Here is a 72089-nt window from a genome sequence, read left to right on the forward strand (position 1 = left end):
TCATGAATACAATTACATGCCACGGGCACAAGACAATTATTTAACCATAAGGTCTCAAACTACAACGGTTGCAGTCAAATAAGAGCTGCACAATATAGTTAAAACTGGCCTTCTAAAATTATCTAATCCTTACAACATGTAACCTAATGTATTTGCTTAATATTTAGCCGATATTATTAGAGGTCCCTAAAATCACAAAGCAAGCAGCATTTGAGCATTGAGTAATCTAAACCAATGCCTCAATTCATAAGACCAGTCTATCAAACAATCTAAAATCCATACTAGCATGCAGTTTCAAAAGCTCAAACAACAGACATATAAAGACATGTATCCTAGCATTCTATCATGCCAATACTGAGTAGATCCTTAGCCCTAATCTTGTATTTAATTCTCCTATACTCATACCAAAATGATAAGCATAACACATGTATGGGTATTTTGGGAAATACTTACTTGAGCTCAATTGATTGCATGCATCACATTTCTTTATAGAAATCTTCTTAGAAAATTTATTTATGTTTTGAAAATATTACAAAGGGATATATATACAGTAAAGTCCCAATATTTTCATCGATTTGAAAAAAAAAATCCTAAACTTTATTTTTTTGACAGTAAAGTCCAAATTACCGGCAGTTTTTGACACTTTTGCCTCTTTTTCCCGGTTAGCCGATAATTAGGACTTTTTTGTTAACAAAATAAAGTTTAAAACTTTCTTGTCAAATCATCAATTAAAGTTTAGGACTTTTTTGTCAAATCGTTGAAAATATTGGGACTTTAGTGTATATATAATTTTTATGGTTAGAAATTTAATGGTATCATACTCTTTATATATAATTTTTATGGTTAGAAATTTAATGGTATCATACTCTTTAAGCATAAGAGTTATTGAAACATTCACTAATCTGCTAGATCCTATTGAAATCCTTCATGTTTGTTTTTTTAATCTCAACAAACCGACATTGAAAAAAATTGAGATAATCAAGAAAGAAATAAAGAACCAGGGTTGTGTTGGCTTTTTGCAGCCCCAAAAATGGAGAAATAAGAAACCAAAAAAAAACGAAATTGCCCTTCTTTCCCTTCTCCACATTCACACCCTTTTGACTAGGCATGCATTGTTTGTGTTTGTATATAGCTAGAGCAATTTCGTTTTTTTAGGTTTCTAATTTCTCCATTTCTGAGACTGCAAAAAGCCAACACAACCCTGATTCTTTCATTCTTTCTTGATTATCTCAATTTTTTTCAATGTCGGTTTGTTGAGATTAAAAAAACGATTTAACAAGAAGCAAACGTAAAAAATTTCAATAGGATCTAGCTGATTAGAGAAGGTTTCAATAACTCTTATGCTTAAAGAGTATCATACTGTTAAATTTCTAACCAAAAAAATTATATATACACTAAAGTCCCAATATTTTCAACTATTTGACAAAAAAAAGTCATAAACTTTATTTTTTAACAATAAAGTCCTAATTGACGATTTGACAAGAAAGTCCTAAACTTTATTTTGTTGACAAAAAAAGTCCTAATTATCGGCTAACCGGGAAAAAAGGGTAAAAGTGTCAAAAACTGCCGGTAATTTGGACTTTACTATCAAAAAAATAAAGTTTAGAACTTTCTTGTCAAATCGATGAAAATATTGGGACTTTACTGTATATATCCCATATTACTAAATCCCGAGTTTGAGTTTAGATTCAACCAAGAATGTGCCAGAATCCCTAAAACCAAGGCTCTGATACCAAGTTATAATATCCCAAAACTTCCAAGTAAAAGTTTCATTTTAAATAAGTTAAGACCATTTATTCATTGTTAAAAAAACAATAAGATTCAAAGTATTCTCAAAACATCAAACTAATTCAAAAACATTTAGTGTGGAATAAATCTCTAAGAGATGTAGTGCGATCAAACCGGATCCTTCATTTGAAAGCTGAAGTACCTAAAACCATAAACATAAACCGTAAGCACAAAGCATAGTAAGTTCCCCAAAATACCACATACCAAACATACATAACAACTCAAATCTAGACTGGGTCTATTTCACCCCTTCGGTATCTTTCAAAAGGTATTGGGTTTATTTTACACCCTTCGATATCTTTCCATCGATATTGGGTCTATTTCACCATCTTCAGTCTCTTTCAACCAGTATTCGTTCTATTTCAACTCCTTTGTCTCTTTCAACTGGTATTGGGTCTATTTCATCCCTTCGGTCTCTTTTAACCGGTGTTGGGTCTATTTTATCTCCTTAGGTCTCTTTCAACTAGTACTGGGTCTATTTCACCCCCTTCGGTGTCTTTCAACTGATACTTTGTCTATTTCACTCCTACAACTAAGCATACATTCATATCAACAGGAGTCACTAAGACAACAAACACATACATGCATATCAGCAAGTGTCATAAAGACAACTATCATCCTAAAAAAAATCTAGTGGGCCGACATTGGTACCATTGACTCACGAGTAAAGTGAAGAGACTCACATAAACTATTCAACAGAAGCCAAACAACTATCTCAACAATAGAACATCCAACCCGAGCATCCTAAAGCCAAATCAAAACCAATCCTTAGCTAAATGCTCAATTCGATTTATATTTGAACAAAATTCAAACTTGTTAAAAAGTCAACGGTCAAAGTCAAAGTCAAAATTTCTAGTCAGTAGCCTCCACGTTATGGCCTTCCTTGGCCACGTTGTGGTTACAAAATGCCAAAATTATCGCTAATCCCCCAGTCGCCACGTCGTGGCAGCCTAAGGCCATGTCGTGGGGACTGCTCTGAATAACTCAAACAACATAATCTATTTTCTTCTGATTCCAAGAGCTTCAAATCTCAAATCTAATCCTTTGCAAGGTCTTAATGGATAAAGTTTCTAACTTTAGCTATTAGGAAAGTCCAAACGACCAAGATCTAAACTTGAAGTCTTAAAGGGGACCAAAATGCATCTTTCTCAACTTTATCCATTAAGTCTAAGTCTCCAAGTTTCAGATATGAATCATCAAGATGTCTGGATGGATAAAGTTTCCAACTTTATCCATAATAATGCCATAATATTCCAAGATCTAAAATTTAATACACCAAAAATGATCTAAAGGACCAAGATAACTTGCATGGCTAAAAGGGAAGGCAAAAGATCTTAACATTCCTAGTCCATGGGGTCCAAGAAACATTCTAAACTGATCAAATGATGTTGGAGTACACTCAACCCCAAGATCACTCATAAAATGGACCAAAAGTGCCAAAACCCCCAAATGACAGGATCTAATGAACTAGATAGCAAGATTGGAACTTTATAATCACAATGGTCCATAAATATAGTGCCTATGATTGGTCCAAACTTGAAGTATCATTCCTTGCAACCAAAAGAACCTTCTTGATCTTTAACCTCCATCAAAATAACATAAAAAGCATCTAAAAGAGGAAGGAGGAGAGATGAGAAGCTCAAATCTTGAAGGTAGAGGTTGGGGTTTCTCCCAAGGGGTCCTAGAGGTGATTAAGGTTGTTAAAATGCCCAAATATACAAAACATCAAGCTAAAATACTTTGAAGTCCCTAAAAATAATGGGCTTGGGCCTGGCTGATCATCACGCTGTGGCCACGACTTTTTACCCAAATCCACCTCAACTTAAAACAACCTTAACCTTTTTGTTTCAACTCCGTTTTTAGCGATCTTTATATCCACTGAAAGGTATTGACGAGCCCACACTTAATCTAGTTAATTTTAGCTTAAAACGTGCCGAACTAAAAACCATAATCTATGCAAGAAGCCTAACATGTAACTTTTCCCATTTTACCCTTTGGCTCCAAAACACAAATCAAGGGCTTAGATCATATAACCAATATTATCAACACCCAATATGGCCTAAACTTTGATGCCCTTAATTGATCCATTTATTTCCTATATTCCCAAAATAAGAAACTTATCAAAACAGGGTGTTATAGTATGCCCTACGCACTTAAGCCAAGTCCAATTTCTTTATTAAGCCCTTTTTCCCTCAAGTCCTTATGACCAGGAGTAATATTTAATACCAAATATCACCCTAAATCATAACATTTCCAACTTTATGACTATGCATGGCTAGAAGGTGCCCAAAACCATGACCCTAAGCTCTTAAACTCCTTAACTCATACATAGGTGGAAAGGAAGGACCAAGATTGTATTTTTATGATTCTAAGCACACAAAAACGTCTGATAATGCTACTTATGAAGCATCTAGTAGTTCATACTCCACTAAAGTAATAATATGGGACAAAAGGACATAAATCTAAGTACTAACAAGATCTAACAACTCATTCACCAAGTTCAAAACTTTATACCTCCTAGAGAATGTATGAGAGGTATAAATCCCATATTCACAAGGCTTGTTCTCTCATATGAACTCCTTCCTTCAATTATGGACACAAAACGCTCAAATATCACAAAAACTCTCACATGAAGATTACGGTTTCGAGGTAGAGGCTTAAAGGGAGTAGCAGCTGATGAGAGAAGGCCTTAAGGCAGTTAGAGCCTTTAAATAGGGTTGCGGACCCTGAAATAAGGGTTTGAGATATGTTCATGTATGCCCTGCATACATAGACTTACACCCCACGTAAGTCATTAAAACCTTGGATCTACGTAAACCTCTACACGCTGCATAGAGCCAAGTTACGCCTTGCATAATTTCCAAAATGAAATAATTTCAATGTTCAATAATTTAAAAAATGAAGGAAATTTAAATGAGAGGACTAGGTGTTACAATTCTCCCCCGCTTGAATCAATAAAAATCATCTTCCCTTCAACAAATTGTCTACGTCAATATAATTGACTTCTTACTGTTTCAGCATTTTCATCTTCAACCATGAAATTGATTTCCTTTTCGGTTTCTTCAATATTTTCTTCGACAAAATTGATTACTTCCACCATTGTTTCAACAATTTCATCTCCAACCACAAAATTGATTCTTTCAATAAATTCCCTTTCCTCATCGGTGTCATAGATGGGACGGGAGCCTTCTTCCTCCTTTTCTTCAATTTTCTTTTCCTTTATTTCTTTTTCCTCATCAAAGTCATAGATGGGACCAAATTCTTCATCAACAGAATAAGTGTCATCAAAATAACCATTCTCGTCTTCACCTAACATGTCCCGAAAGAGTAGGCACAATTCAAACAAAATCGAGTAGTATAAATTCAACCCAACGAATTTGGATCCCTCCCTCATTAAGACATTCTGAACCAGGAAATCAGCTTTTCACAAACTTGACATGAAATGTTTTCTCTAACAAACTTGACGGGATATTTTAGGCTCAGATACCACATATGATATGAATACGGGTGGGGTGGGGGGGGTTTAATGAATGCAGCAGAAAGACAAGAACAACGACAATTAAACGAGAAAAATTATAGATTTGATAGACAATATAGACCAATAGATGGAATATCGGGTGAAAATATGTTAAGACCTATTAGCTTGAATTCTATCAAGATTATAAAGCATCTGTTAAATGATATTTTATGAAAACCCAACATATATTGACTTGAAATCGAGCCACAAATGAGAAACGCGTACCAAAAAATGACAACAAATCTGAATTATATGCAATAATTCAAGAAAGGATGAACAAACGTTCTTCAAAATTCAACTTAAAATTCAATCTTACAAATGATCTACCAAGGGCTATTTATAGCCTAACAATGATTACAAAATGGAAACTAATTTAAAAAGGAAACTACCTAGCAAAGGCTTAAAAAGAGTGCAATAAAATAAAATAAAATTGTTTCCAAAAATAAATAGAATCTTCCAGCTAAATTACGGAGGTAGCCATATAAATCCATCTTACCATCTATTCCAAGTAACCTTCACACCCAACAGTAAGCACCAGACTATTGGAACCAACACGTAAGCACCAACCCATCAGAGCCAATGAGAGCCTAATGGGTTCCGAGGTTCACATCTGATAGTACTCTGAGGTTCACATTGGATAGGACTCCAAGCATCGCAATCGCAACCGATAAGAAGGGACCCGATCACACCTAAGGATCGCAACTAGTCATATAGACGACTAGTGATTGTGATGGCTTGCGATCATTCGCATTCAATCGTATCCATTTGTAACCAATACCCAACTCAAAATTTGAAGGGTCACCTTTCATAATCATATCAAGTACCTCCCCTAAACATGTGATCGACGCATCAGGGCCTCACATAACTTCCTCCTCATGGTCTCAAACGTATCTTGCTGCTTAGGCCGCTCATAGAAATCCACACTCTTATTTGTCGGGAAAGTCAGAGAAACAAAAATCTTGGAGAAATCATGGATGAACCTTCGATAGTAACCTCCTAGCCCCAGAAAACTCCTAATCTCAAATGGAGATCTCGGAACCTTCCACTGCATAACTACATCAATCTTGGTTGGATCGACCAAAATCCCGCTCTGATTAACGAGGTGTCCCAGATATTGGACCTCTTGTAACCAGAACTCACACTTGGAGAACTTGGTATAAATCCTCTACTGTCTCAGTAGTCAAAATAACTCTTGAAGATGCTCCTTATGCTTCTCCCTGGTATTAGAGTAGACTAGAATGTCATCAATGAAAACAATAATTGAATGATTGACCATCAGCCTGCATACCTAGTTCATCAAATCCATAAATGATGTCGGTGCATTGGTAAGCCCAAACAACATCACCACAAACTCGTAATGACAATAATGAGTTCAAAACACTATTTTCTCCACATCCTCCTCTCTGAATCTCATCTGGTGGTAACCATACATCAAATAAATCTTGGAGAACCAAGATGCACCCTGCAACTGATCGAACGGATTATCAATCCTAGGGAGTGGTTAATGACTCTTTACTGTCAACTTTTTTAATTCTCGATAATCTACGCACATACAATGAGACCTATCCTTCTTCTTCATAAAAAGAACTGATGATTCCTAGGGTGAACTACTCAGTCTGATAAACTGCTTGCCTAACAAATCCTGACACTAAGAGGATAACTCTTACATCTCCGGTGGTATGAGAAGATACGGCGTCTTAGCAAACAGATTCGCACCAGGGATCAGATCAATCCTGAACTCCACCTGCCTCACGGAGCTACACGAGGCAGATCCTTCGAAAATACATCTGGAAACTCTCTGACCACTTTCACATATGAAACTAAAACTCTACCCTCATCTTGAGTGTCGACCACACAAGCTAGATAACCCAAACACCTATGCTAAAGATACCGTCGAATAAAAAGTTGAACCAACCGTGGTACCCTCGCCATAAATGGTTATTTCTCCCCATTTGGGTTCGAACTACCATAAGCTGCCTCTCACAATATATTACTGCTAGACACCTACTCAAACATCCATCCCTAAGATCACACACACACACAAACCATAAGAATGTGCATCAAGTCAATCAGGTAAGACAACTTGTGTTCGTTGGCAATGGAAACTCAAAACGGACACTCCAACTCCCCAAGGGTCATAATGAACTCTCTATAGAAGGACTGAGATGCAACACACCGACTCTCACTCGAGTCAAAAAGTACAAGAGCAGACAAGGAATTCACCAAGAAGGTACGTATCAGAAATACAAGCATAAGCACATAAAAAATAACTTGACAGAATAATAAATGAATACATACTAGCTACAACGTCAAATGTTTCCTTGGCCTGCTCTGTCGTGAGTTGAAAAACACCACCCCTGGTCTTTGGGGCCTCAACCCTCCCCTGATGTTCTTATGTAATCCTTAAGGAAATCGAAGTTGGTACCTACACGGGTCTAGCAGCAAGCAATGGATAACTTTCCTTCACATGGCTGACCTGATCACAATGTTAGCAAGTCCTAATGCTCGATAGTGGGGCCTACTGGCAGTAATCCCTTGAAATATGGCCCTCACTGCCACATTTATGGCACCCAGTCACTGATCGGCATGCTCCTTCATTTATCTTCACATACTTGCCACACGTACAATCCATATTGCCTCCAGATTGAGAATCGGCGGGCTTGAACTACTTTGTTGCTAGCTGAGTTTGAACTGGGGCCTGCCTCCTCTCTCTATTTTAGGTGGGTCTCAATCTTAATCTCTCTCCTCAGAGAAAAAGACTGCAGCTCGGAGAGGGAACTGTACCGATGAGTCGACAAAATCCCTAATCTTATTCCTAAGCATGATCAAGTAATGGGACATTTGAACCTACTCCAAGGTAGCATACTCGGGGCAGAAAAGAGCTCTCTTAGTAAACATCTTTTTGATATTTGTCATTGAATTATGTCGTCTGCTTCAACGATAAATACTTAGCACGAAACTTATCAAGGAACTACTGTCAAGTTACTACGACCCTCTCTATAGAAGTATAAGCACTGATTAGTAGCTTCAACCAATCCTTCGCCCCCAAGCAAAGAAGGTTCAAGGCAAACTTGACCTTCTTGTCCTTTGGGAAAGAGCATATGAAGAAACATCCCTCCACATCGTATATCCACCTCATGGTGGCAATCGGGTCCTCGACCCCATCGAAATCCAAGGGCTTCGTGTTGCTGAAGTCCCGATACCAAATCATCCTTCTCCCTTAGAGTCCCGCATCATCAATAATTGTAGTGGCTACGTCAACAGCAGCCTCCCTGGCGGCAGCATAACGCTCATCAAATAGCTCGATCATGGAAGTCATGATAAACCCAATACCTCCGGGATCACCTCCCTAACAACGATGGCACCTAGGTGGTGATCATTTCATGAATCTCATCATCAGTCAATGCTAGCCTCCCTGGGCCACCAGCTCCTGATTCTAAACCTCTCGTGATCGCCATATTGAAAGAAAACCGATATAAATCAGAAAAGCCACAATTCATACTACTACATCATACGACATCAATGAATCCTCGAGGTTCGTGATTTTATTGATACGCGTACAGATCCTTTGCTTCTAGTAGTACAGGTCCATACTACCTTCAACATCTACCCATATTTGTCTTAGAGGATCATCATGGACCTCCCGCCCACAAGGCCTAATAACTAGGATACACATACATCCTATACTCACTCTCTTGATAGTGGCTAATCATTCCCTATGTTGGCCTTCTACAAACCACACTGACTGATGAAACTTCCACTAACCCTGTAGCTGCCTTGCGTATGCTAATCATATATAAAACTGGATTCGATACAAAGTCGAATAAGTGATTCCACCTTAAGCCCACAACCAAACAATCAAACATTCTTAGGTTATAAAATCTTAGTTATGTACAAATATAATGCACACACTAAGCATCCATAATAATAATGTCAATTCCATATAGCATGTCAAGAAATTCCCCTAGGCTATTAGGCATCGTAAATCAGGAAATTCTATCATGCAACTCCTAAAGATCCCTAGGCTACCAACTAGCATGTAAGTCTATCATATCATCAATACACAAATTTTGTGTAGGTATCTTGGGGAATACTTTCATTGGCTCCAACTGATTGTACACATTAAATCCTCTCCGTCGATCATATTAGAGTTAATTTTTGGAAAATGTTTTTCAGTTCCATAGTTTTAGTCTGGAATCACACAAGTGTTCATCCAATTCTCTCAAACCAGGGCTCTTATAACAACTTGTAACATCCCAAAAATTATGATAAAATTTTTTCAATTTTTTAAAACATTTCCACAAACCACAAAATAATAAACCATTGTTTTTAAGACAAATCCAAAAAATCAGAGTATCAAAATCTCTTAAAAGATATTTTAGTAGGAGGATGTGTACGATAATGCCTTTTCCTTTCCCTGATTATCTGATATACCTAAAACTATAAAACTAACAATTGTATGCCAAAGCTTAGTGAATTCCCCTGAAAAACACCACACAAATATATATATATATATATATATATATATATATATATATATATATATATATATATATATATATATTACCCTTGGGTCTACAGTTATCGGACTAGATTACCCTAACCCATAGTCATCGGACTAGATTGCCCCAAATCCACATTCATCAGACTGGATTTCCCTGGCCCACAGTCATCAGATTGGATCACTCTAGGTTTATTGGCTTACAACAAAGGGCAGTACAGCCTCAACCCAATCATACTATGTCGATAGATGTAATAGATAAGCAATAACCAGCAAATACAAGTAATTATATAGATATACCAATCTAACAGACCACTATAGGATAACAACATTCTATACACAAGGATACATAACACAACCTAGTGGGCCGACATTGGTGCCTTTGACCTCTAAGTACAATGAGCAAAACTCATCTCGAATTCTAGAAGATAGCTGAACTGATCAGTGATCTAAATACCGACTCTACAGGTCACATATACAACAAACAAATACCAAGTCTCAAACTACAACTCAAAGTACTCAATTCGACCTAAAGTCAAACAAGGTCAAAGTCAAACGGTCAGAAAGTTAAAAGTCAATATTTAGCCAATCTACGCCCTGAGTAGAACTTAAGGTGGAAAAACAGAGGAAAATGGCGCTACCCCCCGCGTAATGGTATTTATGCCATGTGTAAACCTCTTAAACCCTTACTTAATCATTAAGTCCTTAACTCAGTCCAATGTCTCTTCCAACTTCCAGATCTCTATCTTACAAACGCTTAATGGAAAAAGTCTCGGACTTAAACCATTTTCATGCATACTAAGGGCACAAAATCAGAACCTAAGTCCAAAAAGTCACCTAATGCTCCATAACTCATGCATGGATGGATGAGAGTGACCAAACTCTCATTCTTATGACTTAACAACCTTAAAAACGTTAGAAATGACACTTCAATGATCTGGAGTAGCTCTTACTCATATACACCATGGTTACAGTGAAAAAAAGCATGAAATTCTAAGCATAACTATATCTAACATAAAAACACATGAAGGTGGGGACTTTATACCATTTGGAGATGGTTAGGTGGATGAATCTTCTAGATCTATATTGATTTGAGCTCCCAAGTGGTTCCATAATCTTCTTCTTCGCTCATAAGCGAACACAAAACACACTTAAGGCTCAAAACTCTCAAAAAGGGGATTAGGGGTTCAAAGGAGTTGTTTTGGAGGATGGATGCTGAGGATGGAAGGGCCTCAAGGGAGTTAGAGCCTTTAAATAGGGCTCAAACCCCCAAGATTAAGGTTTTGGTCTTGGGTAACTACATGCTACGTAGGTTGATCTACGCCTTGCGTAGATCATTAAGTCCCCACATTAGGATTCCCTCTTATGCACTATTAAAGATGACATATATATAGAGCAACCACTTGTAGTTAACGCCACATGTATTCTTAGAACTTGAAAAATAACTTCATCAAACTAAATACAATTAATAATATTTCTATAAAATAAGCATGACATTCATTAGTTTTGTAATATAAAATCAACAACTTCAACATCACTAGACAATTTAAATAATATATTTCTTCTTTAATTTAAAAAAACAACATTTCATTCTAGCGTTTCTTTAAACACTTTCTGAGTATGTAAAAGTGCAAACAATAATGTTTTGTTGGTTTGTTCGGGGCCTTCTCGTTATATGTGATAATAAGAATCTTTATTTTTGATGTGAATCTTGTCTCAGTTGAATGGCTTAAGCATTGATTTTACTCTCGCTTCATTTTTCTTGAGATCCACAAAGATGACGAGTATCACTACGGTGTCACTGTTGGAGCCGAATGTGGCAACTGATATATAGATGAGGTATTGGAAGATTATTTCCAAGATTATATGAATGGATTTGGTGCATCTAGACCTAAGAACAATAGAAAACGATGGTTATTTGTTGCTTCTAGAGAAGTATCCTACGACTCAAGATCGAGAGATAACACATGGTAAGGCGATTTGCATTATCGTGTTGTCTTCCATGTTGACGTAGGTGAGGTATACTACTACTAAGACTATGTGGAGAGGCTTCAATTTGTTGAGTTACCTTGGCAAACATTATCCCTCTATCTCGGCATGTCGAGTTCTCAGAATGTTGCTGTCGAGTCTTTCCTCTCTTACCCATACTCTTTCTCCCTCTTTCTTGTCGTCTCGTACTCCGACTGCTTGGCAAACTCCCTCGACAAAGTGAGGTGGAGGTGAAGAAGGTTGAGCTGGAGCTCGGTAGTGCCCTGTGATTCTAGCCCTATTCCTCTCAACCTAACTACATCCCAAAACGTTTATAAGTTTTCCATCGAAAAAGAAAAGCTAAAAATTTTATGGAGCACTCTAACATTTTAAACTAATATTACAAAATAAATATATATTACTACTAATTGCTATCTTGTATTTAATTTTAGTTGGCTAAACGTTCCAATTATTATTATTATTATCAATATTATTATTATTATTATTATTATTATTATTATTATTATTATTATTACTATTATTATTATTATTATTATTATTATTGTTAGAACAAAGTTCTATCAGGATCGTATGATTCTAAGCAAAATATAAATAAGAACGTAAATAAGAACACAAGTATTGCAATGAATATGTCAAATGATTAATGCAAAATACCCCAGAAGAGCTCGATTAAGAACTTCAATCTTAGAGGTAAATATTAGGGTTACAAGAATCAACGTAAACGACTATTCTCTATTATATACGCATACATGCATGCATATATTTATAACAAAACCCTAAAAACTTATCTAGATAAAGGAAACTATTCTAGATAACTACGGATGGACAAGCCCAATCCGTTTACAAATCAAAAATCCCAAGACGCAACACTAAAATATTCAACAATCTCCCCCTTTGCGTCTTTGGAGTAGAAACTCTTTTCTCTTTTCACACCAGTGGGCTTCTTCACCGTTTCAAATATCCTCGGTATAATGGCCAGAATGTGTTGTCTAAACATTATATACCACCGAAGCATATATGTAAAATTCTTCTTGTCTGATGCTGAGTTCTGCTTGCATCGATGAATGATTTTGATTATATGATCCAAACAATCTGTTGAAAACAGATGCTTTTCAACCAATGCAAACAGAAACGTATGCCTATCACCCTTAGTGAACATGACAGTCAAGTTGTTGAATCAATCTGCCCCAACTTCATTTTATTTACATCACGGGCTTAGATGTTGGCTTGACTGTCGGCTTCTTATTCATCACTCTTGCTATCTCCTGATCCATAGTGGCAAGCTCATGGATATAGGAGGACAACATTCTTTTAAGATGTTTCAGAATCGGCTCATACTCTCTTTGATTTGAGAGCAGAATGTTGTATAGCAAAATCCAATCATGAGGACTAAAATTGGGAAGAGCTGCCAGAGAGATGAAATATTCCGTGTTTGCAGTACCACGGCTAATCTTGAAGTGTACATTCATAAATCTCCTAGCAAGTGATGATTTTAGTACCTTGACTCTCGTAATCTTCTGTGCACTCCAAGTCAAGTACTGCGGTTGACCGTTCTTCAAATAAAAATCGACTAACTCCCTGTCAACCTTCAAATTGGGAAAAGGAACCTCAACAGAGACTTCAAAGCAATGATAAGTAAAAGCTCTTTTAGTGATTGGCATGTCAAACTGTGAGTCCTTTGAGTTTTATCATTCAAAATAAGCAATCGGTTCCAACCAATACATGGAAGGAAACTCAATCGCCTGAGTGATAAGAGTATCTCTGTCCCACTCGGGAAACAGAGTCTTCTTGCACTGCAAGACCTCCTCTTCTTCTTTACTCTTTTTCTCCTTCTCTTCAGCCTCTTTCGCCACCTTTAGAGTTTCATCAAGCTCTCTGTCTCTTTTCTTTCTTTTGAGAGCTTCGACAATATTCTCTTCAGGATCAGAGTCACTATCTTCTAGAATTTGCTTTCCAGAAACCGAAGCTACATTAACCTTCAGTTCTGTTTTAAATTTACTCTCCTCTCCCCCTTGTTTCGGAAGAAAGACTTTCTCTGAGACACCCTTCATTTCACTAAGAAGAGAAATGGCAGGAAGAAGTTTAGTTTGGAGATGCTTCCGAATAGTCAAAGTTAGAATGGGATCATGGGCTTCGAGAAGAGCAGTCAAGATTTTCTGCACATCAGCTCAACTTTGAAAGACAGCCCGTTGAGTCTTGAGCAGAGAGATCTCCTTTTCAGCCTAGGCTAATTGTACTTTCTGTAGCTCAATAGTTGCCTGGTGTTTGATCAAGTCCTCCTTCAATGTGCTTTCTGCAGTTAAAGAAGAAAAACGAGAATCCAAGGATTGAAGAAAAGATGTGGATTCTGTTTTGAGATCAGCACGAAGGGCATCAAACTTGGTAGTTTCTTCTTGAAGAGTGTGGGAAAAGGAGTCCACAGAAGCTTGATATTTTGCTGCATTAGTATCAGCATGAGCTTTGAGCGAATCAAGGAAAATCTGAGTTGTATGAACAACCTCAGTAACCTTCTCTGTGGCCTGTGAACACAAAGCTGTGGACTTGTCAACTGCAACTGTAGATTTGTCAATGGCTTCAGTATATTGCTGAATAGCAGTCTCCACGAAAGCTTTCATGATAATACTGCCATAAGCTTTGCTGTCTGCAAGCAATTGGTCAAGCTTTTCATTAATGTCTTGAAGATGTTGATTAGTGGCAGGAGCATCAACATCAGTATCAGTTGGAAGCCGGTAAGGACTAAAGTATAAAGAATCATACTCTTCGTCATCTCCTCCTAAAGTAGCACCAGAGTTAGAAGATGGGGTGGGAGATGGTGGTTTAGTAATAGGAGGATCAATCATAGTAGTAGCCCCTGTATCAGATATATTGACTTCTACTGGGATTTGGGGAATGGTGGTGGTGATGGATTCTGTTGCAAGAGGAGTTGAGATGGGTGTAGTGGAGATAGGAACAGAGATATTGGTGGTTGAATTTGGTAGAGAAGTAGATTCAATAGGAAGGGATGGTATATCTCTGGGAACAGAAAGTGGAGCATTCTGTTTTGGTGATGGGGTTGGAGTAGAAATTTTTATGGGTTAAGGAGATGGAAGTCTAGTAGTTTCGGGAGAGACTGGTGGAGTAGGAATGTGAGTATCTTTAGGAGATGGAGGTGGGTTTGGATATCTCGTTGGTGTGGGCTCTTTGGTGAAGATTGGAAGATTCTCAGTTTCTGTTTCTTGATCTTCAACAGTTTCAGGTTCAGGAGACAAATTTCTCTTGGGCCTATTAGCCATCTTTTTAATCTTCTTCGGCTTTGTTTGAGAAGAAGCTCCCTCACCAGCCTTTCGCTTCGAAGCTTTCACCTTTTTCTCCTTTGGTTCTTCTTTCTCTGTTTTCACCACCCGCTTGCCTCTGGTAGCAGGTTGTTCCAAGGCATCTAGTGCAGCTTGTTGTTCTGTAGACAAAACCCTCGGACCAACCCAAGACAATTTGTTGTAATCTTCCATCACTTTACTCTGTGCTGAGACACACCTGTACATTGACTCAGGAATTGATCCATAATGAGGAAACTTACGTGGATCAGATAAAATAATCTTCGTGGTGTGAAATGAAGTGATAGAGGCCAGAAGAGAGTCTTTCAAAACTGGAATCTCCAAAGAATCCATGGCCTTCCTTGTAATCACGGTCCAGAAACGGCCACATGAAATCTTTGAGTGACGGGTTGTGGTATTCAAACTCTGCACCACTTGGGACCAGATTATTGTGCCATAATCTAGGTTGATCCCATTATATAAACCATAAAGAATGGTGAGAAAGCCTTTGCTTGTGGTATTAGAACCACCACTTCTTTCCGCCAGACCCTTGATGAGCAGCGTCAGCAACCCATTCCACTGCGATGGTAAACAGGACTTCTTGACCCTCGCAATCGATGTAAGTACGTCGGTGTATCCCATCTCGTACAGCATTGTGAAGAGTTGGGTTGTTGTGATGAAATCAGGAGAGATGATGGAGGAATCAACTGCGAGCCCTAAAAGGGAACAAAACTTCTTCTTTGAAATCGACGATTTCTTATTGTGAATATTGAAGTAGATGCGATCCTTATTCTTGTCATACGTCGCTGATGAGTACACTTGAGATAGAAGCGACATCGGAACTGCTTCGACTTGGGTTAGAGCCAATACCAGAGGGGAATACTTCAGACATTCCACCACATGCAACATATATGAGTCATATGAGAATGGAGTCATTTCGATTATTAGATTTTGGTTGGGTCGGATTGTAAGCAAGGAGGATGTTGCAGTTTGATCATGTGCGGAGGATGAGGTCGCCATTGATGAACAAAGAAGAAGATGAACAGTTTGAACTTCGTATGAAAGAGATAATCTGAGACTGGTAAATGACAAATAAAATGATCACCCCTATTTATACGGTTGTCTGGAGAGAGAGAGAGAGAAATCGTGATGATGAGGTTGCTAAAACGTCGCCTGAAAAAGCGCGATTTGACAGTGTGGTTAACCCCAGGAAAACGTAAGCACGCGTGGGTTTGAAACGGATCAAATTCACGTGCTCAAATCTTATCTTCGAACCGTTTGAAATTCCCTGTATCCCCTTGTTTGGTTACCACCGATGACCAAAACTTATACCAATCAGTAATTAGAATGTTGGAAAATATTAATTTTTGTGCATAAGAGTGTGAAAGATAAAGAAATAAAACAAGTGTGTATTGGACGTAAGTGATGTCTTTTTAGAAGACAGAAAGCAAAGGATTCCGGGCAAGAATCACTTCCTTCAAAGTCAAGAGAGACTTGAAGTGCTTGTGTGGTTTCCCGAAAGATACGATCAACTGTTTGTTAATAAATAATGAAAGGCTTCTTTTGATCATAGGCATTAGGTGGCTTTCCTCCAACCGAACATCGAGTTTTAACATAAAACCGATTGTTGGTAGAGGTACCTGTGAGACCGATGTGATCTTTTGAACAGGTAGGTGGGATTTATAATGTTGATGACTTATAGGAAGCAAAAATCTCAAAAAAAAAAAAAAAAAAAATTGGACCTCTTTAGGAAGAAATGTCTTAGCTGTAGACGATTTCATAAAAGATCACACAAAATAAAAAGAGATTTCCTTAGGTAACCAGTTAATGCTTAAGTATTTCACTCACCGTCAATTCATTTTTGGTGTCGGATTTTGGGTTTCACTTAGAATGTGGTAATAGTTTCTAAGATCATAAACACAGATGTTGTGTAACCATAAACCTCAGTGGTAAAGACCGAGAGTCTCAAGGGTTACATTAGTGAACCGAAGGTAGATGGAGAATATAAGGAGGTGGTTAAGGAACCAAATGTACCTTCTACTAGATAAGTGTGACAGAGTAGAGAAAGTCTTTACTCAAATGAGAAGAATAAGGTAGCTCTAGACCGAGTGAGTTAAAATAGCCTGATTTGGAAGAAACGATGGGTATCGATCGAATCATTAAGGCTTACTCGAGATCATAGAGGCTTTGTGACAACATGCAGCAGCATGCTTCTAGGGACACTTAACTAGGTTGTGTAAAAGTGAAATCATACCTCCTTAAGATCTTTTGACGGTTATTCTTGTGTTTACCTATTAATAACAGACACCAAACAAAACAAACAAGTAATTGAAACAAATAAAATAATTTTAAGTAAATTTTCTGAAAAAGAAATAAATAAAAAAAATATTTTTAGATTTTTGAAATTTTATGAAAAAGAATAAAAACAGAAAGAAAAATATTTTTGGATTTTTTTTTTGAAATTTTCTGAAAAAGAATAAAAACAGAAAGAAAAATATTTTTGGATTTTTTGAAATTTTCTGAAAAAGAATAAAAACAGAAAAACTTAAAATATACAACCGAAACCTTATTTTATTAATAAGAGTAGACAGAGCGGAGCTGAGATTTACGGAGCCGAGATATACAGAGCGGTTTGTCTATGTCGGTTCCCAAAAATCTAGAGCAGAGATAGACCGAGCGCTCTGTCTATCTCTGTTGTCTTTATTTTAAGGAGAAATTTGAGGATTCGGTACCGACTCTCCTTCCATCATACCCAAGCCTTGTAAGATTTTATTGAAGGTTGTTTCTGGTATGGCTTTAGTAAAGATGTCGGCCAGTTGATCAGTAGAATGAACAAAATGTACTTCTACGTTCCCGTCTTCTACGTGATCCTTGATGAAATCATACCTAAGTGCTATGTGCTTGGTTTTCGAATGTTGCACTGGATTATGACAAATCCTGATTGCACTTTCAGAGTCACAGTAGAGAGGGATCTTTTTCATACTCAGCCCATAATCTCTTAACTGACTTTGAATCCAAACAACCTGAGAGGTACATGATGCGGCAGCGATGTATTCTGCTTCTGTTGTGGACAAGGAAACACAGGTTTGCTTCTTTGATTGCCAACTGACAAGTTTTACGTCAAGGAATTGACATCCTCCGGTAGTTCTTTTCCTGTCCAGTCCACATCCTCCAAGATCAGCATCTGAAAAGGCTTGTATGAAGAATCCAGATCTTGCAGGATACCAGAGACCGAGAGATGAAGTCTTCTTCAGATATCGAAAAATATTCTTCATAGCAGTCATGTGGGGTTCTCCTGGATTAGCTTGAAACCTGGCACAATAGCAAACAGAGAACATGATATCTGGTCTACTAGCTGTTAGATACATAAGGGATCCTATCATTTGTCAATAAAGAGTTATGTCTACAGCCGGTTTCTCTAGAGATGGGGTCAGCTTGGTGCCGAATGCCATTGGAACCTTTACTTTTGAATCACCCTTCATTCCAAATTTAGTCAGCAGATTTTTGGTGTATGCTTCCTGGTTTATAAAGATGCCTTCTGGTCCCTGTCTAATATTCAAACCAAGGAAAAAGTTAATCGGATCCATTGTGCTCATTTCAAATTTAGTCTCCATCAACTTTCTGAATTCAGCGGTTAAGCTAGGATTCGTAGAGCCGAAGATGATATCATCGACATAAATCTGAACAATCATCAAATGTTCGCCTTCCTTCTTTCGAAAGAAGGTTGGGTCAACCGAACCTTGTTTAAACTTTGACATTTTTAGAAAGCGAGTAAGAGTTTCATACCAGGCTCTTGGTGCTTGCTTTAGCCCATAGACAGCTTTATCCAGTACGTAGCAATGATCCGGGTACTTTCATTCAGAAAACCGGGTGGTTGCTCAACATAGACGGTTTCTTCTAATTCTCCATTCAAGAATGCACATTTGACATCCATTTGGAAAACTTCGAAGTTCTTGTGAGTGGCATATGCTAGAAAGATTCTAACAGACTCTAACCTTGCCACAGGAGCAAACGTTTCTTCATAATCAATCCCTTCTTCTTGACAATAGCCTTTTACAACCAACCGAGCCTTCTTACGAATGACATTACCTTCTTTGTCCAGCTTATTTCTAAATACCCATTTCAAGCCAACAACAGAGGCATCTTTCGGTGTAAGAATCAATCTCCAAACTCTGTTTCGTTCGAATTCATTGAGCTCATCCTGCATTGCTTGTACCCAATCAGAATGATCAAGTGCAACATTTACGGTTTTCGACTCGATTTTGGAGATAAAAGAGTTAAACATACAAAATTCCACTTTGGAGAATAATGTTGTTTGTTTTGCCTTCAGTTGAGATCTAGTAAGAACACTTTCAGACGATTCACCAATAATTTGCTCTTTGGGATGGTCTTTTGTCCATTTTACTAGCAGAGGATAGCTTGGATCATATTCTGGATTCAGTTCTGCCTCAAATTCAATTTCAACATCTGATTTATCCCCTTCACCTTTGTCAGTTGAACTATCACTTGTTCTCTCTTTCTCCCCCTCGACTGGCGAAGTGAAGCCTATGTCTTCAATAGAATCGGCAGTAGGGGTCTCCCCCTCGATTGGATTTTCGCTTGATAATTTTGGTTTAGTTGTTTGAGTATCAGATGGGGTGAAATGGTAATTCTCCCCCTCGACAGAAACTCCAGATGGTTTGAAAGTGTTAGAGTTCTCCCCCTGGAACGTTGAATCGGAGTTTGAAGTACTAGGTGATGGTTTAGGAGTAGGTGTTTTGGTTTCCATTGATTTGGAAGCTTCGTCTATTACTTTCTTCAGATTATTTACCTTGTTGTCTGCTGCTGTTACCTCCGAATGTATTGCCTTTTCTGGTTCATCGAACAACCGAATGTATTCATCAAACAGATTGGATATTGGAACTGAGACCTGTCCAGATGCTGGAAAGATGTCTCCAGAGGCATCTTCTGTCCTTTGAACCTTCTTCATGTAATTGTCGTCAAAGGTGACATAATAAGTCTCTTCTATTCTTTTGGAATGCTTGTTCAACACTCGGTATGCTTTTGATGACAAAGAATAACCCAGAAAGATCCCCTCATTGGCTTTAACGTCAAACTTATTTCGGTTTTCTTTAGAATTAAGAATAAAACACCTAGAACCGAATATGTGGAAAAACTTGACGTTTGGTTTCCGATTGTTTAAAATCTCATAAGGGGTTATTGAGAATCGCTTGTTGAGGAAGGACCGATTCTGAGTATAATAGGCCGCAGCAATGGCATCAGCCCAAAAGTATAGAGGTAGAGAGGCATAACTGAGCATGGTCCTAGCTGCTTCACACAACGATCGGTTTCGTCTTTCAACAATTCCGTTTTGCTGTGGTGTATAAGGAGCCGAAAAGTTGTGTGTGATCCCCTTATCAGCCAGAAAGTCTTCGAAATCCTTGTTTTTGAATTCCAACCCATTGTCACTTCTGATGTTTCTCACAGTCTTCTTTAATTGAACTTCCACTTGCTTGATGTACATCTTCAGCTTGGGAGTTGCATCTGATTTCTGTCTAAGAAAGAAAACCCACGTGAAACGTGAAAAATCATCTACAATTACTAGAATGTACTTACTTCCACCGATACTCTCTATAGCAGATGGTCCACACAAATCGATATGTAACAGTTCAAGTACTTCCATGATCTTGGTATTAATGCGTGTTGGGTGGCTTTTTCTGCTTTCCTTTCCCATTTCACATGCTGCACATAAATGCCCCTTTTCCAACTTTAGAAGAGGAAGACCTCGAACGTGATCACCAATTACTAATTTGTTGATATCTTTGAAGTTCAGGTGAGATAGACGTCGATGCCAAAGCCAACATTCATCAGTGTTTGCCTTTGATAGCAGACAGATAGCTGGTGTCCCTCGAATAGGATTAAGATTCAGAGGATACATTTCTCCTTTTCGTGCAGATTTTAGCAGAACTTTCTTGGTTTGTTTTTCTATTATCTCAGATCCTGTATCATCGAATGATAACTTCAAGCCTATGCCCACCACTAATTGCGAGACACTGATGAGGTTGTGCTGCAATCCCTCTACATAAGCCACCTTTCTGATGGAAAAGTCTCCATTAGTTATCATCCCGTATCCTTTGATTGTTCCATAGGAGTTGTTTCCAAATTTCACAGAACCACCATCCTTTAGAGACCGAAACTACCTTAATTCCTCCTTTCTTCCTGTCATGTGACGTGAGCAGCCACTGTCTATATACCATTCGTCGTCGAACTGCTCATCACTGATTACCTGCAATTTCAAGAAGATTTAGGAACCCAAAGTTTCTTGGGTCCTGGTGAGTTTTTCACAGAGAAAGGAATAACAATAGAAGCATCAACAAAATAAGTTCATTTGACGAGAGTTGTTTGATCTTTTCTTTTGATGGTAAACACCTTGATTTTTGTTTTATCTTCTCTAAATTTTAATGTATCTTCATTAGTTGGTTTAGTGTTTTTCATTTGATTCTTAGGTTTAGGGGAGGATCTCTTATGTTTATATTGGAACCTGGAGGATCCATATCTAGAATTGGGACCGAAACCGCTGTTAGGACTGAATCTGGTGTTAGGACTGAACTTGGGTCGATGACCGAAACTTGGTCTAGAATCGAAGCTTGGTTGAGAATCGAAACTTGGTTTAGAGCCGAGACTTGACTTTCGGTTTTGGGATTTGGAATAATAGGAATTAGGACCAAAATCTTCCTTTAACTTTTCCTTTCCTTTATCCATGGATTCTTTCCTAGGAGGCTCATAGTTAGGATTTTGAGAATTCCAATGCCTTTTCCGTTCATTCAGATTCGAGGCATATCGCTGATTTCTGAGTCTTTTCTGTTCAGCTAGCTCCTTCTGAGATTTGTGAACATTGAAGCTTGGCTTTGATTTCTCCTTCATTATCTTGTCTTCCACTCTAGTTTCGGTGCGTTCCTTAGTTTGAACTTTCGGTGCTTCCTGTCTCTTGAGTGGACCTTTCGGTTCTTTTCTTTCGATTGGTGCATCAGGTTGCATTGATGGTTCTTCAGGAACATCTTTTGTTCCGCTTGTGCGGGGAATATCGAAACTGGAAGGTTTATTGATGGGTTCTGGTATGTATCGTCCTTTGACTCTCCATGTGGTTCTCTCAGATAGACCCACGGTCTCATCTGCATTGTCAATGGGAGCAGACCAGAAATAGTCTTCGCATCCTTCAGCATTATCCTCTTCAACTATCGTCCTTAATTCATCTGTTTGTCTGTGAGTGACTCCAGTCACAACCTAAACTTGGTTTGGTACGGTCTGTACCTTTTGATAGACCAAGGCCTTTTCTTTGAGTTTCGGTTTTTGTTCCTTTGACAGACGAGCAAACTCAACTGAGTTTTCTGAAATAAGAGGTTTTTCGCTCTTGGCTTCATTTTTCACAAACTCAGAACAATCAACAACATCCTCTACGGAGATTTCATTCATTTCACTCTCCGTTTCAAACTCAGAAGAATTATCTATTATTATTTTATTATCCTTGACAATTTTGGCATTTGATTTATCGAATGTTTGTATAGTTTCGGTTTTAATTTTCAACCTATCATTATATCTAAGATATCTCGTAACATACTTTTATGTTCCTTAGAATCGATGAAAGTTTCTATCTTATCTAAACCTAGCCTATATGACATGGATGTTTCTTCAGAGGAAACTTCTGATACACACTCTGCTATAACATCATTTTCCTTAAATTCAAGAAAGGGCAAAATCATTTTATGTATTTTCTTTCCAATGTCACAATTAAGATGTAATTGAGCAATATTAGTATAAAGACGCTTAGCAATTAAACAAAAAACATTTCTTTGTTTTAATAATTTCAAGTTGTCTCTTTGCAAATAAATACTCTCATCCTTAGCCCTAACTAACTCTGCTTCCTTCTGCTCAATCCAGATCCTTATCTCCTCACTTTTTGAAGACACCCTACCGAGTTGGTCAGTTAGGTTAGAGTTTTCTAAGCGGGTTTGCATGAGGCTACTACTTAGGTTGTTAAATTTAAAGTTTAGTTCATTTAATTCTTCTAGATATTCAGTTTTGGAAATTTTAAGAGATTCAAGGAGAGAATGTACCTTCTTGATCAATCGATCGCAGTCGTTGATCTTCTCACTCACTGGCTTGGCTGTAAAACACTTCTTTTTAGTCATGTTCGGTTTTGTGTTTGCATATTCGGTTGATGGTCCAGCAGTGACGATCAAGCATTTTTCACCAGAACCTCCATTCTTTGCCAGAAACGCCTTTCCATGCGTGGTTCTTCTAACCTCTTCGTCTTCAGAGTCTGTTGACCAGACTTCTACGCCGCCAAACTCATCTTCCCCTGCATTTTCTTGTACAATTAGAGCATTCATCGAGCTGTTGGAAGCCTTTTTCTTTTTTACTTCTTCAAGTTTTCGCATGTAATACGCTTCATCATCTTCACCCTCTCTCTTCTCAGCCATCTTTCTTAACATGCAATCTTTGGCAAAGTGGTTCTTGCCGTGACAGTAATTGCAGTCGTACCCAGAGTCTCCTGCAAGCTTGTTTTCCTTTTTCTCTTCCACCTTTTGAGAATAACCTTTCGGTTCCTCTTTTACTTTCTCAGAACTGTAACTTCCTTGCTAATTTCGGTTCTTATTGGTGGGAAATTTTCTTCTTGCAAATTTCTTTGGATTTGTTATCATTAGAGCATACTCCTCACTTGTAAGATCACATTCTGACATGTCTGACTCTTCTTCCTCTTCAACAGCACTTTTTCCTTTAGAGACAAGAGCCAGCGATCCCATGCCAGAGACCACTTTTGCCTCCTTAGTTACAACACTTTCATGTGACTTCAGTATCCCAACTAGTTTCGCTAGAGAGTAGGATTTGAACTGTTCATGCGCCTTCACAGTGGAAACCATAGCCATCCATTCTGGTCTGAGCCGGTTCATGAATGTAACTTTCTGTTCGATCAACTTCCTTTCAATTCCATGCTTGATCATCTTACTTTAAAGATGAGTGAACCGATCAAAGGTCTGAATGAGCTTCTCTTCAGGTTTCTGTTCAAACACTTCAAATTCTGACAGCAACAGAGTTTGAATGGAGTGTTCCAGATCCTCATCAGTTGAGTAGAGTTCCTTCAACCTATCCCAGATTTCCTTAGCAGTTGTGCATGAGCCTACAAGCCGAAAGGTGTCAGATTGTATGGTGAATCTTATCATTCGCATGGCTTTGACATTACACAGAATCTTGTCCTTCTTATCTTGAGGCATCTTCTGAACATCTGTCACCAGCTTGTTGTAATCTTTCTGTGTCTTGACGATCGTGTTTGTTTCTGAGTGCACAAACGGTCCAAGAACAATAGCTTCCCAGATGAGATAGCCATTATCTTCAGATCTAATCACGCAATCTTTAAAGTGATGAGCCCATACTTCGTAGTCTTGAGTGTAGAGTATGGGAACTCTAGTTGTAGATCCAATGCTATTTGAGATGTTAATAGGGTTTGTATGCGTATCATCATGAGACATGGTGAGCTGCTAGAATCTTACCTGTAAACTTAAGATTAGGGTTTTATCAAAAGCTGAGTAGTCGTCGTTAAGCAGACGATGGCTTCGATAAAAGCGGAAACCCTAACTATTTGTGAATACAGAAGAGAAGTGTATTGACGAACACAATCTCCTGCTCTGATACCAATTGTTAGAACAAAGTTCTATCAGGATCGTATGATTCTAAGCAAAATATAAATAAGAAAGTAAATAAGAACACAAGTATTGCAATGAATATGTCGAATGATTAATGCAAAATACCCCAGAAGAGCTCGATTAAGAACTTCAATCTGTAGAGGTAAATATTAGGGTTACAAGAATCAACGTAAACGACTATTCTCTATTATATACGCATACATGCATGCATATATTTATAACAAAACCCTAACAACTTATCTAGATAAAGGAAACTATTCTAGATAACTACGGATGGACAAGCCCAATCCGTTTACAAATCAAAAAGCCCAAGACGCAACACTAAAATATTCAACAATTATTATTATTATTATTATTATTATTATTATTATTATTATTATTTTCCAAGTCGTATGTATGGACTAGGGGTGAGCAAAAACCGAATCGCAAACCAAAAAAACCAAAAAAACCGAAAAAACCGTTTAAACCGAAAAACCCATACCGAAATGAAAACCGATGGTACGGTTTTTGGTATTGCAAAAACCAAAAATGCTCGGTGCAGTGTAGTTTCTAGTCTTGCAAAACCCGCAAAAAACCGAACCGCACCGTATATATATATATATATATATATATATATATATATATATATATATATATATATATATATATAGTGTTGATATTTGTAAGAAGCAAAAACTGTAATTAAAATTTCTATAAATATAAATATTTATTTTATTTATTAGACGATGATTGTATATTTTTAAGTATACATTCAATGATTTTTACAATAATAAATAATGTTTATGATATTTTTTAACATTTAAATATAAAGAGTACTAGTGATGATGATATCATTTTTGTGAATACATTAACTGATATTATCATATTTACCTGTCTAACAAATATTATATTTAATTTGTATTAAATTCACGCATTAGAAATATATTTTGATGAGTGGTTATGTAATTTGATTTCAATCCAAGAGGTGGTTGTATCGGTTCATCTCCAAGAAATGATTAACACTCCTTATTTGAGTCAAGATAACTCGCTGAATTATCTGAGGTTTAGCAAAAAGGCAAAAAAAAAAAAAAAAAAAAAAAAAAAAAACTTGACAAAGAACCACAAAAAAACCAAACCCCAAAAAACTGCAAAAACTGAATCGCATAAAAAACGCACGGTGCGGTTTTTAAACTTTAAAAAACCGAAGTTGCTATGATCTGTTCGATTTTGATAAAAAAAACCGCATCAAACTGCACCATACTCACCCACCTTAGTACCAGCTAGGGGTGTGTAAAAAAACCGCAAAACTGAAAAACCGATCCAATCTGGTCAATCCGAAACCGAAAAAACCGAAACCGAAAAAAAACCGTAACCGAAAAAACCGAAACCGTAAAAACCGACTCTCTACGGGTCGGTTTCGGTTTCGATATTTAGATATCCGTGGATACCCGAACCGAACCGGCGTGTGTATATATATATATATATATATATATATATATATATATATATATATATATATATATATATATATAAAAGTAAATAAAATAGTAATCAACATTGTTTGGAATGATCCCTGTGATATTGCGCTGTGGCCAAAACAAAATTTAATTGACAATTTTCAGTTTCACGTTCTACATTCATTTTTTTTTTCTTATTAGTTTTATTATTATATTTATTATATAAATTTAATAAATGATATTTGAACTTTATATTTTCTTTTTGACCTCGTGAGTTACAATTAGAAAAAAAAATGGTCGAAATAGAGTTTATAGTTTTGATTAAATTTGTTTTTTTTTTTATTTAGCGTGTATCCGTGAACCGAACCGTGGTTACCCGCCTTCACACGGTTCGGTTCGACTTTTTGGCCAATTCGGTTCGGTTTCGGTTAGTGCACATGAGGTGCCCATCCGATGGTCATGGTTCATAGTTTTATTACTATCCGCCCCTAATACCAGCTATGCCACCATGGATTATGGACAACACCAATGTTGTACAAATCTAATTTAAAACCCCCCCCCCCCCCCCCCCCCCCCCCCCCCCCCGACTGAAAAGAGGCTCAAACTCGCCTCCATTTCTCAACATCAAACAGCAAAATGTTAGCCTTTCTTTGCCTGATTTTGCAGCTATCCAATACCATTGCCTACGCCTCCAAAGGGAAACACATAATCATACTCGCCGGACAAAGCAACATGTCCGGCCGAGGCGGCGTCCAAAACAACACCTGGGACGGCGTTGTACCTCTTCAATCTAAACCCAACCCCTCAATCTTCCGATTAACCGGCAATCTCAGTTGGATCGAGGCTCGTGACCCTCTTCACAAAGACATTGATGTGAACGCAACATGTGGGATAGGTCCCGGAATGGCGTTTGCAAACAGAGTTTTGGAGAGAAATCGGAGTCTGGGTCCATTGGGTTTGGTTCCGTGTGCAGTCGGAGGTCCACGAGGGACCAAGATTAGCGAGTGGGGAAGAGGGAGTTTCCTGTACAGGCAGCTTTTGAGGAGGACGACGGTGGCTCGGAGAGGCGGTGGGTTGATCGGAGGGGTTTTGTGGTTTCAAGGGGAGAGTGATACAGTGAGTGAATTGGATGCGCGTATGTATGGAAGAAGGCTGATCAATTTGTTCAATAATCTTCGTGCTGATCTTGGATCCCCTTTGCTCCCTATAGTTCATGTAAGTTTCCTGTTTTTAATTTCAACAAATTTGATGAATTTTCTTTTAGAATTTTTAGAAGATTATTAGATCGTATTATGTCAACAAAATGGATTTAATTTAAGCTTTAATTTATTTATAATATTAGTATATATATTTTAACAACATTTAAAAATATTAGATGAACTGTCAAAATTTTGAGGGTGGTTATATATTTTTGTACATTATACACAGAAAAAAGAAATAAGAATAAGTTTTGTATATTTTTAATGGAAATTTAAAATAATATAGATATTAATATTATTCGATTAATATATTATTTTAAAGAATTTGTAATGACATATTTATATATTTATTATTTTATGTATTAAAAATAGTAAATAGCTTTTTTGTTCCGAGTAATCTTAAACACACTTTAGTAAAAGTCACATGGGAGTGGATCCAAGCCCACACACACACATGCCGTCACTGCCTTGTGTTTTCTATTCTTAATAAACAAAAATAATTTATTTTAGATAATAAAGGTAAATATTATAATTAGTTTTTCAATTATTAAATAAATACTATAACAATTAGAAAACTACAACATATAAAGGTTAGTGAAATTGTGATATATGAAAATGACATAATCATTAAAAAAAAAATACCGTCCCAAAATTCACATAGGAGATCAAAACAACTCGCAGAGACAAATATAGATAAAATGAATTAAATACAAAATGATCTAAACGTAATAGTGTCATAATATCAAATTTCCCTGTTATCTATTCATTATAAAATTATCATATATTTCGCATAAATTAGTTTCAAAACTGTTTTAATTTACCAAAACTACTTTTCTGGTCATTCGTGAATAGCGTCTCAATATGTTTTTATGAAATTATTTAACCAAATAAATAACCAATTTGAGTAAGATCATTAATAAAGCACTCCTCGAAAGCAAAGTAATTTTGAATAACTAATTTTAGAGAAAAAAACAAATTTATCTTAATTTCCTAATCGTTTTCCAAGATTTAGCCCAAAAAGAAAAATAAAAACCGACCCAAATAGCAACTAAAATCGTAGGTGGAGCTCATGGACTACCATTTCGTCAAATGGCTGCAATTTCGGCCCTTACATGCGATTTCGTGTATAATATTTAAATAAAACTTTGTATTTTGCTATTTTCTCTTAAATATGTAATCTTTTTATTGGTTCTTTATGTCACTAAACTACCAAACTTCTAATTGACCAAAAACTCGGTTTTTTTATATCATTGATATAGAGTCCACGAGGTAAAAAAAACTTTAATCCTTTCTAATAAATAAATAATTTTTTGTCACATGTTACATTCTTATTGATTTGGTTAAATATCATTTTGTAGTTATTTTCATTTAATTTTTTTTCCACATAGCATCTTGTGGTATTTTTTCATTTTATTAATTTTCACATGATATTTAAATGTAATAATTGCAGTAAATCCTTTCTAATAAATAAATAATTTTTTGCTACATATCACATTCTCATTGATTTGGCTAAATATCATTTTGTAGCTATTTTCATTTAATTTTTTTTCCACATGGCATCTTGTGGTATTTTTTTCATTTTGTTAATTTCCACATAATATTTAAATGTAATAATTACAGTAAATATAATAATAAATGTATATCAATTTCATTAATTGACTTCTTTATAATTTCAAATATTATAAATTAAAGTTTCATTAGTTTCTTTTGTTTATTTTTCTAAATTATTCTTTTCATTTAAAAAAAACAAACAAATTAATTTTAATAATTCAATATTTTTCTAATTTTTTCTTATAAATTCAAACTTGTTTAGAATTTCATATATTTTTTTTTCTTTAAAATGCACCCATGTAATACATAGATGTTACACCTAGTGGTAAAATAAATCAAAAAAAAGTTTGCAGTTGAATATAATTAGAAGTTTAGTGACTTAAAAGAACAAACGAAGTGTTATTATTGTCCAATTAATGACATTTCCATTTTAATTCACAACTGAACCTTTTTATTTATTTCTATAACTAGAGTTGACTATCCGTTGAATAGCTGTGGTTTTAAACTTCGACAATCCACGATTCCCAATGTTAACGCTATATATTTTTAGTCATGTTTTCACATTTAAAAACTTAATTACAAAAAGCGATCTAACAAATTGGAATTTCATTTGTTCAAATTTGATTTTAATTTAGTGCGGACTATAAGATCCATATTATGAAAAACTAAAATCAATTTGAATTCATATTATTGGATTAAATAGGATCGATCAATTTAAACAAACACTCGTGCATGTAGTCAGGATTGGTTATATATTTCTTTTGAAATGGGCCCACAACATGGTGCAGGTGGCTATAATTTCAGGACAAGGACCATATGTGGAAACAGTGAGAAAAGCACAACTAGGAATAAAGCTTCGGAATGTAAGATGTGTGGATGCCAAGGGCTTGCAGTTGCTACCAGATAATTTGCATCTTAGCACCGCAGCTCAAGTGGGTCTTGGTCGGATGTTGGCTAATTCATTCCTAAAACTCTAAGCAATAGAATGACTTTTACCTAAGTTTTTTGCTCCCATAATGTTAGGAAAATTATATGAGTGTACTCTTTTTTGGAGAGTATATGTATTTTCTTGGAATTCGAACTTGTGTGTTTGATAGGTTGAGTAACGACTTTTTGTCGATATTTTTTGGTGTTGAAATGAGTTACGAATTGTCTTTTGTTTTAATATTTTAGATTATTAATGTGTTAGATATGGTTATAAAAGTTAGTTTTTTCTATATCTAAAAGACCTTATATTTTGATTTTTTTTTTTCTTTTTAGAATAATTTTTGATTTGTTCAAAGGATAAATGTCACTCTGACCCAACCATCTTTTTAGTTATGGTTTAAATGGTCCCTATTGTTTTTTTTCGCACTTGAGAGGAACCAAGTTTTACTTTACCGGCTAAATTGGTCCAGTTATCTGTTTTAACAAGTAAACCATACACGTAATAAGCATAGTCAGCAAGTGAGTTGAGTCTGAGTTAACTCATGTACATGTCACTGAGTTGTGACCGGTTCCTTGCTTGGGGCCTAAGGGTCACTGTGGACCCATCAGTCCATAAAAGCAGTGGCTTATTCGATGAAACCCTAAATCTTCAATACCCTTTTCCACTAAAGGTTATCGACAATCCGACATAACCTTGATACTTCGCATTCACGTAAATCACGATGGCGACCCCACCACCACTTTCGCCGGAGTCAATATCTATAAATTCACGAGACCGTCTCAACTTCGGTGATTTGCATACGATTTATTGTGATTGTGGAGCAGAAATTGCAGAGCAGAAAATGGAAGTCGCTCGGTTCAAAGAAGAAATGGGTCGAGATTTGGTGTTAAGCAGGGTTCAGTCACTCGCATTACATCGTCGGATTGAGCGCACGGAGAAAAAGGTGACTTCGTTGACTGTATTGGTGATTGGACTTGTGATTGTGACTTTTGGTTTTATGGTGGAGAAGTTTCTTCGTATCGTGAACCCCTGATTTGTTGGTGTTTATGTTGGTGGTTCGTAGTGTTTGTGTTGATTAGGTATGGATGTGTCTTCTTTTGGTAGTATAATGTTGTGTATTAGGGTTTATGTGTTTGTTTTGGCGAAGGTGATTGAACACCTGTCTAATTAGACATGCAATTTTGTACAAACTAAACTTTGTAACCGGGTTCATTTATTGGAAAAATAGTAGTTAATGGAAATTATAGTTAATTAGTGTGAAAGAGGGTAATTTCGTCCTTTCACAATTTACCCTTACATATACTCATGTTTCAGACACATATGTGGGCTTAATAAGCTTTCTTTTGCTCTCATATTCTTCTTACCGTTCAAGTGACCTAACTGAAATGAAGGGTTCGATGAAATCAGTTCAATGCTCGTGTGGATGTGAAGCAATATTACGAATGTCAACTACTAAATACAACCCTGGCCGACTCTTTTATTCTTGCCCTAAAAAGGTAAATGTAAATTGCATGTTAACTGTTGACCTAGATTTTGATAATTTGTTTCTGGGTTTGGTAACTTAATCTATAACAAATAATAACTTCCATTGTAGGGGCCTCGTGATAGCTTCATATGTTGGGTAGATGAAGTGGAGAGTACTAATATGACTGCTGATACAACTTTGATTACAAATTTGGTTCTGGAAAATAAGAAGCTTCAATCTGATGTTAGAAAGATGAAGTTATGGTTATTTCTAAGTTGGGCTGTTTTTTTTGTGGTATTAGTCTACAAGTTGTAATGGGTATGTAAAGGGTTTGTAATCCCATTCGTATTAAATATGGTTTCCTTTTCTATTAAGATGAAGTTATGGTTATTTCTAATATGGTTTCCTTTCATGTTTACCAATGTATTTGTAATGGTTATGTAATGGATTTGTAATCCCTTTCCTATTAGTGCCCTGCTATTGTGTGTCATCGTTTTGTTTGTGTTACTATTGTACATAAAAAAAACATTCAACAAACACATACCATAATAATACTATGGGTACCCTAATACTATTACGAAACAAAGTTAAATAACAAATCAAACAACAAACACACATCAAACAACCAACCTAGTCTTAACACAATAGCAAATAACAGTTATGTCTATTCAATATTCATTGGATTATCACCAGAATTTCCTTCTCCATTTTTTCCTTCAACCCTTTTTGCCAATTTTTTCTTTATAATCCTCTCTGATTACTTCCGTTTACGTGCAACTATTGTTTTTGAACCACTTCCTTCCTCTTCATTACCACCTTGAGATTGCTTCTGTTTATGTCCAACAGTTGTTTTTGAACCACTTCCTTCCTCTTCATTACCACCTTTAGTAGTTGATCTCTTTCTCTTCACCTTGAGTTTTTTGGGCTTCTCAACTTTCGGACATGTAGCCTTGTTGTGACCAACTTGTTTACACACACTACATACAATTTTCTTCCCAACCTTTGACATGGTGTGTCTAGTACTCTTTTCTCCTGGGTCCTTCCTTCTATTGACTTTAGGCCTGCCTGGCATTTTCCTTTTCAAAGGTGGCAATGGTGGTATGAAATTGGTACTTGGCCACATATTGCTGCCATTCATCCCTCTCAGTGGATACTTGTAAGCATTTCTATAAAAAGCTCCAAAGAACATGGGATCCACATAACTTCCGACATCTCTGTTTAGGTAACTAATAGTTGCAACTGAGTGCACACACCCATACCCATTTAGTTGCCAAACTCTACAAGAACATGTCTTCTTGTCTAAGTCAACGACATAAGACTCTGCTAAGTTTCTTGTCTCAAATTGGTTCAACCCACTTGGTAAAACCTGCCAATATCTAATAACGTTGTCTAAAAGTTAGTGTAAGTTTAGTATTATCCATGATGTTAACAAACACAAACTAAGTTTACCTTTGAGCTTTTTTCAATTGATTCAACAAGGATCTAATTGATGGACATGGTTCAAAATCTAGCCATGAACTGCCTTTTATGCTCAAATGAAACTGCCTTTCCATAACATACAATCTAATCTCTTCAAGCATTGTGATGATTGGTTTCTTCCTTGCATCTCTTATAACATTGTTAAAGCTCTCCGACAACCCATTCTCTACAACATCACACATCTTGCCCTCCTCAAAAAAAGCTCTACACCATGATCGTGGGTTCTTTTCTGTTAGATACTCAAAGGCTGAAGGATTGAGAAGTTGTATTTCCTTCATTGCTGCATTGTGTAAAGGCTCAGTAGATGCCTTGCATGCCTTCCAAAACATTTTCTCATACATTACTCCGGGGAATCTTTTCCTAAAGTTGGCAACAACATGCCTTGCACACTGTCTGTGTTCAACAGTAGGCAAAATCTCCTTCACACCTTCCAATAGTCCCTTCACATTAACAATTTAAACTGTAAAATAGTATAGGAAACTTTCATTAATAAATAAAATACAACTAAGAAACATACCTTATGCTGATCTGACATCAATGCAAGTCCAAAACCATTGTCCATTCCTAAGTCATCTTTTAAATTTTCCAAAAACCATTTCCAGTTCTGTTTGTTTTCAACACACACAACTACCCATGCAATTGGAAATATATGATTATTAGCATCCCTTCCAACAACAATTATTAACTCTCCAGTACATAGCCCCTTAAGGAAACAACCATCCAGGTTAATTACTCTTCTACAACTGCCCCTCCACCCTTTCTTTAGTCTCTCAAAACATACATAAAACTTACTAAAATAATTTTTCCCATCAGGCATAGTAGCGACATCAATTTTCACAGTTGATCCTGGGTTTGATCTCCTTATCTCCTCACCATATGACCAAAGCTTTGAATAGTGCTAAACCAATGTGCCTTCAATTAGCTCGATAGCATGCTTTTTTGCTCTCTTACATTGACCCATACTTACATCTATACCAAAAGCCTATTTCACCTCTTCCCTAAGCATCCTAACACTCATTTTCTGTTTTTGTAAGAACTCAGTTGTAAAATGGCTACCAATCCAAGCATAGCTAACAATTGATCCAAGTTTAAAGTTTCTAGCACAATTATGCTCATCTATAAGGGACTTAATCTGGAAAGACTTTTCTTCACTCATCCATGAAGCCCATAGCCTAAACTTACACTGCCCAGAGCAACATTTAACTAATATTCTTCTACTATCATTTTTTTTTGTAGCACAACTGATACCCATTAGCAACAGCATAATTACATAATATAAGCTTTAACTGTTTTGGACTATGAAATCGCATTCCTAACACAGGTTTTTGTTTTTTCCAATGCACATTTTCATTGTATGTAGTAACCTCTTCAAAATTTACCTCATTTTCTTCCATTTGAAGATATGGATCCTCATGAGGTGGACCATTTGGAGTTGACTGGACTTTTGGGCATATCTTGCTCAAAAACTCATCGTTAATGGTCTTATTCATTGGATTGCCATCTACGTGTTCAAGGTCATCGTGTACATTACCTTGCAATTCATCTGGGCCATTCTGCACAAATCCATCATAATGATTGTCTTCCACAACGCTCTCATCAACTTGCTCATCAATAATCCACTGTTGGACATTCACACCTAGATGATCCATGTATACATCCACGACACAACCAACAACATACCCAGCTTCGATGAAGTCCTGGTAATCTATTTCAGTAGCCAAGATCCTCAATCCATCAGGAAAATCTTTTCCAGGCATGCAATAAAAAACATTTACACACATTTCATTTGCAAATCTTTGTACGAAGTTAACAAACTCGTTCCTGTCCATTCCAGCAAAATCAACATCTTCGAACCTTTGTTCTGCTCCATCCGTATAACTAATTTCGGGTTACCTTGTAAAAAACCCAGCAAAGTGAAGATCGATCTTCATATAAACCGCCATAAGATTTTGCAGACAAAAAATACGACAAAAAGGGGAAGAAGAAAGTGAGGGTTGTTATATAATATGTCTTGTAGGGCAAGCTCAGTAAACGAGCAGGTTACATGGCAGCTTAGGTGGATTAATTTTGATGACGTGTGTACCTTATATGATGACTAGGATAATGTTAACCGGCTCAACCCTTCCACTTTGAACAAAATGGATTTAAAAACTATTTTCTAAGTCTTGGTTCCTCTCAAGTGCGAAAAAAAAAACAATAGGGACCATTTAAACCGTAACTAGAAAGATGGTTGGGTCAGAGTGACATTTATCCTTGTTCAAATAAGACCTAAATTTTAGGTATTACTAGTTATTTCACCCCACAGCAGGTTACAAACAATAGATAGTAAAGTTTCTTTACCTTTTTTTTTTCATAAATGACCCTACAATTTTTTTTCCATTGTAGACCTACAAGGTTTATTTATTTATTTATTTATTTCTTTACAATAAAACTAATATTCCATGCCATTTCATTAATGGAACCGGTTATTAACATGCAATCCTGCAACATTAAATCATATACCTCTCGCCATTTTATGAATGGAGGATCTTAGACATTTGCTTCATGTTGGATGTTCCAAAGGTTAAAAATAAGTAATGTCTGAGATACTCCATACATAAAATTCGGAATAAATTTAGCACCCATTGTAAAACATTGATGAATACTTGACACAAAATGAGCTTAAAGATAAAAATTACAACTTACTTACAAAATTGGCCAAGTAAATTTTTTAAATAAATATACCATCACACCTTGTGAAAATAATATCGAGATAACATTTGATAATATATTCAGTCGTCTAAAAAACCTTGGGGAAGGAGGTATATAAAGGAATTTCATCCTCATAATAACAAAATTTCACTATGGTATTTTTTTTGTTAAGTTTATATTCCTAACTTAAAGAAGAAGTCAATTCACGGAACCCAGTATGGTGCACAAAGACAATAATCAATAAACATGATCTATGATTTTAGAATCAGTTATTCATTTACGTGATCGATGTTTAGGGGCACATGAATTAGGAGGATGTAACATCCTAATTTTCAAGGTCAAAAATTTCTTTTTTAATTAAGTAACTTATAAAATCGTTTATAAAAAATGTTGCCGATATCATATCAATTCATAAAAACTATCATAGCATGTCTCAAATCATATCTTCAAATAGTAATAAAATCAGAGTACAATCCCATGAATCACATAGTGCGGAAATCTAGTGTGCGAGTGATGTGTCGCTACCGTGCGAGCTCCTTCCCATTCGCTGAAGAAGTACTTGAAGCAAAACAGAAAAATGTAAGCATGAAGCTTAGTGAGTTCCCCCATCATACTACATACCCTGTTCCGCCATTCTGGGGTACCAACCTACCCTGTCAAGCAGTTCTCGGGTGCTGAACTACCAATGTCAAGCAATTTTGGGGTGCTGACCTACCTTCGGTCCAAACAACCGAACGTCAGAGACTATTTCACCCCATACTACTACTACTACCACATATATCTTAACATAATCACTTTAACATGCATATATGGGGTGCCCGAACAACCCTTTAGTCATAACAACCGAACTTGGGGACTATTCCCCTCCTATTACCACTATCACATATAACATATCATGCTAGCACATAAACATACCAGGTAGTATCAAACCGGACAATTATCACAAAGACAATCATCTCAACTATAATCACCTACTAGTGGGTCGGCCTTGTTGCCTTAGACCCACTTCTACTAGAAGTTAACTCACTTCGTTGTCGTATAGTGTCTGCATTGTCCTCGGTACGGAAATCAACTCATCTCAACTCCTCAATTCCTACAAAACAACCTTTCTTGATTACTATTTCATACTCATAACCCCTGCAAAAAGGGTCAACTCAAGTCGAAGTCAAAGTCAAGGTTAAAACCTTGGTGAAAGTCAACATCCGGTTGACTCGACTCGCCGAGTTGGTCCACCAACTCATCGAGTCCGCACTTACACAACATGTTAAACCCTAAATCTACTCGCCAAGTCTAGCAAGAGATCGGCAAGTTCTCCTTCAACCAAAACATCGGGACCTTCTTCAACTGACTCGCCTGGTTGATCCTTGAACTCGTCGAGTTCATCTTCATCCAAATAAATGTGTCTAGTTTATGACTCGCCGAGTTCTCCTTGAACTCGTTGAGTCTGAATTCATGGGGTTGGGACATTGGCTTGAACTCGCCAAGTTTGTTCATACACTCGCTGAGTTCTATGATTTCCAGGCCCCTAATGAGCCTAGACAACTGAGTATTCTTCTATCTTAGCTCCTGGTCCATCAACAGAAGGGATTTGATGGGAAATACGACCCGACTCGCCGAGTCCCATGAACGACTCTCCGAGTCCCTCTTTGTCCAAAACTATACATTCAATTTTAGTGGGTCTTAAAGCATCCAAACTATAGACCTGACCTCCTAGGGTCCATATTGTACGTAAAGTTCCAATCTTGACGTCCATGCATGGGGTATTTGGATCAAAAATCCATGAAAATAGGTTTATAAGATGCATGGGCTTCCCATGGCCATAAAGTTGGCACCTTTATGCCATGGGAACCCTCAATGGTTCCAGATCTGAAGTGTAACTCCATGATACACACCTAATCCCGAATATGGCCTTATAAAGCTTAGAAAAGGGTATAAATGAGCCCTAACTACAGATCTAAGAGATATATGGTCAAGGTTTCAGCTTTATACTTCAAATGAGTTGGAAATGTGCCAATATCTCTGGATCTTCTTGCTTTCTCTTGATCTCTCAAGCTTTATTCTCTTCTTCAAACTTCAAATACACAAAAATGGCACCACAAAGCTTAAGAACACTCAATAAATGGTTAGGGTTTCGAGTTAGGGTTTTCTGGAAGTGAGAGGGACGATGGAGGCTGGGTTGGGACGAGATAAGTTGTTTACATAAGGTGCAAACCCTAAATATTAGGTTTTCATCCAGACAGCCTTTACTCGTTGAGTCGATCCCCCGACTCGCCGAGTAGGTCAATAAAACCCCCGAATAAAGTCGAGTCTACTCGACGAGTTGGGCCTCCAACTTGCCGAGGTCCAGAGCAAAACATGAAATTATTTGAATTCAAATACTACCAGGAACCGGGTGCTACAGAGGATACAAGGTTACTTATTGATAACCAATTCTACTATTGAAATAAAAATGAATATGTTAAAGTTGAATTTATTTTGAAAAAAATTAGGTCGGAAAAAAAAAATGCAAAATGGTGGGTCTATAATGAAAAAAAAACTTGATATAACCTATGGGGGCTGAAACTACAAGTAATAAGTAAAAGTTTGGTTTTTCAGAAAAAGAAAAAAAAATTAGGTCTAAAAAAACTAAATCAAAATGTAGGATCTTTTATGGAAAAATCCTAAAAGTTATAAATTGACAATAATCATAAAATTTAAATAAACAAGTCATAAAGGTCATATGCAATAAAAATAAATGCAAAATGTGGGGTATTTTATGGAAAAAGTAAACTCAATTTACCTATTAACATAACCTGTGGGGGATGAAACTGAAATCAGGGATCTAAATAACCTAAGACTTGACTTTGGCGGCAATGTCAAGCCTCAAGCTTTCATGAGCCTTGCCGAGCCATGTTGTTTGTAAGACGTGACTTAAGGTGAAATTTTTGTATATAATTAAAAAGTTTATATGTATTTACTACTATTATTTATTATTAGATATATACATATGGCTTAATGCAACATTTTGTTAAAGCTTGGCGGCAAGTACAAATGTCACACCCTCAGCTAGTGCCGGAAACACTAGGCGGTGAGACAACATCATGAATCATAAAAATAAGCAAATATTGAACATACAACAATACTGTAAAAAATAGATACTTTTATTCATTGAAAGTATAGATTAAATATCCTTGTCTAGGGTACATGAAATCAAAAGGTACAAAACTAGCCTTAACAGATAAGCAACAAAGGGAATACCGAAATATAAAATAAGCACACGATCCCATGATCCTCATTGAGACATATCTTCCAATAACTTAACTTCCTGAGAATACATGCGTTTTGAAAGAGTGTCAACTAAAAGTTGGTGAGGTCATAATTTTGTAATAGCTAAATCAAAAAATAGTTTCTCCATTATGTATAGCTCTATTAGAGTTTGTAAGTACTTTTCGAGACCGAAAAGCCTTATTTAGATATATAGATAGTTTACTATTATATATATATATATATATATATATATATATATATATATATATATATATATATATATATATATCGTATCTTTATTATCCTCAATTCTATAACTAAGTTCTTGATAAAAAGATATTCCTTATAGGTTTTTAAAGTTTCCAATATTCCTTTATATGTTAAAGGTATTTCAAGTTTCCTATACATATTCCGTTGACGCTTCATCAGGGTGTCAATTAACAAAAAGAGAGTTATCACCCAGTGCGACTCGACCGTCAAGGTTGTAGCTAGCAACCATAGGTGGGGTGTCAACCCACATAGATCTACACATAATTCTCCTACTCTTACAATTATGGGTTATGAGCCAGAGGTCTTTCTAAGTATAGTGATAGTTAGGTTGATGAATAGAAGGCTCACATGAGCCAAATAAGGTTTTCCAAAACTATTCATAAGATCCATGAATGCCGCCAGTGTATTGGTTAATCCAAAAGCATAACCCAGAACTCGTAATGACCATATTGAGTCCTAAATTCAGTCTTTGGAATATCTTTCTTTAGCACTCTGATTTGATGGTATCCTGAACTTAGATTAATATTGTAATAATAATTGGATCACTGGAGTTGATCAAACATATCATCAATCCTTGGGAGTAGATATCGATTCTTGATGGTTAGTTTGTTCAACTCCATAAAATCAATACACATTTTGAATGATCCATCCTTCTTCTTGATGAATAACATTGGTGTTGCCCTGGGTGAGAAGCTTCGTATAATAAATCCTTTATCATGAAGCTCCTGAATTTGACTGGATAGTTCTTGCATCTTAGATGGCACCAATCTATAAGGAGATTTTGCCACTAGTGCTGCTATTGGAATCAAGTCATTACGAAACTCGACTTGTCTCACTGGAGGTAATCCAGGTAAGTCCTCTAGAAAAATATCCAGACTATCAAATATATGTGGTATGTATTTCATCTCCTTACTCTTAATACTATTATCTACAACGTGGGATAGAAAGGTGAAGCATTTCTTGTATATATATCTCCTTGCCTTCATAGACGATATGATTCTAAGGCTTTTCCCTGACTTGTCTTCATAGATGATTAGGGTTTCACCATCGGGTAAAGGTAGTCATAAAACTTTCTCATAACATAATAGCATAGCTCTATGGAGGGATAAATAGCCTATGCCGATAACTATATTAAAGCTACTAATTGTTATTGGCGTTAAGTTAATGTGAAAGGCATGGTTATTTAGAGTTTGTATATAATTCTCTAATATTTCTTGGGTTACTTTCGGTTTGACCATTAGCCATTTCTACCATATAAGTTTCATTAAGTCTACTGGATTTATGACTTAATAATTCTCTAAACTTAGGGGGTATAAAGCTCTTATCAACACCTGAATCGAAAAACACTGATGCATATACATTATTAATAGGTAACATACCAGTCACTACATTTGGATCATTGATTGCATCTCTAGTGCCTATAAAAAATGTTCTTCCCTTACAGTTTCCTCCTTTTTCCCTTAACTTTGGACATTTTCTTTTGAAATGACCTACTTCTCCATATTCGAAGCAACCCCGATTTCCACAGCATTGTTTCCAAGCATGATTACCATAGTCAAATTCCTACAGTACTTAGCAGTGTCACCCTTCTATTTGTAATTGTTACAGTGCATCTCTTGACACGCACCCATATGGCGAAAATTGCATTTGTTACACTTTGGTTCATTTCCACGCTATTGCCTTTGTGGAGTGGGTGTCGATGCAACTATTACTTTCACCTTCCTAGTATTTTTCCTTTTACTTAAGGATTGTGATCCTCCCGAATTTCCATCATACCTGTTCTTATTATCTCTAGCTCTAGATGTGCCTACCTTATTTACTAGCGTGCCTTGTTGAATACACTGTTTAGTCAAGTTGAAAGCTAGACTCTTAGCATTATCAAAGGTAGTTGGCCTTGAAGAAGTGACATGCCCTTGAATTTGAGGGATTAAACCCCAAATATGACTCTCGATCTTTTTATGTTCAGGGGTAACAAATGTTAGGTACAGGGTGGTCAGATCATTAAATTGAGTGGTATAGGTAGTAATATCTACACTATTCATGGTGAGATTCTAGACTTCTTTTTCTAACTTCTGCATTTCTTCTCTGGGGCAATATTCTTCTATGATCATCTGCTTCAGGTCATACCAGGGAAGAGAATAAGCTGCATCCAGACCCATAGGCTTGGAAGGATCATTCCACCAAGATAGTGTCGTATCCATGAACATGCAAGTGATGACCCCCACCTTACAATCCACGGCATAATAACTAACATGGAATAAAGATTCCATTATTTCTATCCATTAGGTCATTCCTACTACTCCTTCATTCCCATAGAAGAAGTGAGGTTTGCAGCTCGTAAAGTCATTGTAAGTACAAGACCTTGGGTTTCCTTTATTGTCACCATGTGAATTGCTACTTCCTCTACCTCTATTTCTACCATTACCACTACCACCACCATCATCAATACCTCCACCCAATATAGTATTCCTTAAAATTCCATTGTTTTCCATATCTTTAGTGACATATTGTGCGGTCAGCTGCTAAACTACTGGCGAACTTAAAGTAAATGTTGGTTTCGGTTCTACTGACAGGGGTGGCTCCCTGACAGGTCTATTTCTACTATGTGGACTGGTTCTTATTTGTGGTGTGGTCTCTGGTCAAGTTCCTATATTTTTCTCAAGTGACTCTAATCCTTGGAAGCATGATTCTAGCTTAATATAGTCGATTAGGGAGAGTATAAGTTGTATGAATCATTGAATGAGTCATTGATCACCTTAATGACTAAGCTATTATAGCAGTTGTTGTGAACTTCTCTAAAGTTTTTCAAAAGAAAATTCTTTATTTTTATAATGGGAGAGATTCCTCTAATATTTTCAAGTACTTAGATTTGTTTGTTATTTATTATCTCCTAAATCGAGTACAATTACCTTGAATAATATTCCATACTCAATAAGATCTAAGTATAATCCCCTGAGTAATATGTCCTACTCAATAAAATCCAAGTATAATTCCCTGATATACCAAACTCAATAAAAATAAAAAATAAAACAATTCACAAGTGTGTAAGTTTCAAATAGAAATGATTTTTCAAAACATATTATCATATATATTTCGTTTGTTTCGAATTACATTTCATACTGCCCTAACCGAAAGACTTCCCAATAATATGTGTGAGGTTCCACGATGGAAAAGTTTATAATTACGAATTTACAATTTACTATGCCCAAAAAGAAGTCGACAAAGATGTATACACTTGTCTACTTTTCCAAAATCCCTAACTCGTCACCCACATTCAACCCTATTCCTGACTAATCTACCATAGACGGACACCGGTGCCTAGTAGATCAATAATGTCATCAAGATGGGACTGTTGATTAAGATTCCTCAGTACTACTGTATGGGCCATGCCCTCAGCATGATCTATTCAAAGATCCAAATCTTGTCTCCATTGTTGCATCTCTCTCATATGAACTCCATGAATCACTAGTTCTCGGTGAGCAATGCCAATATGATGATAAGTAATTTGTAGAGCATCCTAATCTAATGAATTTTCCTCCTCTCGACTCACAAGTCTCTCATTGAGATTCACTATGTTCTCTACCACACCACCTATCTCATCTAATAAGTACATGAAACTGATTTTCCAAGCGTGCAACTCATGAAGTAAGTATTAGTATCGCATTATGAACCGGCGACATAAAGTAAGGTAGTACCTTCTCAAATGGTCCTCTTACCACATACTGTGTAGTGTCCTGATCGTCCTTAAAACCCCAAGTCATGAGTTGACCAATCCATGGTCGTGGTAACGAGGGCTATGATGGAAATATTGGTGGTCGATAGTGCCTAGGTATAGGAATGTTCCTCGGAGGGCTCCTCCTCCGGTAAGTTCTTGACTTTGTCCTATAGATCATGATATGAGGGATAAGTGGAATAGTTTCCTCCTCAGTAGCTAATATTTCCATATTTATACATATATTTAGGATTTATTTTAATACATTTTAAGCTGTAATTTGGTTATTTGCAAAGATATTTGGTACTTATTGAGTTAAATTACATTTTGCAGTCAAAAACAACAAAATCTGAAACCTAGAAGGGCTGGAGCTGAAGTTCGGAGCTTAAATGAGCATAAAAGAAGAGAAAATTGAGTTAAATAGAAGCTCACAATGTAATCCATTATTGTTCACGACATGGGAATGAAGATTCCAGAAGATAACTACGTGGAATGCAGTTTCCTTGCCTAGCATGGATTGTATTGCGCTCAAGACATGAGCCATTATTGCTCACGACGTGAGACACGATATTTGGAAACTATGAAAATTCCTTTAGCTATCAACTTTTAGGAGGTCCGATTGGATTGTTTGGAGAGATAGTCGATTTTAGAGGCTAGAGAACTCCGAAAAATAACCCTTTAGAAGATAGACCGATTGAAGATTAATGATTTTAAGATTACACATCACATTTGGTTTGTATTAAATTAACAATGTCAAATTCTTATGTTTCTATAAGCTTATTTTCTACTATGAATAGATAATCTTTTGGCTTTGATTAGTGTAAATGAACCCTAATACCACATGTTAGTTTCTAGCTTATATTTGGATCTTATGAAGTTGGTTAATGCATGTGTTTGATGATCATTACCTAGCATGTTAAAGTTTGCATTTTTGTTTATTTGATTCAAGTTGAGTGTATTTTAATGACCATTTGAAATGCATGAATTTGTTTACCCAATAGTTTATGATCATTAAATTGCTAGAGCTAGGATTAATCACATCTTAGATTAAGTACTAAAGGTAATAAATTCAACTGTGTTGGAGAACATAATTTGATCATAATTATGTTACATCAATTGTGTTGATCATAGATGATTATCTAGATATATCTTACATAGCCCAATTATCATTAATAATCAATTATGTATTTGCGTGTGTATGATCATTACATAATATTTCATAAATTGATGAAAATATTAGGAGATTGGATTAAGACTTATAACTCCATATAAATTGGTAACCCACTGAATAAATCCATACTTAGAAAGTACAAATAGAAAAAGAGGGATTCGAAGCTAACGGAAGTGTCTTTTAAATCTTAGTTACAATTGTTTTTAGTTAAGTGTTTAATTTTAAGTTAATATGGACTTGCAAAATCAGATAAAAACCTCTTCTCTGATTATTGTTTTTTAGATTAATTTTTTGTAATTATTTTATTAGCAAAATCCATTCCCTGTGATCAACATCCGACTTACTATTTTATAATTCAACTAGGTACACTACCTAAGTGCAATTAGATAGTTAAGTAGGTTAGGATTATAAATTTAAAACCAGGTAGTATATAAATTGTACATCAAAGTTTTTGGCGTCGTTGCCGGGGAACAACTATTTTAGTTGGTAATTTTATTGCTTTAGATGAATCGATCCTTTTTATGAGGTGAAAACCGCAAAAAGTAAACTTTATATATTAAATAAAATTTTCTTTTTTCTACAGGTCTCACGGAGTGAACGTTACCTGTCACGACATGAGAACTGAAGTTTTTCAGTTTTTCGTTTATTTTAGTTTTTGTTCTTTTTACGTGTGTTTTCTAGTTTTTTTAGCAGGAAAAATGAAGTACATCACAACCATATCAATGGAAGAGTACAAGAAACATACAAGGAACGAAAACAAATGGGATCCTAGTCCTCCAAATATCCCAACCACTGCAAGGGTCGAACAGCTAAGACACATTCTTGGCATGCTAAAGGAACTACCTTCTTATGGGAAGGAGAACGAGGACACTTATGAGCATATAAAAGAGGTGGTGGAAATTTGTAACTATTTTCATGCACAAAACATCAGTAAACATGCGGTGACGCTTCGACTTTTTCTATTTACACTAAAGGGTGAAGCAAAAGAATGGTTAAAATGACTCCCTTTGGAACAATCACGACATGGGTTGATTTTAAGACTGAGTTCGTAAACCAGTTGACCCCTCCTTCGAAAGCGATGAAGCTTAAAAGAAACATACAAAATTTTCAACAATTAGAAGGGGAGTCGCTATACGAAGCTTGGGAGTGTTACAAGAGATTGTTACGACATTTCCCTCAACATGACTTCAATGTGAAACAAGAGATCTCAATTTTTTATGATGGAGTCAACGTGCGCACTCACCAACTTTTAGACTCTCAAGGGCCCATGACAAAGAAGGATCTGACAACAAATAAAGCTTTGATTGAAGAATTCCATAAGCATTGAAGAGAGTATCACAACCCAAAGGAGAAATTCACTAGAGTAAAAACTAGTAAAGATGGAGTTCAAGATGCTATCAATTCAATAATTGCAAAGCTTGACGGGATGGAAGAAAGGATCACTAAAATGGGTTGATAAATTCAAGATAGAAGTGGAGTTTGTGGGGGACCCCATTTCACAAGGGACTGTGAATTGGAGTACAAGAGAGATCAAGATAAAAAAGAAGTTCAAAATCTAAAGCATGATCTCTACTAAATAGAACAAGTCCAATATGAGAAAATATCTACTCTCGAGTTAATGCTATTTAGATTTAAGGAAGCTTGAGAAAAATGACAAGACGCTACCGATGCAACACTTAGAGAATAATAGGAATCTATTTTGAGCATCCTCACACAAGTCGAGGAATTAACAAAGCTTGTGCAAGAAGAGCTATTGAATACACCTTCAAGAAAAGTAGAGTCAACCGATCAAGTCATGGCCATTTATACGAAAGAAGAAGACGAATTGGTGCATATGCTGGTCCTTGATTCAATTGATCAACAGCCTAATCAGTCACTAGAAGTAAAAGCCAAAGAAGAAGAAGAGTATCGTGAAGCTGCCCAGTCAACACGAAGTGGAAGCAATTGTGCGTCATCATGGGAGATAAAAGAAAATTATGAATTTTTTTGTCGTTGAGCCATATCTACCACCTCGCCTTTACCTATCTCGTACCCAAGCAAATCTGGTGAAACAAGAAAACACGAAGTTCCTTAAACTTGATGCGCTTGAAGACATTAAAAGGTAAGCATAGGAAGAATTGGAGGAGCTTTTACCCAAAGTGTAATTTAAAAAAGAAGTAAATCATTCGAATCCTTTAGTTTCAATGCGTATGATTTTTGAGGTGTTTGATTTTACAAGACTACCAAATCAGGTCACATAGCTTAACATCTGGTTTTTGTTTGGGTTTGGATTAATTTCTGTTTTTCTGTTAGTGCTAAACATCTAGTTTTTTGTTTGGGTTTGGTTTGCCTTCTGTTTACCAGGTATTATGAGTTTGAGAAGGGCTCCTCAACAACAACAAGGCAATGTCTCAAGCGTACATCTGTTTTATGAATTTCCCAATGATCTTCCCTACAAAATATTAAATAACTATACAAACAAGCTATGGTGGTTTTACAATCATGAGTTTTCCATTTCACCAATAATACATTAGATTTGGTGATGAGGATGATGTGTGATGATTTTGTTGGGTTTTATGTACTATAACACTCCTATGGAGCACATACAACCTAATGCTTTGGGTCTAAGTTTTCTCTAGTTATACATGCAACAAAATTATCTGAAATGGAGGATAATGAACAAATAGAGGATAATGAGAGAGAAGTTATGAAACACCAAAATCGGCTAGGGTCTTAACTTGGAATCATTGGCCATTTTGGTGGTGCTAGGGGTTACATTTATAGTGTGGAATTCCTAGAGTTTCAACTGGTAAACCCTAATCCACTTCCTTGGGCCTTAATCCAATAATCCATATGTTAAGCCCTTTAGACTAATTCTTCATGGGCTCCACAAAGATTTCATCCATCCTAATCAAGATGGATCATTAGCCCAAACTATATGTATCAATGATTTACATAACCAATCCTCGTTAGTTTAATTAGTCTCTTTTGATCACTAAATTAATTCAAAATTAATTCTTGATCAATACTAATTAAAGAACATGATATCTCAATTAATATATTATACTTATAATATATTAATAAATCACAAATAACATCTTTCTTAAATATCCATCCTATCAAATTGCTCTGGTGAAGGCAAACCATAATGGACCATGCTACTATCGGGTCAAGTACATACCGATTATAGTTATGGGCTTAGATACCTAATCCAACAATCTCCCGCTTGGATAAGTCTAATAACTATTATTGTAGGTACGACATCAAAATCTGATTAGCAATCATAGCTCTCAAAAGCCGTTGTCAACTCTGATCAATAATGCGTCCTTTAGATAAGGGATTATATATTCCTCCATTCTAGATACCGTATCGACATGTGACATGGATAGTGACAACCCAAAATTTCTATCTTGTACAATCATTTAATTCAGTCAAGGTTAGACTTGTTTCTGCTAACATTTAGCACTGTTTAAAGTCTGTTTGAGCATTCTGAGCCTAGTACACCAACGGATTATGTGTTTAGATGTGTCAACTAAAGTACCAAACCATCAAACAAGCCATAAACCCTCAAATGAGGAATTTACGGCCAGGACCCATGAGTTTACGGACGTAAACTCATGGTGGCCGTAAAATCCAGCCTATAAGTATCATCAATAATTCTTCATTTTTCTTCACTTTTACCAATTCCAATCCAAGAAATCAGTTTTGCTCTCAACTATCATCAAGAATTCTTTATTTTTCTTCATGAATGTAAGTAATTCCTTCCATATATGTGTTAATACACCTCTTATCTTTGATAACCCTTTGAATTCATCCATGAATTTCATATTTTGAGTCTAGATCTTCAAGATCCTCAAGAACATAAAGAACACTCTTGTTCTTTCAGCCGAAAACACCCTCCTTTGTCTTCAAATCGTAAGTATCTACCTCCTATACTTGTTATTTAGTTAGGATATTGGATTAAGGCCTTGAAATCAAGCATTTCCCAAGAACATGAGGTGTTTACAGCCAAGAGCATCTCCTTTGGCTGTAAACCCTAATTAGTGGTGCTTATGGACCATAACTTTATCCTAAGGCTTGGATAAGTGACTAGAACTCTTCCTTATGACTGTAAGACCTTTAATCCATTCTTTGGATCCAAAATTTATGAGTTTACGGACATAAACTCATAGAGTTGAAAACTCTTTGGCCATAAACTCACATGGATAATACAACTTGGCCGTAAACACTAATGTGTGGCCATACACCCATAGATGCAACCCTTTGTACTCCTAGCACTTGAATCTAAGTGTTTTCCATGTCCTAGCATGTATTTCCTTGCATAATTAGTTGTTTAAACACTAATTGTATACATATATGTATCAGTATATGATAAATAGGATCCGTGTGTGTGCTTAAGTCTTCACTTGGCACTTAGCATCCTATACCACTCGTTCATCCAAACCACTCACTACAGGTGAGTTCATACCCCTTAATCTACCATTTTAATGATTTAAATGCTTTGATGGGGGGGGGGGGAGGGGGGAATACAAGTTGAACGTTATAGTTATTATATCAATCACATGTGATTAATAACTATTAAATAAATGGATTTACTATACATTTAAATGTTTTATCAAACAAACTACTTCAAAATGTTTATCAAACTCTTTTACATACTAAAATCTTCATCAAACTTGTTCTTATATGCCAAACCTTTTCTTTTAACTCTTTTAAACTTATATACTGTCAAAACCATGTCTAATGTATATATAGTTATATAAGTAAGGTCGGAAGGACTTAGGATTGATAACTCACTTTATTTCCTATTCCTTGTTTGGTTGTGGACTTAGAGTACCCTGTTGTTTGTCCGAGTGTCGTTTGATCCTTAGTTATATATTATGTATATATGTATAGACGTAAAAGCTTTTATTCTCAGTTCAATACACTCAGTCATACAAACAACTCTACTAGTAAACTATAATAAGTATAGTATAGGAAGTCACTACTCACTATTTCTAGTACAATGAAACATACAAAGAGCCAGTTCATACATGAGTCAATACATACTATAAAGGGAAATAGATAGAAAATACTATAATGAGAAACAATAGATACTATACACTATATAAGAGAACATACTATGATGAGAAACAAATTAAGAGAACATACTACATACTAGACATAGAGAACATACATTACACTAGTACATACAATACATATACAAGAATACTATAACATAAATGTGAGTCACTACTTCGGGGCATGGCATCACTTCCATATATCGTTTTCTAACCAGAGTCTCCTGGTGGGAGAGCGTGAATTTGTGTATAGATCTATATGGGACTGACCGTCCTACACCTTGCTGCTAGCTACAGTGGGACCTGCAGGTCTACGGGTGACGAATGTCATACCATTTCGACGTCTTCGAGCGCCGTGTTTTACTAAGTCGATCAAGTATGGTTACAATCATATCACCTTATACCTTAATTAACAATTGGCTTAAGGTAGTTAGTAAAGCAGTAGTCACTATAATACGACACTACAGTACTTTATTATTTTTCCCATTGCATTCAAATTGTGATCTTCTCACATAAACGGTAATGTAAAAACTATATTTTGTTAATGATAGTTACTCTTGGGAAAACTAAACAATTTTACAAGAAACAAACATACAAAACATTTGATGCCTTTGGTAGAAGGCTACTTTTTAGTAGAAAATATAGGATTTTCTAGGAGATACAAACATTTACTACAACTTTTACAAACTTATACTTCAGACACTTACAAACATTTTCACAATGACACTAAAATGCTTATGAACTCACCAGATTTAAAGCTGATAAACTCTTTCAAAATTACTTGTATTCTAAGGTCATGAGTAGACAGGTACCGATGCTAAGTTTTGAGAAGACGGAGCATTCAAGACTCGTCTCTTATTTTGATTTATATTTTTGGTGTCTTATAACTATACGGAACACACTTGTATTAAATTATATTATTAATGCAATGGACGATGTTGTTGCTTGTTTAATATTAGGCTTTGTTGTGATACTGTACATGACGTCCTCCACCCCAGTACGTTTCCGCCGTTCCAGTTTTGGGGTGTGACAGATTGGTATCAGAGCATTGTTTATGGTGAATCAAGTATATCAACCCATAAAAGATATACAAACTATAAACACAAAGGGATTAAAATACTCTGACCAAGAGTTTATACTTTTAAATAATAAAATATTTAACTAAGTTAGCTCTCCCTCCATAGGGTATCCAACACCTCCCGCAAGTGCTCCTCGTGCTGCTCTTGCGTCTTGGAGTAAACCAAGATTCCATCAATAAATACTATCATAGACCGATCCAACATCGGTTTGCATACGCGTTTCATGAGGTCCATGAATGCGACAGGGGCATTGGTGAGCCCAAAGGGCATCACCACAAACTCGTAGTGGTCGTAGCGAGTCCGAAAAGCAGTCTTTGGTACATCCTCATCTTTGACTCGCATCTGGTGGTAGCCCGAACGAAAATATATCTTGGAAAACCAAAATGACCCCTATAGTTGGTCGAAGAGATTATCAATCCTCGGGAGTGGGTAACGGTTCTTCATCGTTACCTTGTTCAGCTCCACGTAGTCTATACACATCTGAAGCAACCCATCCTTCTTGTTCACAAATCGAATTGGGCTCCCCAAGGAGAGCTGCTCGGCCTAATGAATCCGTTGTCTAACAGCTCCTACAGTTGTGTAGAAAACTCCTACATCTCGAGAGGAGCCAACCGATATGGTTCCTTGGCTATTGGAGCCGCACCAGGTACTAGATCAATCCTAAACTCCACCTGTCTCTCCGTAGGTATCAGAGGTTACTCCTATGGTAATACGTCTGAGTACTGTCACACCACTAGGACATCACTCACGGTCGCCTTACCCGCCTCCTGGGTATCCATAACATATGCGACATACCCCGTGCAACCCTGATAAAGGTATCGCCTAGCCCTCATTGCTGAGCACAACGTCGGTCCACACTGCGACCTCTCGCCTTGAATCACCAACTCTTCCTCTCTTGGGGTCCTGACACATACCAACTGTTGTGCACAGTCGATCACCGGCCCATTAGGGATTAACCATCCATGCGTATGATGACCGTGTTCCCACACAAAGGAATGGGAACCAAATCCACGAAGTAATGCTCGCCATACATCCTAAAAACACAATCTCTGTAGACCTCTGATGCTTGGACATATCGGTCGTCAGCAATCTCAACCTCTAAAGGACACTCCAACATGCCCGAAGACTCAGAGAACCTCTTGCTAACTGGAAGAGAGACAAATGATTGGGTAGCCTCTGAGTCGAATAACACCTATAATGTGATACTGTTCATATGGAACGATCGTAAACAAAACACATAAAACAGAGAACATAAATATCATAACCGGCATGTAATAAGAGTTAGGGATAAGAAAACATACCCATCACCAAATCCGATGTGGCATGCGCCTCCTCGATGGTCAACTGGAAGGCTCGGATCGTCACCACTGGAGCATATGTCTTGCCCTGTTGGCCATCCGTGATCCGCAGGGTCCCAGGAGCTGGCGCCGCCACTAGCGTTCCTGATGTCATTCTCGGGTAGGTGGCCTTTTATGGCCCTTATGATTGCAATGAAAGCAAATCAGGTCTGATGTCTAGAGGATAGGGGTAGATGCAGTACAATCCCTGAAAAAGTGCGCAAGCTTGCCTCACTTATAGCATCCCGGTGACCCTAATCTACAAACTACCTCATGCGTCTTGCCGCATTTGCCACAATGGCTCTGGACCTACTAGCCCTTCGACCCACAGTTAGATGCCTTGGGTTTCTTTCCTGAAATCCTAGTCATTTACCCAGTCTCCGCCTTCCTTTTTTGGATGTGCTCTATATCAATCTCCATCTCTATCGCCTTGGCTATTATATCCTCTAAAGTCGGGCATGCTGAGTAGCTAACATGTTTCCGGATGTCAGCTCTCAACATATCGTAGTACTGGGTCTTCCTCATCTCCTCATCCCCTGTGTACTGAGCCACCAATATGACCCTCTCTCTAAACTTGGTGGTAACCTCCGCCACTGACTCATACATTTGTCTCATATCAAGAAACTCCCAGGCTAACTGCTAAATCTCCACGGTTGGCGCAAAATCAGCCCTAAACCTGGTCACAAAGTTTGACTAGGTCATAGCCTCAATTGATGGGGATCCCAATGAATTATTGACTGCCTCCCACCAGTTTCTAGCTCTGTCTCTCAAACATCCCGCAGAATACCAGACCTTTAACACCTCAGGGCAGAGGCTTGTCAACTATGCAGGCTCGATGTCTGCAATCCATCTCCTAGCCATAATTGGGTCCTTCACCTTGTGAAAGTTTGACGCACCACATCCCTTGAAGTCCTTAAAGGAGAGTGTGTGAATCCCTGATTGGCTAGACGCCATGTCACTCTGGAATGCCCTAAGGCGATCCTCCATCACCTTAATGATCCCTTCCTTGATGGACCTTAAAATCACCGGAGTCGCCTCAAGGATGCCTCTCGTAATCTCAGATGCGATGAATTCGCGTAATGCATCATCAACCGGCTTGGAACCTACATCCGAACCTAAAGCTGAACCTGATCCACACCCTGAACCTCCTGCTCCATGATGTGTCAACACCATTCTGAAACAAAGCACATAATCATCAGGGTCATATATAATCTCGAGAGCTCTCACACACTATACAAGTCTCGTGGTTCTATCTCAGCCTTCCTTGACTAGAGTACAGATCCTATGCTTTCAGTAGTACGGGCCCATACTACCTTCCACATCTATCGTTACTTTCCTCAAGGATTGCCTTGACTTCATCAAGTCCCTTTCACTACTACTGCTCTCTGCAATAATCTCATCCTAGGCTTACCCTAGGGTAACCTCCAACCCACTCTCCGCCATTAGCTACATAAGAAGTCCATGCTACCTCTACCTAACTAGCTTACGAATACCATTACATATTACTAAGACCAAATAATTCTTCGAATGAGATGTCCTACCCTTCAACAGTTGGACTCAGACAAGAGCTGCAAAATAGGGCTAGACCTAACCTTCTGAAACTATTTATTCCTTATAATATGTAACTTAACGTATTCTTTTACTAGCTAGTTAAAGATAACTAGAACTCCTAAAAGCAAAAAGCAAGCAACATTTGAGCATTGAGTAACCTAAACAAAGCATATCCTAATCAGGCTATGATATGACTAACTAGTCAGTACTATCATACAACTCAATAAGCACACAAAATAGGCACATAAGGCATCTTCCTAGATCTTTAAACCTAATATAGCATGCAGTTCTCATAATCATATCATATATCATAGCAAACATGTATGGGTATCTTGGGGAAATTTTATTCGAACTCGGCCGATTGCACGCATCACACACCTTGTTCTTTCTCAAAACTCTTAACTTTAATTTTTGAAAAATTATTTTTCATGTAGAAATCTTTCAAACACTCGATTTGAGTCCAGACACCCCGAAGGTGTGTTCGAATCCCTCAAACCAAGGCTCTGATACCAACTTGTAACATCCCAAATTCAAGACCAAAAAATTCATTTTTAATTTAATAATTCATAAACCAGATTATTGAAAACTGTTGGGTTTTGAGCATTACATCAATCCTATGGTGCACATGCAAACCTTAAAGCTTTGGATCTAGTTTTTCTAGTGTACATGCAATAATTATCCAAAGATCATAAACCCTAGATCTAGCATACTATAATTGAAATTAACATATGGTTAGGGCTTGGATCTTACCTTGATTGTTATGTAGCAATAACGATCACAAAATCATCGATTGATGACGACTGACAACAGACTAGAATTAAACACATCAACTTAGTCCAGGCTTGGCTATGCGCTTAGGGTGTCATCACTAATTCATCGAGGGGCCCACGGATTTATACCTCTTAGGGTAAAAGGAACAAATAAATTTCTACTAAAATGCTCGCTTGTATTTACTCATTAAATTGCACACAACAATATGTTTTATAACACCAAGTTACTGGTGCGTTTACATATTATCAACGTGCAACCGACTTGCAAACTACAAGTCACACGTCTCGGTTTCAAGAATATAGGATATTATCGTCTCACTAATCACTTGTGAAATCCATGAAATGATTCAAGTGAGCATAGGTTTAATCTAATACTCAAATCTTATTTCAGGAGCACTCATGAACACTGCAACAAACTTTTTCTATGTCTAACACACTTTAGACAATCTACAGTCGGATTCATGACAGTCTTACCTCACTACCCACTTCCAAAGTATGACCGGCTGTGGATGGTTTGAATAATCTTATTATTCGGCAAGTCAAAACATGCAAAGTGAAACACAAGAATAATCGAACCCAATATGGCCCCAAACTTTTGAGTATAAATAAAACACCTTTTATTTAGTCACCATATTGATTACACATTATTCATTGTATAACGCTTTGGATAATCAACTTATCAATTGAATTATAACAATAGTTGTCCCATGATCTAAGCATGAACACTATGTTTACCTATGCTCATTACTTTGTGAAATAGATCAGTTGAACACATTTTCCAATGATACTCATTTCACAACTTCTAATCCTTATCATAAGTGTAATAATACTAAATTCTTTCTACGGTTAGAATATGTTAACTTTTAACAATTTATGCAACGATCCTTTCGTAATGTCACAACACCAAAGCCACAAAGACTTTGCCAATGATATTACAAAGTTCTCTATTGGAGATTGTTACAAGGCAATTCCATAGATATGAAGCCTCACATTAAAAGTATATTCCTTTGAACATCCTTCTTGAATAAAAGTTTCTAATCTAGATGTGGATTCTTGATATCCAACTCCCATTTATGGAAGCATTGTCATATTTTCATATGAAAACTCATTCTAAATAGAGTCCTATATATTCATAATAATGTCAATATGTTCCATCCAATATTATACTTCCAACTGTCCACAAGTGACCTATCCTTGGTGAACCTTAGATTGTCCTTGGCAGTTGTTTAATTACTTTCAGTTATATATCTGGTTCTAGTCCTTTTTCCCACTTAATGCCTTAGGCATTTGGAAAATCAGAAATGACGAATATTACAACATATGCAATCGATCCTATACCCAAAGCGGATAGGATACAATACATAATGTCTTACATATTGACATGATACTTTTACCAGTCTCTTGCTATAATATTGTCATATATAGAATTTCCTTATATTGAATCTTTTCAACATATCACTCATATATGTCTTTTGACTAAATTTGATTAAAATTTTTCGATCTAAGCCTTTGAAATAAAGTATAAGTTCCTCTCCCTTAATTATAGCAAAACAAATTTTCAACCTCTACAACTTTGTGAATTGAAACTTTTGTTTTCTATAACTAATATTGCTAACTTGCAACATAATAATCATGCTCCCACTAACATGATAATTATATCCTTACTAGCATAACACTTATGCTCCCACTAGCTTTGACATTTATTTAGAAATTAGCTGGACTTCTTGAAATCAATACTTATTGACTTTCTTGCCAAAGTTCATATTTCTAATACGAGATGCTTCGATAAAATCGTACAACTTCCCTTATATAGCTCATATGCATGTCTAAACCATTTTAGAACTTATAGCAATAAGTCTTAACAGTTCAAACTAATTGCCAAATCTCACAACTCGAACAATGAAGAGGAATGCCGTAATCATAATCGAATTTGAGAACGCAAATATGACAATTGCTATCGCCTTAAAATCTCTCTTAGTGAAAGCGTTTCCTCAAAATCATTTTCATGAAGAATAGAAACTGTAGGGTTTCAAAGCACTCCATGGATGATGGCAATGGGCCCCTTTGACGAATTCTAGGTTAAAATCCCAAGACTTGTCTTTTCCCTATAAATAGTCATGTATTATTCACAATTAGGGTTAAAAAAAGAGTGAGGCAAAATGTAGACGCCACGTTGTGAGGTTTCTTGTAGAGTTATATTCTTATTTTCTTAAGTGTAATTTGTTCCTCACAATTCAATAAATCGAGTGATCATTCGGCATAATCTTCATATTTGTGTTTGTTCTTTTTTTCCGCATCTTGTTCATCAAATCTTAATTAGGGTTTTAATCCCAACAAGTGGTATCAGAGCGGGTCTTTGAAGATCTATTGATTTTTGAAATACCGGTTTTTAATTTGGTGATTTTTTGCACATATATTGAAGATTATTGGTGTTTTGGGGTATGGAATCAAGATTTCTGTTCAACCTACGGGTCATAAAGACTTATGGTGTATTTCTCTGTTCGTCAGTATTTTTTTTAATCCATCTGGTATTGTTTATTCATTCTCATAGTTGGATCTGATCATTGCTTAGTCCAAAATCAATTGTTTACTTCGTGATAAAGTTCATTCGTTTTGGACCATAGATCTGGTTCTTTACTGTTTCATTTCACCCAATAAGCCCACTTTTTCGTCCACTGTTCATCGTTTAGAAAATATATTGGTGTCGATGTCGCAAGTTCTGGATTCACAAATCAAATTTCATTATTCAAATGATGCATTCATCTATATGACGATTAAGTGTTCATGTATTTAGATCGATTCAAAAATAATTTTGTGTTTTCCATAGTTTCGATTACAAACTCCTTCAATCGATTTAATCCTCTTGATAATGGAGTTTGTGTTATAGCGTATTTCCTGTTTGGATTCATTCTATAATCAGTATTTATTCGATCGTGTTATTTCTTGTACGATCTTGTGGTTGAATGACCGATTTGTTTCAATCGAGTTGTTTGAGAACCAATTTTCGTGAATCTTTGATCTGTGTGCTTTGACGAACATCGTGAACTGATAACGATGGTGATGATTATTGATCGTATCAACTTTGTCCAACAAGTTTAATCTAGAAATTGATTTATGCAAGTGGCGATTGGGTGCTTGTTGAATGGAAATATAGTCGACTTATGATGAACAGGTGATGAACAGTTGAATATGATATTGGATTTGATTGAAAATGGGTTGTTGATGATGATATTAAAATCTCTTAGATCGATTAGATTTTTGAAACAGGTATATAAAGAATATAAAGCAATGTAAAGCAATACTCAAGAATGGATTTGAATGTGTCGAATGATTAGAACTTTGAATCCTCAGCAGAGCTCGATGAAGAACTTCCGCTGTAGAGGATTCTAGGGTTACAAAAAGATATCTTCAATAATTACACCGTAAAACCCTGATCTATCAGTTACGTAAAAGATGCATGCAAAGATCTATAAATACACAAACCCTAGAACATAAGATACGGATGGACAGGCCCATACCGTATAAAAGATGGGCTAGGAAGCGAGCCCAAGACGCAACACTAAGAACCCAACAATCTCCCCTTTTGCGTCAATTGGGGCGAGACTTCACTCCATCTTGCTTGCCCCCGCAGCACTAGCTTTCTTGACTGTCTTGAACAAGCAGGGGATGATAGCAAGAAGTGTTTGACGGAAGTGAATGTACCAGTTTATCATATCATTGAAGTACTTTTTATCACTATCCGTGTTCTGCTTGCAATGATTGATTATACCTAGAACATGCTCCAGACAAGTAGTGGTGTAGAGATGTTTGTCAGCCAAAGCAAACAGGCATTTCTGGCCTTCTGCTCTAGTGAACATGATTGAGTTCTGTTTCGGGTCAATCTTTCCCATCTTCATTCGGTTTATATCGCTAGCAGAACCGACTGGAGTGATGATGGGCTTCTTCCTCGGGATATTGGTAACCTCTTGATCAAGCTTAGCCACCTCCAAAATATAGGAAACTAACATTCTCTTGAAATGGTCTATGATCGGACCATATTTAGCTTCATGGACAAGAAGAATGTTGTGCAGAACGATCCAATCATGAGGGTTGAGGTTGGGAAGATCAGCCAGAGAGATAGAATGCTCAGATATTTCAGATCCCCTCAAGACCTTGAATTTGACATTGACAAAGTTACCTTCACGAACAGGCTTGAGTACCCGAACGTTGGTTATCTTCTGTGCACTCCAAGTTTGGTACTGAGGTTGAGCAATCCTCAAGTAATAGTCTATAAGCTCCCTATCCACCTTCGGGTGAGGGTGGGGAACTTCAGCTATATGAGCGAACGCATGGAAGATGAAGGCCTTTCGGGTCAGGGGCATGTCGAACTGGGAATCGACTGAGTTAACACGGTCTAGTGAGACGACTGGTTCAAGCCACAGAGTGCAAGGGGACTCAATGGCTTCTTTGATGATCACTTCGAGGGTCCAAGGAGGAAACAGAGTTTTCCTGCTTTCAAGGAGATCATGAGCCTCCATCATCTTCCTCTCCTTGGCCTCGGCTTCCCTGACTATTCGAGCATTTTCATTTAGCTCTCTCTCTCTGGTCTGCTTCCTGACCAAGCTGACAATCGGCTCCTGATCATCACTTTCATCACTATCATCAGCAATTTGTTTAGCTTTGGCTTGAGCACTCAAACCTGATGAAGGACCAGATGTTGGTTTGGGTGCTTTTGGAGGGACAAGTGATGAAAATGGAATAGATTGAGGTATGGAACACGGAGTGGGTTTCTGTTGAGCTGTGGACTTCTTCTTTTCTCCCCCTTGTTTCGGATGGTCCTCCTGCTCAGGAATGCCTTCAATACGGCTAAGAAGGGCAAGAGCAGGAGCGAGCTTCTCTGCAAGACTTCGCCTCACCGAATAGTTGAGAATCGGATCATGGGCTTCAATGATATTAGACAAAGCTCCATGAACATCTGAAACACAACTCTTGACCACAACTTTCTCGGACCGAAGAGAATCGATCTCCTTCTCAGCCTGGGAGAGCTGATGAGTTGCCAAGGTAAGCTCGGAAGACTTTCGGGCAAGCTCTTCCTTTGTGGTAGATTCGGCGGCAAGAGTGGCTTGGAATAAGAGAAGACGATCCGCAACCGAAGACTGAAATGATTGGTTGTCTTCTTTGAGTTTTTGGCGGAAGCTGGCAAATTGATCTTTTTCCGTTTCGAAGGAATGGAACAGCTTCTCCACAACGATGCGGATCTTCTTAGTGTTTAACTCTGATGCCGCCTGTAAAGACTCCAGCCAGATCTGGGCGTCTTGAAATAGTTTTTCGACTTTTTCGGTCGCAACAACACTAGCCTGCGTGGATTTATCAATGGCAGCAGCAGCTGTGCTCATAGAGGCTTCATGTGCTTTGGTAAGTGACTCCACCATACTTTGAATAGCAGCCTTTGAAAAGTGAGATGTTGAGGAGGAGGAAGAAGCCACAAGATTGTCAATCTTCTCGTGGAGCTCCTTGATGTGCTTTTTGGTGACCGGAGCATCATCATCATCCTCACTCTGAAGTTGATAGGGGCTGTAGTAGATGGAGTCAAAAACGGTATCCTCCCCTCCCAAAAAGGTTTTGGTTTCAGCAGATGGAGTGGGAGATAATGGTGCAGTGGGTGGTTCGGTAGTGATAGTGGGTTCGGGTGCAGATGTAGGTTCGGGTTGTGAAGTAGAAACCCTCGTATCAGATACGTTGGTTAGAACCTCACGGGTGGTAGTGGTGGTGGCTTCTGTAAAAAGTGGTGGGGGAAGGGTGGTTGTTGTGGTTTGAAGAGAAGTAGTTATGGGGGGAATGGAAATAGGGTCAGATATGGAGGGAATGGAAATGGAGGAGGTTATGATGGGAATGGAAGAGGTGGGTATAGGAGAAGGGGAAGGAGGTTTTGATGAAATATGTACCTCATGATCAGGAGAGTGAGGCGGGGTTTCGCCTCTAGCTGACTCATCTGAGTCAGAGCGATTCTCTTCCGAGTCGTTGGATGAAGAAGAGAGAATGAGTTTTCTCTTGGGTTGGACTCTCTTCTTCTTCGCTGGTGGGGAAAGATCTAGTTTTGAGGGTTTTCGCTTCTTAGGAGAAGGACCCTTCGCCCCCTTTGCTGCTTTCTTTATCTTCCCTTGCTCGGGTTTCTTTCCTCTGGCAACAGGTTTATCTACATCATTAATGGACTGAACCATTTCAGCAAAAAGTTCCCTTGGGCCCGAAGGACGAAAGTCCTTGTAGGCTTTCATGATGATGCTCTCCTTTGACACCCCGGCAGACATAGAGTCCAGAATGGATCCGACGAAAGAAAATTTTGTCGGATCGGTGACATTAATTTTGGTGGTGTGGAAGACGCTGATGTTGGAGAGAAGGGAACCTGCAACAGTAGGAACATGAAGTTTATCCATGGCCCACTTGGTGATGAGTGTCCAGAACCTGGCGTAGGATACCTCAGTGTGGCGAGAGGAGGAGGCAAGGCTCTGAATGAGTTGCTGCCATAGAACCAAGCCATAGTCGAGGTTAAGGCCATGATATAGACCATAGAGAATGGTCATAAACAGTTTGCTGGACCCATCAGAACCAGAACTACACTCAGAGAGCCCTTTGAATAGAATGGTGAAGAAACCATTCCATGGAGGAGGGAGACACGATTTCTTGAATCTTGTGACCGCTGTGAGAATCTCCGTGTAACCCATATTGTAGAACATCGAAAACAATTGCCCGACGGTAATGGTGTCAGGATTAACCCTAGATTCATCGGCTTCAAAGCCTAGGAGCCAACAGAATCTTTTCTTAGAGATGGAGGTCTTGTGAGAAAGAAGATCAAAGTAGATGCGATCCACTGATCTGTCATAATGGGCTGTGGAGAAGACCTGGGAAAGGCATTCCATTGGTACAAGCTCGACTTTGGAAAGAGCGAGCACCAACGGAGAGTATTTGAGGCACTCCACCATGGGATACATGTAATTCTCGTAAGCCTTAGGGTTGAGATCAATCACTAGACTTTTTTGAGCACGGATTGGAAGAATGTTTGTGCGGGAGGAGGTTTCCTGAACTGATGAAGAATCTGCCATGGTTGAAGGTAGAAGATGATGAACAGTAGATGAGAAATCGTCCGATTTTGCTCGTTTGAGTTTTGAATGTGGTAAATTGGGAATGAAGCAGATGTGTTCCTTTTATACCGTGGGTAGAGGAGAGAAAAAGATCATCCCCAAATCTTCTTGATACAATAAAACGGTTTCGGATTTGACTGAAGCGCGACGGTTGGCACCCCCGATGATTACGCAGGAGAGAGAAGAACTGTTCCGTTTTGCACGTGTGCCCATCACCTCACTATTGAGGCCATTACTCTGTCGGCTAAGTCAGCATCTTATCTGTTTAATAGCTGTCATCAAAACATAAGATTATAAGGTACCCGAACGTGAAGTTTGGAAAATCAAAGATTTTCGTGCATAGAGTGTGAAAGATAAGGAAATAAAGCGAGATATATAGGGGAAGAGTGATGTCAAAATAGACACAAAACAGTTGATCCCGGGCACGAATCACTTTCTTCAAGGTCAAGAGAGACCTTAAAGTGTTTGTATGGATTCCCGTTGAATTACGATCAATCACTTTCTAAGAATTGTTGAAAGGCATCTTTTTGTTAGACATAAAAGGGTGACTTTCTCTTCAATTTAGAAACCCGGACCTTGACATAAGACCGAGACTAAATGAAGTACTTGTGAGACCAATGTGGTCTGATGAACAAGTAGGATGGATTACAGATATAGTGACATGGAAAAATATATGATGATGAAATCTCAAAAAAAATTTAAACTGGATTCTGAGGGAAGAAATGTTATGGTAAATAACAAATTCATAAGAATCGCACAACCAAAGAGAGATTTCATGTGGACCGTCAATTCATGATAGGTATTGAATTTTGGGTTTCACTAAGCACGTAGTGGCACGTGTCTTAGATCATAAACACAGATATTTTGTAACCACAAACCTCAGTGGTTAATTCTGAGAGTCTTAAGGGTTACGATATGGGACCGAAATATGATGGAGAAGAGTAAGGTGGTGAAGAAAAGTGATAGTACCTCTGCTGAAAATAGTGACCAAGCAGTAAACTCTCAACTCATATGAGAAAAGAGTAAGGTAGCTCAGGATTAGAATATTTGGAGCAGCCTTATTGGGAAGACAAGGTTTGTATATACCTAGTCATTAAGGATTTTATTCAAAATCAGTTGAGGCTTTGGACAACATGCAGCAGCATGCTTCTAGGGACGCTTAACTAGTTAATATAAAGAATGAGAATCAAACCTATCCCAAATAATTTTTAAACAAGAATAAGACAAAAATATTTTTGGAGATTTTAAGATTGTGAAAAGAGAAAAACCAAACAAAATAAAAAATAAAAAAATAAACCGAACCCGAAATGGACTGAACTCTCGGTTCATTTCGGTTCCTAATTTTTTTTTTTGGATTTTTAGAAAACAGCATTACAAAAGGGGAAAAACTAATACAAAATAAGAAAGAGTAATAAATAATAAAAAAAATTTTGAACCGAACCCGAAATGGACCAAACACTCGGTTCATTTCGGTTCCTAAAAAAATATTTTTGGATTTTTAGAAAACAGCTTTATAAATGTGTACAACCATAGACAACACCTTTTTGAGATTGAGCGAAAATATTTGTTATGGGAACGAACCCAAAATAGACCGAACGTTCGGTTCATTTCGGTTCCCATGTGAACCGAACCCGAAATGGACCGAACGTTCGGTTCATTTCGGTTCATTTCGCTCCTTACTTTTTAACTTTGGGATGAAGTCTTTGGTACCGATTCAGATTCCATCATTCCTAGACCATGAAGGATTTTATTGAAACTGGCTTCAGGTAGGGCTTTGGTGAAGATATCTGCCAATTGATCGGTGGTTTGAACAAAGTGAATTTCGACATTACCATCCTCCACATGATCCATAATGAAGTGATACCTCAGTGCTATATGCTTGGTCTTAGAGTGTTGCACTGGGTTGTGACAAATACTAATTTCACTTTCTAAGTCGCAATATAGTGGGATCTTTTTCATGTTAAGACCATAATCCCTGAGCTGGCTTTGGATCCATATTACTTGAGATGTGCAAGAGGCGGCTGCGATGTACTCTGCTTCGGCTGTAGAAAGGGAAACGCATGTTTGCTTCTTTGACTGCCAGCTGACCAATTTCCCATCAAGGAATTGGCAACCCCCTGTGGTGCTTTTCTTGTCTAAACCACATCCTCCAAGGTCTACATTAGAGAAGGCTTGAACGAAGAAGCCTGAGTTGGATGGATACCAAAGACCGAGAGAGGTAGTTCGCTTCAGATACCTAAGTATGTTCTTCACTGCAAGCATATGAGGTTCTCGTGGGTTTGCTTGAAACCTAGCACAATAACATACGGAAAACATGATGTCAGGCTTGCTAGCAGTAAGATACATTAATGCCCCAATCATCTGGCGGTATAGCGTAATGTCAACTGCTGGTTTCTCCAGTGAAGGGGTGAGTTTGGTTCCGAAAGCCATTGGAACCTTGACCTTTGAATCTCCCATCATACCAAATTTGGCAAGAAGAGTTTTGGTGTATGCTTCCTGGTTGATAAAGATGCCTTCGGGTCCCTGTCTAATATTTAATCCGAGAAAAAAGTTAATCGGACCCATGGAGCTCATTTCAAATTTAGTTTCCATCAGCTTTCTGAATTCAGCTGTTAAGCTGGGATTCGTTGAGCCAAAGATGATATCATCGACGTAAATTTGTACAATCATAAGGTGGTTACCTTCCTTTTTACGAAAGAAGGTTGGGTCAACCGAACCTTGTTTGAATTTAGACATCTTTCAAAACTTTGTTAGCATTTCATACCAGGCCCTAGGAGCTTGTTTCAGACCATAAACCGCCTTGTCCAGAATATAACAGTGATTTGGGAACTTCTCATTGACGAAGCCGGGAGGTTGCTCCACGTAGACTGTTTCTTCGAGTTCCCCATTCAGAAAAGTGCATTTGACATCCATTTGGTAGACCTCGAAGTTTTTGTGTGCTGCATAGGCCAGAAAAATGCGAACAGATTCCAGCCTTACAACTGGAGCGAAAGTCTCTTCATAGTCAATTCCTTCCTCCTAACAGTATCCTTTCACTACCAGACGTGCTTTGTTTCGAATCACATTCCCTTCCTTGTCCATTTTGTTCCTGAATACCCATTTGAGACCAACAACTGATGCATTTTGAGGAGTTGGAATGAGGCGCCAAACTTTGTTCCTTTCGAATTCGTTCAGTTCATCTTGCATAGCTTGAACCCAATCGGAGTGATCGAGAGCAGTGTTAACTGTCTTGGGTTCAACTTTTGAAACGAAGGAATTAAACATATAGAATTCTACTTTGGAGAATAGGGAAGTTTGTTTTTCCTTAAGTTGTGATCGGGTCAGAACCTTTTAAGAAACATCACCTACAACTTGAGAGACTGGATGATTTCTGGTCCATTTGATGAGAGGAGGGTAATTTGGATCATAGGAAGGATCCAATTCAACGTTTACCATCTCTTCCGGTTCGGATTGACTTTCATCATCATAGAGCATATTGGCATTCTCCCCCTCGAATGAAGATCTTTCTGGAATAGTCGGATTGTCGGGTATATTGAAGAGTTTGGGTGCTCTTGTGCCTTCAAATGCTGTGGAGTGATCAGATGCTACAGTACCTTCGGGTGATACATTACCTTCGGGTGCTGTTGTGCCTTCTGGTGTTGTGGAGCATTCGGGTGCTACAATACCTTCGGGTGCTGTTGTGCCTTCTGGTGTTGTGGATCGTTCGGGTGCTACAGTACCTTCGGGTGCTACAGTACCTTTGGGTGCTGCAGTATCGGCGTGCTCCCCCTCGACTGATGCTCCGGAACTGGGTACTCCTTCATTCATTCGCCTTGTAGCATCTTCTACTAGTTGCTTCAGATGATCCACCTTGTTGTCTGCTGTGCTAGCTTCCGAATTAATAGCCTTCTCTGGTTCATCAAATAACTCGACAAACTTCTCAAAGAGATTTGCAATTGATGATGTGACTTGACCTGTTTGAGGAAAGATTTCACCAGTTGAGTTTATGTTTTCTGTTGACTTTTTGACATAGCTATCATCAACGGTCACGTAATACGTCTCTTCTATTTTCCTTGAACGTTTGTTTAAAACCCTGTATGCTTTAGAAGTGAGAGAATAGCCCAGAAAAATCCCTTCATCAGCTTTGACATCAAATTTGTTGCGATGCTCTTTAGAATTGAAGATGAAGCACTGGGAACCGAACACATGGAAGAATTTAACATTCGGCTTCCTGTTGTTTATGATCTCATAAGGAGTGAGCGTGAATCGCTTATTGAGATATGACCTGTTCTGTGTAAAACAAGCTGCAGATATAGCATCAGCCCAAAAATACAAAGGTAAAGAAGCAAAACTTAGCATGGTTCGAGCTGCTTCACACAAGGATCGGTTCCGCCTCTCAACTATACCGTTTTGTTGAGGTGTGTAGGGAGCTGAGAAGTTGTGACTAGTTCCTCTTTCCGCCAGGAATTCTTTGAATTCTTTATTTTTGAACTCCAGGCCATTGTCACTCCTGATGTTCCGAATGACTTTCTTCAGTTGTACTTCCACCTGCTTGATGAACATCTTTAGCTTGTGAGTCGCTTCAGATTTAAGCTTCAGAAAGAACACCCATGTAAAACGCGAAAAGTCATCAACAATAACAAGAATGTATTTTCTACCGCCGATACTTTCAATTGATGATGGACCACACAAGTCAATGTGAAGTAACTCTAGTGGTTCAGCAACTTTTGTGTTTATGATTGATGGATGACTTTGACGACTCTGCTTCCCCATTTCACATGCCGCACACAAATGTTCTCTATCGTACTTGAGCAATGGAAGACCACGAACATGACCTCCGGTGACAAGTTTTTTGATATCTTTGAAGTTGAGATGAGAAAGCCTTCGGTGCCACAACCAACTTTCGTCAGATTGTGCTTCTGATAACAAGCAGATTGCTGGATTCCCTTTGATTGGTTTGAGACTTAGGGGAAACATTTCACCTTTGCGCTCTGATTTGAGAATAACTTTGTTCGTTTGCTTCTCAATAATTTCCGAACCCTCATCATCGAACGAGACCTTGAGACCGGTACCTCCAACAAGCTGAGATACAATGATGAGATTATGTTGTAGTCCTTCTACATATGCAAACTTCCTGATCGTGAAATCACCGTTTATAATCATTCCATAGCCTTTAATGGTTCCGAAGGAGTTGTTCCCGAACTTAACATTTCCACCGTTTGAAAGAGATCTGAATTCCCTTAGCTCTTCCTTCCTCCCTATCATGTGATGTGAGCAGTCACTGTCAATATACCATTCTTCGTCGAACTGCTCACCACTGATAACCTGCACAAATTAAACAGATTTAGGAACCCAAAGCTTCTTGGGTCCACGTGAGCCTTTCACAGGAACAGGAATAGTAAGAGAGATGTCAACAAGATATGTTCTTTTTATTAAAGTTGTGTCATCTTTCTTTTTGATGGTGAAAACCTTAATCTTAGTGGGATTTGATGCTTTTGGTTTGGTATCAGATTTAACTGACGAAACCTTTGATTTCCCTTTCAGGTCAGTTGGAGATTTAGAATGAGATTGAGAAGAAGAATGATTGGAAGAATTAGAATGAGAGAATTTAGACTGAGATGATTTCTTGACTTGATATTCTAGGTGACTCTTTCGGTTTTGATTATCAGTGGGACCGAACCTAGAATTTTGGTCTCTTTTGCTCTCTGAACCGAACTCCTGCTTTCGGTTGATACTGTCCTCTGAACCGAACTTCTGCTTTCAGTTGATACTGTCATCTGAACTGAACTTCTGCTTTCGGTTGTTTTTTCTTTCTTGAGATCCAACAGTATTTTTCTCCGACTTTAAATTTTTGTCACGATATGAGAAATAGGCATTTTGAGATTGCGAAAACTGTTTTCTTTCAGAAAGATTCTTCTTGTATCTCTAATTCCTTTGTTGTTTTTGATTTCTCATCTGTTTCGGCTGATGATGGATATTCGCCTTTTGATTTTGACTGTTGTCAGCGGGTCCACTTTGAACCGATGATGATTCACTAGGGTCTGCTTTTTCTTTAAGAACATCTTTTGTACCACTAGTACTCGGTACATCAAAGTTATCAGTCTTGTTCAGTGGCTCAGGAATATATCTTCCTTTTGTCTTCCAGGATGTTTGCTCTGATAGACCAACAGTTTCATCAGCATTGTCGATAGGAGCCGACCAGAAGAACTCATCACAACCATCAACATTGTCTTCGTTTATAATGGCAGTGAGTTCGGCTGTCTGATGTTCGGTTACACCTGTGACCTTATACACCTGATTTGGTGTTGTCCTTACCTTTTGGTAAACAACAGCTTTTTCTTCAAGTTTCGGGGACTTTTGTTGGGACAAGCGAGCGAACTCCACAGAATTTTCTGAGATGAGATTTTTGTGGATTTCAGGTTCACTCTTGACAAATTTAGAACAGTCAACTTCGTCCTCTACAGAAATTTCACTCATGTCATTATCCTCATTAAGCTCAGATGCATTTTCAACATCAATTTTATTTTCTGAGCTCAAATTGGCATTCAATGAGTCAAATTTTTGTATGGTTTCGGTCCTTAGATTCAGTTTGTCATTTTCATCCAAAAGGTTTTTCAGCATGTCCTTATGGTCTTTGGACTTAATGAAAGATTCAATTTTGTCTAGACCATACATATACGTTGGATTAACATCCTCAGACGAAACCACACTTTCACAATTGTATGCTTCAGCGTCGATTTCATCTTCCTTAAACTCAAGAAAAGGCAAGATCATACGATGAATTTTCTGCCCTATTTCACAGTTCAAATGAAGTTGAGTGATATTATTGTAAAGACGCTTAGCAATCAAACAAAAAACATTTCGCTGTTTCAAAAGTTTTAAATTGTCTCTTTGCAAATAAGTGTTTTCGTCCTTGGTTTTGATTAACTCCGACTCTTTCAGTTCGATCCACATCCTCCGTTCCTCACTCTTCAACGACACCCTGCTTATTTGGTCAGTTAGGTTAGAATTGGTGACTCGAGTTTGAGTTAAGCTGCTGTCTAGATGAGAAATTCTTGAATTAAAATTTTATAATTCTTTTTCATATGAGCATTGTGGGACTTTAAATGAAACAAAAACGGATTGTACCTTCTTGATTAGTTCATCAAGCTCGTTGAATTGCACGCTGAGCGGTTTTGCTGTAAAGCACATGTCCTGTTGCTCTTTCGAGTCTTTGTTCCCACCATCTGTGTTGTATCCCTTCATTTGAGATACATCGGACACTATCAAGCATCTTCCACTGCTGTCCTTCTCTTTCGCCACATAAGCTTTTCCATGAGAAGGCCTCCTTACTTCATCATCCTCGGAGTCGGTTGACCAGACCTCTACTCCTCCGAATTCATCATTTGCTATTGAACCCTGCACAATTAAAGCATTCATAGACGGGTTAGCAGTAGATTTCTTCTTCCTGATCTCATCCAGCTTTTTCAGCAACAACGCTTCTTCATCTTTTTCCTCATCCTTTTCAGCCATTTTCTTGAGGACACAATATTTAGCATAGTGATTCTTTCCTCCACAGTAATAGCATCTCACTCCCGAATCTCCTTCAGCTTTCGGTTCCTTCTTTGATTCTTCCGCTTTCGGTTCTTCTTTGACCTTTTCAGAGCTATAACTTCCCTGCCAATTACGGTTCTTATTGGTGGGAAATCTTTTCTTGATGAACCTCTTGGGATTTGATACCATCATAGCATAGTCTTCAGAAGAAAGATCATAATCTTCTAAGTTGAGGTCCTCATCTTCCATCGCCGCTTTACTTTTGGATAGTAGGGCCAAGGAACCCAGGCTTGAAACTACATTTTTCTCATGTAGTACGATCTTCTCTTGAGATTTCAGAATGCCCACCAGTTTCGCTAGAGAATAAGATTTGAATTGCTCATGCGCTTTAACTGTGGACACTACAGCTCTCCACTCAGATCTGAGGCCGTTCAGAAACGTGACTTTCTGCTCAATTAACTTCCTTTCAATATCATGTTTAATCATCTTGCTAAGAAGATGATTGAAGCGATCGAACGTTTGAGTCACAGTTGTTGGGTTATGAGCATTCTAACACTCCGAAGTGTACATGCAACCCTAAATACCTTGGATCTATGTTTTCTCTATTATACATGCAAATATGAACATCCAAGGTATTATCCTAATCTAGCATACAAAATTATCAATATAACAAGATAGAATACATACCTCTTTGATGTAGAATGTCTCCATGAAGCTTGAGTGCCTAGTACCCCAAGTGTGACACCTCAAATGGTTCACACAACACCATAAACACTTGGAATAACTTAGAGAGAATTCTACACTTCATGAAATCGGCTAGCCCTCTCTAGAATAATCTTGGTGACCGATTTTGTCAAGAATAATATCTTTATATAGTGTTACAATTAGGGAAAACCCCAATTGTCATGACTTTCCATTTCCTTGGATCCATGGGTTCAAATACACCATGGAGCATCCATGGAGCATCATATGGGTTTTGGCCCAACTAGATAATCCATGGAGCATTAGCCCACTATACAAGTATGGATGATTTACACAATCAACCCATATATTTAATTAGTCTTCTTTTGATCATTTAATTAATCCTAGATTAATTCTTGATCAATAATAATTAGATAATCTTATTATTCTTATTATTAATATACTAGAACTTATAATATATTAATAACCATAAGTGTCTTATTTCTCTCATTTTAGTCTATCCAAGTGCATGATGCCATGCAACCCAAATGGACCATGCCGGGTCGGGTCAAGTCTTACCAATTCTAGTTATGGACTTAGACATTAATCCAACAGTCTCCCAATTGGATAAGTCTAAAACTATTATTGCGTATGACTTCAGGAACCAACTGGCAATTGTAGCTCTCAAAAGCTTCTGTCGAACTCTGACCTTGTCGATAAACGCTGACCTTTGTCAATGACTTGTCCATTAGATAAGGGATCATATATTCCTCCATTCTAGATATCATATGGACTGAGACATGGATTATAATCATTCTCTCTGTCCATTTGTTGTTTCCCGATTTCCGATTTATGACGACTGACTAATTGAACAAATCAAATCAGTCCTGGCCCGTCCGAGCACTTCCATTGGTCATCATCAAATCATCGAGGGGCCCACATATATCGCTTTTATCCTAAAGGTAAAAGGAGTGGATAAACTTCGACTCATATGGCTTGTTCTACTACTTGTTGAATCATACACAAAGACACGTTTTATAACATCGAGTTACCAATGCGTTTTCGTGCAATCAATGTATTATCAACTCATAGTAACAACTCATATCTCTAGGTTTGAAGAATATACGATATTATCGTCTCATGATCACTCGTGATAAAATCCATGAAGTGATTCCAATGAGCGCGGGTTGAATCCAATACTCAGAACTTATGAGCACTCATAAGTGTTGTAGCCCTTTGTCCAACATCTTAGACCTCTACAAGCCAACCCATGACAGTCTTAATTCATATCTACTTCCAACATATGACCGACTGTGGATGGTTTGAATAACTTAGTCATTCCGGAAGAATAACCTAGTTTATTCGGGAAGTCAAAACATGCAAAGTGAAACACAATAATAATTGAATCAAATATGGTATCAAAACCTATGAACATAAATAAAACACCTTTTATTTATCACCATATGATTACACATTATTCATTGTATACTGTTTCAGCTATCAACTTTATTCTTGAATTTAAAACAATAGTTGTCCCATGCTCCAAGCATGTACACTATGTTTTCTAAACACTAGTCATGCCATACACCAAGTATGCATACTATGTCTGTCTATGATCTTTACTTTGTGAACTAGATCAATTGAACATAACTTCAATGATTCTCTTTTCACACTCCCAAATCCTTACTGTAAATACAAGAATTCCAAATTCATGTCATTTACTGAAATCTGTTAGATTCTAAACTTATATGCATTGATCCTCTTGTAATGATTATGTACAAAGTCAGAAAGACTTGGCAACAATCATTACAGAGTATTCCAAAGGAGATCAATTCCTTGGAACCATCCTTCTTGCATTAAGTTTCCTTAATCTTACACAGATTGAAAATTCTAACTTTGAAACATTTCCAGATTCCATTTTGACTATCACTTCTGAAAAAGAGTTGCCTCCTTATAGATTATGTCAATATGGTCCTTCCAGAATTATCACTATACTTCTAACTGTCCTTGAGCAACCAATCTTTGGTAAACCTTAGATTGTCCTCGACAACTGTTTAATCCTTTTAGTCATATCCAGTTCTAAACCTTTTCCCTTCTTAATGCCCCAGGCATTTGGAAAATTTTAGAAAGGATGAATATAGCACATGTAATCGATCCTATATCCGAAGCATATGGGACACGATTCATGATGTCTCACATAAAGACTAAACCAGTCTTTTGCTATAACATTTCCATTTCTATTTGCCAAGTTCTCATAATTCAGATTATGAAAAGGGATGCCGTAATCATAATCGAATTTTAGAACGCAAATAATGGACCCATATACAGAATTTCCTTATGTTGAGCCATTCCAACATGAAATTCATATATATCCTTGACTAAATGATTAAAACCTCACGATCTAAGCTTATAGATTTGAGATGAAGTATAATTTCCTCTCCCTTAATTATAGCAAAACAACTTTTTCCCAATTGAAACCTTTGTTTTCTATAATTAACATTGCTAACTTGCAATCTTTATCATAATTATCATGCTCCCACTAACATGATGATTATTAGCATAACACTTATGCTCCCACTAGCTTTGACATATACTCAGAAAGCTCGACTTCTAGAAATCAATACTTTGTTGACTTTCTTACCAAAGTTCAGATTTCTGATACTAGATTGTTTTGATAAGACTTTATCAAAAACATACACCTTCCCTTAGATAGATCATGGGTGTGTCAAAACAATTTTAAGAACTATGAAAAGGGATGCCGTAATCATAGTCTTGATCGTTCTGACCTTTTCCATTTCTCACAAGTCCAAGTTAGTGTGCCGGTAAACCACACACGCTCCACTAACGACTTTGAGAATGCAAATATCACAATTGCTATCTAACTAAAATCTACTTAGTGAAAGTGTTTCCTCACCATCATTTTCATGAATCGGAGAGAAACCTTATGACACTTAGATTTAATGGTGTATGTGTTCTTATCCATGTGAATTGTCAAAACCATAGTCACAAGACAAGGATAATGACAAATCCGAACTCATATGGACTGAACTCAATCTTAACTTCTTGCCACCTGGCAGCTCAAGGGCCTG

At 37.4% G+C, this 72089-nt stretch overlaps 2 protein-coding genes and 1 non-coding gene across 3 annotated transcripts; 1 reads left to right on the plus strand and 2 right to left on the minus strand.

The window, feature by feature from the left end:
- Positions 1–26791: 26791 nt before the first annotated feature.
- On the plus strand, positions 26792–30108 carry LOC145043361 (putative carbohydrate esterase At4g34215). Its single transcript, XM_078991998.1, has 2 exons — positions 26792–27416; positions 29740–30108. The coding sequence occupies exons 1-2, from the start codon at positions 26838–26840 to the stop codon at positions 29926–29928; spliced, it is 768 nt and encodes a 255-aa protein (XP_078848124.1). The 5' UTR covers positions 26792–26837; the 3' UTR covers positions 29929–30108.
- Positions 30109–32101: 1993 nt separating this feature from the next.
- LOC145040502 (uncharacterized) lies at positions 32102–33640 on the minus strand. Its single transcript, XM_078988418.1, has 3 exons — positions 33341–33640; positions 32794–33263; positions 32102–32720 (listed from the first exon to the last, which is right to left on the minus strand). Exons 1-3 carry the CDS (start codon positions 33638–33640, stop codon positions 32102–32104), a joined length of 1389 nt encoding a protein of 462 aa, XP_078844544.1.
- Positions 33641–44994: 11354 nt separating this feature from the next.
- LOC145044589 (small nucleolar RNA R71) lies at positions 44995–45101 on the minus strand. Its single transcript, XR_013681538.1, has one exon. It is a non-coding gene; the product is annotated as a small nucleolar RNA R71 (small nucleolar RNA).
- Between the last annotated feature and the right edge of the window lie 26988 nt (positions 45102–72089).

The sequence above is a fragment of the Lactuca saligna genome, chromosome 4, assembly GCF_052625555.1.
Source record: "Lactuca saligna cultivar CGN05327 chromosome 4, ASM5262555v1, whole genome shotgun sequence".
Taxonomy (NCBI): Eukaryota; Viridiplantae; Streptophyta; class Magnoliopsida; order Asterales; family Asteraceae; genus Lactuca; species Lactuca saligna.

Coding starts and splice junctions, on each gene's coding strand:
- LOC145043361 (XM_078991998.1), top strand. CDS start 26,838: ATGTTAGCCTTTCTTTGCCTGATTTTGCAGCTATCCAATACCATTGCC. Junction 27,417..29,739: donor CTTTGCTCCCTATAGTTCAT/GTAAGTTTCCTG, acceptor AACATGGTGCAG/GTGGCTATAATTTCAGGACA.
- LOC145040502 (XM_078988418.1), bottom strand. CDS start 33,640: ATGCCTGATGGGAAAAATTATTTTAGTAAGTTTTATGTATGTTTTGAG. Junction 33,264..33,340: donor TGATGTCAGATCAGCATAAG/GTATGTTTCTTA, acceptor GTTAATGTGAAG/GGACTATTGGAAGGTGTGAA. Junction 32,721..32,793: donor CAATTGAAAAAAGCTCAAAG/GTAAACTTAGTT, acceptor CAACGTTATTAG/ATATTGGCAGGTTTTACCAA.